This window comes from Tenrec ecaudatus, unplaced genomic scaffold (genome assembly GCF_050624435.1).
Source record: "Tenrec ecaudatus isolate mTenEca1 unplaced genomic scaffold, mTenEca1.hap1 Scaffold_52, whole genome shotgun sequence".
Classification (NCBI taxonomy): Eukaryota; Metazoa; Chordata; class Mammalia; order Afrosoricida; family Tenrecidae; genus Tenrec; species Tenrec ecaudatus.
This window is the reverse complement of record NW_027459433.1, coordinates 534869-606957: the sequence shown is the minus strand read 5'-3', so window position 1 is coordinate 606957 and position 72089 is coordinate 534869. Positions and strand designations below refer to the sequence as shown.

Genomic DNA, 72089 nt, shown 5'->3' with positions numbered 1-72089 from the left:
AATACTGCTGCTTTTAACACTGTCGCTGCTTTTAACACAGTAGCTGCTTTTAACACAGCAGCTGCTCTCTACGCATGTGTGACTTGTCCACATAAACACATTGTGGTGCCAACCCTGTCACATCCACCTTTATTTGTACAAGTTGAATGTGATGGGGTTGTCTGATTATGTCATTACGCTGCGTACTCGTATGTGGGCAGACCCTCCTGGAGATGGATAGAGGAGCAGTGACTTGGTTCCTAAGACCATTGGAAATACATGTTTTCCAATGGTCTTAAGTGACTCCTGTGAAAGGGTCCTTTGACCCCAAAAGAGGTCGTAACCCACAGGTTGAGAACTGCTGTATTAACAGGGTTGTTACAGGATGATTAAGGCTGCCCATTTGGAACATAGCATAGAACGGAATGTGATCAATGCTGTTATTGTGTGAGTTTGGTATAGTATATCACTTATGAAAGAAAGTGTTAGTCTGGGTTGACTAGAGGAACAGTCATACACTCATGTGTATAAGAACTTTATATAAAAGAGCAATTATATATTGAGAAAACATCTCAGCCCAGTTCAGATCAAGTTCCTAAGTCCGATATTAGCCTATATGTTCGGTACTAGTCGATAAATTCCTCTTTAGATTCACAGTATATGTAATGATGCCAAATGCAGGAATATCGCAGGCCAGTGGGTAGAAGGTCTTGTGGATCCAGTGGCAGTGTATGCATTTCAGTGTTGGCACGGGTCTCCTCCAGCTCTCTGACTGTCTCAGCGCAGAAAAGGAAGGCAGAGAGACTGGGTTTGATCTCCATTGAGCTACTTATTTCTGTCATGCCTCAAAATGAGGTCATCAAGCTGCAATTTTATTGACAGGCTGACAGGATATAATGTAATTGCCACGGCATGTATTCAGTAAATTTGCCATGAGTTTTATAAACAATTTACTTGCTAACTGCATTTAAAAAATTTAACTTGAGTTTAATTGACATAATTCATATACCACACAACCCAGTGGTTTAAATATATTAAAAAGAGCTGTGCAGTTATGATCTCCATCAATTTTAGAACATTTTCTTCAGTCTTAAACTCACCATTTGCCCCAGCCTGCCCTGTCCTAACCCAAAGAAACTTAATCCATTTATAGTCTTCACAGTAACTAAGTCCTATCCTAGATTTTATTTAAAGAAAATCATATGCGTATGGATTGTGATAAGAGTTGTATGAGCCCCTAATAAAATGTAAAACACAAAATAAAAAAAACACCTAACTATCCTAAGTCATCATGGCAAAATATTGAATGCTCAATAAACCACTGAAAACTCCAAAAAAAAGAAAGAAAATCATATGCAAAAAAAAAACAGCCCTCAATCCAAAAGAAAATATAAAAACTAGAACAAATTTAAAAGGGACCAAAAGAGAGAAAAACAATAACGTTAAAAATTATCTGTGTTAATCTACTTTCCAATGCACTCAGTGTATAACAAGACTATTTCCATTCTTTGTTCATGGTCTAAGGAGATTCACTGGAGGCTTAATCTGTGTGGGAACTGTGCAAATGGAGTTTGGGCTTCCACTGTCATCCGCAGTCTGCTCAGGTTTTAATCTCTAATACCATTGCCTCCTCTGATCTTGGATTGCTAAGTACATTTCCATGCTTTATTTTTATTCTGTTCATGTTCTGGAGAAAGAAACAAAGTACCTCAGCTTCTTGAGGGAACTACTAAATAATTACGTTACCAGTTAATTTTTCAGGTTCTTTTTCCATGGTCTTTGTGCCGGAATCTTACATTAAGTGGACTTGAGGGGTGTCTCTTTATTATGGTGAAATGAACAGAACATGTTCTTTCTCTAATAACAATAGCTATAGTATTTTTTTAAAAACATAGAGTGTTTAAGAGTAATAGTTCTTGTAGGATTTTATCTTAAAATTTAAGTAACCAATAGATGAGGATTTTATTTTAAACATAAATACATGAACTTGTCGTGCATAAACTTTTTTAGTTTAGTACAAGGTAGTCATGACAAGGCACACAAGTAAGACTTCAAGATGCTGATTTTCGAACCAGAAAATTATAATTAAGAATTATAATGTTAGTCTTGAGATTAGATTTCCATATTTTAGACTTCATTTTGACCTTGAGTTCAATGGAAATCCCTTATAGCTGGGGTCCAAATTCGGTGTTAATAGAGTCTCTACAAGGTCTAGTCTATGGAGAGAATCACTGCCTCTGCCTTTTCCTTCTCACAGCATAAACCGAAATTCAGTTTCTATATGTGAACATTTCACTTTGAACTCACCGATAAGGGATAGGTGATGCCATCTTTAACAAAGATTAGTGTATTATTTTTTTCCATGAAGGTAGACAAATAGTAGTTTACAAGTTAGAGACTCCAAGACACTTTAGAGAGAGATAATCTTATGTCATAATTTCTTTTTTAAAAATCATTTTATTGGGGCTCATACAACTATTATCACAATCCATACATACATACATTAATTGTGTAAAACACCCACTGCCATTGACTTTTAACAATCCTTAAGGATGAGCAAAGTAGAACTGGCTCTTTAGGTTTCTGAAGCTGTATTTCTTTATAGGAGCAGAAATCCCCTTTCTCCCTAGGTGTAACTGGTTGAGTCAAACTGTTGACCTTGGCTTTAGCCAACACATAACCCAATACTAACCAACATAGTAGTGGTGGGTGCCTTCTCGTCAGTTCCGCCTCATAGTGGCCCTGTCTAGATCAGCATGAAGTACTACTGGACTCTGCATCCTCACAATTGTTATGTTTGAACCCATTGTTGAGTTACCGTATCAATTCATCTCCTTGAGTTGTTTTTGTTTTTCCCACTGACTTTGCACTGTACCAAGTATTGTGTCGTTTTCTAAGGACTGGTCTCCTGAAAACATGCCCAAAACTTGTGAGACAAGTCTTGCCATACTCATCTCTAAGGATCAGTCTGGCTGTGATCTTCCGAGACAGATTTGTTTGTTCAGTTAGCAGTCCATGGTACTTTCGGTGTTCTTTGCCAACATGCTAATTCAAAGGCATCTATTCTTTGGTCTTTATTAATTGTTGTCCAACTTTCATATGCTTATGAGGCAATGGAAAATCCCATGGCTAAGGTCAATGGAAAATCCCATGGCATTGCTCAGTCCTCAAAGTGTGACATCCTTGCTCTTCATCACTTTAAAGTAGAATTTCAGAAATCCAAAATATGTTTAGTGAAAGAAATTTGTCACAAAATAATAAATACTGTGTGGATCTATTTAAAGTACAAATAATGAACAGCACTAAACTAGTGTTTTAGGGATGCATTCTTGGGTGATAATGTAAAATTTTCAGAATGGAACAAAATGATAAGTCTCCATTTTGGGGCTGAGGATGTGTTACTCCTTGACCAGGCTGTTTCTTAATAATGTCATTAACCTGTACATCTTTGTTTTGCCTACCTTTCTGTAATTATACATAAATAAGATTCTGAGGAGATTGCAACTAATGTCACAAAACAAAATATATATAAATTACTGTATAAAACATGAGTTTTCTCTGTAAACTTTCACCCTAACCATAATAGACTTTAAAAAATAACAAATGCCTTTTATTATTATTTCCTTCCCCCAGCCCTTTGGCAACTCTTAATCTACTTTTTTACATTTATAGAATTCCGATGACTGACTTTCCTACAAATGCAGTCGTAAAATAATGTGACCTCTTGCGCCACTTTACGTGTGATAAAGGTTTACCCTTGTCAGCTACAACTTAGAACTGAATTCCAAAGTAAGCCTCACTATCTTCTATTGTGTGCACTCCTCATTTTGCTTGTCCTTCCTTCTCTTTGGGGACATTTGCATTGTCTGCTCAAGCATGTTGTTCCATTCTTATAAAAAGAGTCCGTGCAGTATTTAATGCGACCATAACTGAATCATGTGTTTTTCGTAGTGTTGTTTCTGGTTGAATGGTTTTTTTAGATCTGTGCTTAGGTCTACTGGTTTGTAAGCTATGTGATAACAAGAATTTTGTCTGTTTTGGTTGAATGCTCCATCCTAAGTGCACAGACAGTTCCTGACTCGTAGAAGACAACCATTAATGTTCGCTATATAAATACAGGAATGCCACACTCATGATCTACATGGGCGTATGTGCTGTTTGAAGTCACGATTACACAATGTTGGCAAGCTTGTTTTCTTTGTCACTTGGTAAAAAGACCATTTTTCTGTTTTCAGATAGAATGGTTCAATTGTTATAAGAAGTCCCTTGCTACTTACATGAGGTCATTGGGAGGAAATGAAGGTTTGGACATAACACAGGATATGAAGCCTCCCAAAGCTTATATATTGAAGTAAGTTTTACCTCTTGAGAATGGATTTTATTGAATGTGTGGATTATGCTCCTATTATGTAAGAAGGGGATATGAATATAGTTTTGTTAGGTGCCACCAAGTCCTATTCATAGTAACTAGATGTACAACAGAATGAAACACTGCCTTGCCCCGCACCCTCTTCTCAAACATTGCTGTTTGAGCCCATTATTGCAGTCATGGTGTCAATGTGTACCACTGAGAGGCTTCCTCTTTTTGACCATCCAGGGACTTGCCATCCAGATGACATATACACGGAGTCGGCCTCTTTAAGGGGCACTCCCGCTGTAGCTCTTCCAGCATAGCTTTGTTTGCTCTTCTGGCTGTTGATGTTTTGTCAGTGCTTTTCTGCGATATCATAATTCATAGTTATCAATTCACCTCTGTCTTATTCATTGTTCACCTTTCATATACATATTAGGTGATTAAAAAATAGCATGGCTGGGGTCAGATAAACCGAGGACTAGTTTTCATAGTTTTACTGAGATAAAAGGACCCCTGGTGGTACAGTGGTTACACATTGGGTTGCGATCAGCATGGTCCGCAGTTCAAAACCCACAAAAACTCTGTCCCTTGACTCCACCCCTTGAGGGATAAGATGGGGTTCCTGCCAGGTCTAGAGGCCAGGTGTGTGGATTTCTCACCCAATGGGGGGGTTAAATTAAACCTCTCAAGTCTACTTTGAGATTGGTGCGGGAAGTGCTAGGCTTCTCTTTCCCCCTTGCCCCCTAATTGTGTTGTTTTGCTAACACATTTCCTGCTTGGGGGTGGCAAGGTGAGGAATGTTGAGCAAGGGCTGGTGGAACTGTAGAACAAAGCAAAAGTTAAGCTTGGCTAGTGACTGTCTGCACCAAGCTGACTCTGCAAAGCTGTTCTTCACCAGAGGACAGCAAGCCAAGAGGCTTGGTCAGCTGGGTTAGCTCAGGGACCAGAAAAAATTGGCTATGCCAGGCAGGAGGGACGCTTCCCCAGCGTGTGGACAGCCTATAACAAAGAGGGGAATCTGTTAGTAGTTGCTACTGCTCTCTCAGTTTAAGAAGCTTGGATGTACTTCATATTGAGATTCTCTTCCATGAAGTTTAGGATATCGCTCCTAGTGGACCTTCTCTATAATTGCTGAGAGTTGTCCGAGTTTGTTGTCTGACAGTCATTTTGCTGACTCTGCTGCTCTTTAACACTTTAAAGAAGTCTTTTGCAGCATTTATCTCATGGCTTGATTTCTTCACTAATTCCATGAATGTTGATTATGCATTGAAATAAATGAAATCCGTGTCAATTTATTTTTTTCTCTTTTTATCATTGTGTTTATTGGCCCGAGCATGAGGCTTTTTTTTTCCATTGAGCCATAATCCCTACAGAAAGCTTTAGTCTCAGTTCTTCATTAATGTGTTGAATCCTCTTAGCTTTCCATAAGCAAAGTTGTATCATATGCATATCACAAGGTCTCTGCTTTTACACTGGACATTTTAATACTTTCATATTGAAAGTTACTACCACTAAGGAAGTACTTACCAAGGAGCTTCAAATGTTTCTGGGACTTTTTTCAGTTTTTAAATTCCATATTTGCACACACTTGAAGTCCCTGTCATATAGTTGTCATTTTGTTACTTGTTAAGTGGGTTATCCTCTCTTTGCTCCTCATTTCTTCCAGTAGTACCACGTACTTTGGCGCTTAGTTAATTTTTGGATTTTGAACCATCTTTATTATCCTCTTTTGTATACTTTTGAATATTGAATAAAGTAGACCAAAGAAAAATGTTTGCATTCAACTTAGGTGTTGGCTAAATATGTTAGGTAGCCAGAATAGGGGCCATAAAGGGGGAGTGTTAGTCTGGGTAGACAAGAGAAACAAATTCATAGAAACTCATGTTTATAAGAAAGAGGTTTATATAGAAGAACAACTGAATATTGCGAAAACGTCCCAGCCCAGTCCAGGTCAAGTCCGTGAGCCCAATATTAGCCCATATGTCTGATACCAATCTGTAAAGGCCTCGTCAGACTCACGAAACATGCAATGACTCCTATTGCAGGACGATCTTGAACCAGCGAGTAGAAAGTTTTTGGATCCAGTAGCATTGTAAACATCTCAGCGCTGGCAGGGTTCTTCTCTATGTAGCTTCTCTGGCTCCAGAGGTCTGTTGCATCAGGGTAGGTCCGTGTGGCTTTCCCAGCTACCAGGACGTAGTGCCATGTGTCTTGCCAGTAGAGCATCTCCAAGGAAGTGAGCTGAGAGAGAGAAGCGTCTCCTGTTTAAGGAGGAAATACTGGAGTTCCCAGAATTCTCAGGCGAAGGCAATGCCCACACAGAGGCCTCACTGGCTATCCTGATTGACCAACTAGACTCCACCACTTCACTCTTAATCCTCTCAAGTCCCAAATTGACATCAGATTACATAAGCACCACAAGGGGGTTGTCTCCGCACTAACTGCATAAGGCTAAAGCAAAAGGATTGGAAGAAATCAGGCATCCGTTAAATTTTAGAACAATCAAACTGAGCATGCTCAGACAAGAGCTCCCTCCGCCCCGAGGGGAGGTCCACCAGGGCACACAGATTAGGCTCAGTTACATTACCTCACACAGGTGGGCCTAAACTCAAGCCAGTGGAACCAACCAATACCTTCAACCATGCTTCCCCCAGCCGTTGTGGAAAGGAGGGAATAAAGACCCTGCCTTGACTTCCTTCCATTCCAGCATTCTCCACAAGTGGGGGGTGGGAGCCCTTTTGGCCCCTGGGATTTCCTGGTTCCACGTGCTGGGTTACGTGTTCCTGTTCTTTCTATGTGTTTTTTCCCCATTCAGCAGTGAACCCATGTGCAGTTCTGCGGATCCTTGTATGCTTTCTTAAAACAATGTGTATTATTTGAGGCTGTAATACCTGAAACTTCCCTTTTCCCCATAAAATCACTTGGATTACAAACCTGCTTCTGCTGTGTGAATTCTTTCAGGTACCTGAATCCAGGAACCTAACACCTTTTTCTCTATATTGCTTCATCTTGCAATCTACTCTCCTTGTATTTCAATCTAAAGGAATGTCTCAACATTCCCTCAGGTTTTATTTGTTTTCTTGAATTTTATCCTCATTTATAAAGGAAAGTTTTGCTGGCTATAGGAATCTTGGATGGCTGTTCATTTCTTTCATTATTTTAAATATGTGACTCTATTACCTCCTGGTTTCCAGGGTTTCTATATATGTAAATTGGTACTTCATTTTATTTGATATTGTCAAGATTTTATCTTTTTTTTAAAGAGTTTGATGATAAGATATTTTGGTGTGGATCTCTCAGGCTTTCTTCTGATTTGGAAATTCTTAAGTGTCATTGATATGTACATTCTTGTCCTTTGTCAAGTTTTGGTAATGTTCTGCTGTTGTCTATTAAGTTTTATTTAGTTACCCTTTGCCCTCTTCTGGGACTTCCATAATATTTGCATTGATTTGCTTGATGGTGTTCCTTGGGATCATGTTTCTTTACTTTTGTTCCTCAGACTCAATAAGCTGTTCTGTTCTTCTGCCAACTCAAATATCCTGTTGAGTTATCCAGTAACGTTGTTTCTCTTATTTGTTAGTGCTAGTAATTGGATTGGCTTCTTTAAATGTAGGAAGACATATCAGAGGGCCGTATTTGACTTTCTCTGGCTTCACTGTTTCCATGAGGCAGAGTTCAGACATGCCTCCATCCTTCATCCTTCAATATCTATTCTGACACCACCCACTCCTCCCTCACACACTGCCTTTCTGTCGGGTTCAATTATCGGTCCCAGTTGGCCTCACAGAACTCACAGACAATATTCACAATTTAGTGGGCTTATTAAGGAAGGTAACTAGTTACCACAAGTCAGCATCAGGAAACAGTAAGTGTACCTCTCCTGTCATCCAGCAGTCATGTCAGTCTTTAGTCCTTAGCCTCTCAGTCACATAGTCCCTTTGCCTCTTTGGGCCAGAAAGGCAGCCCACTGCTCTGCCTCAAAGTATCATAGTCTCAGTATTGCTCCTCTGTTTTATGTCATGGACGCCTTGCCTCAGCTCTGGTCTTGGCCTAGTCCCTCTGTTCTGTCCCATGGTCTCTGTGATGCAGCCTTTGATGCCTCCATCTCAGTCTCTACCACTTCAGACAAAGATCTCAAGTATGTCCCACTAGGGCCTCTTACACCTTGATGGTCCAGCATTTCTCTGTGTTCCTGCTTCTGAGATGGCTTTTCCACATAACCATCCCTCCAAAATGGGATTTTAACCATAGCCATATAGGCTAGAATTGATAATACAATGCATAAGAGATGATGGCTAGATGGGCCTTATTCATTGACTACATCTCTTCATCTCTTTCTTAGGATCCCTGCTGACATTGTAGGATAGGCATTGATTGGACTGCTAACCATAAGGTTCCAGAACCAAACTCTCTGGTATTGAGTCAATGCTGATTCCTAGGGATCCCCTATGGGTTTCTGAGTAGAAAGCCCAGGCTTACTCCTACTGGTACTGGTAGTTTTGAACTGTCGACCATGCAGATTGCAACCCAGTGATTAACTGCTGTACCACCAGGGTTCTGAGGTTCTTAAGGTTCAAATTTACCAACTGTTGCTCAGGAGAAAGATGAGACTCTTAGTTTCTGTAAGGATTTACAGCCTTGGAAAACCAATATAGGGTCATTGTGAGTTAGAATCAACTAGAGGGCGGTGATAGAATCTCTTTATAGATATTTTAATTTATGTATATATATTGCTAACCCAGTTTTCTTTTGTTCTTTGGGCCTGTTTTTTTCCTAATTCTTTTATTAGGGGCTCATAGAACTCTTATCACAATCCATATATATACACGTACATCAATTGTATAAAGCACATCTGTACATTCTTTGCCCTAATCATTTTTTTACATTTTATTAGGGGCTCATAAATTCTTATCACAATCCACACATATACATACATCAATTGTGTAAAGCACATTCCTACATTCTTTGCCCTAATCATTTTGAAAGCATTTGCTCTCCACTTAAGCCCTTTGCATTAGGTCCTCTTTTTTTCCCCCCTCCCTCCCTTGCCCCCCTCCATCATGAGCCCTTGATAATTTATAGATTGTTATTTTGTCATATCTTTCCCTATCCGGAGTCTCCCTTACCCCCCGCCCCCCCACCCTTCTCTGCCGTCCGTCTCCCAGAGAGGAGGTCACATGTGGATCCTTGTAATCAGTTCCCCCTTTCCAACCCACTCACCCTCCACTCTCCCAGCATTGCCCCTCATACCATTGGTCCTGAAGTTATCATCCACCCTGGATTCCCTGTGCTTTCAGCTCCCATATGCACCAGTGTAGAATTAGGATCATGGTAGTTGGGGGGAGGAAGCATCCAGGATCCGGGGGAAAGCTGTGTTCTTTTTTTTTTTCTTTCTTTTTTTACATTTCATTAGTGGCTCATACAACTCTTATCACAATCAACACATATACATACATCAATTGTATAAAGCACATCCCTACATTCTTTGCCCTAATCACTCTCAAAGCATTTGCTCTTCACTTTACCTTTGCATCAGGTCCTCTTTTTTTTCTCCCCTCCCTCATGTGCCCTTGGTAATTTATACATTGTTATTTTGTCATATCTTTCCCTATCCGGGGTCTCCCTTACCCCCCCCCCTCACCCTTCTCTGCCGTCCATCTCCCAGGGAGGAGGTCACATGTGGATCCTTGTAATCAGTTCCCCCTTTCCAACCCACTCACCCTCCACTCTCCCAGCATTGCCCCTCATACCATTGGTCCTGAAGTTATCATCCACCCTGGATTCCCTGTGCCTCCAGCTCCCATATGCACCAGTGTACAACCTCTGCCCTATCCAGTCCTGCAAGGTAGAATTCGGATCATGGTAGTTGGGGGAGGAAGCATCCAGGATCTGGGAGAAAGCTGTGTTCTTCATCGGTACTGCATCGCACCCTGACTGACCCATCTCCTCTCCTAAACCCCTCTATGAGGGGATCTCCAGTGGCCGACAAATGGGCTTTGAGTCTCCACGCTGCACTTACCCCTTCATTCACTATGGTGTGTGTGTGTGTGTGTGTGTGTGTGTGTGTGTAAAATTAAAAACTTTTATACAATAGCCTATACTCCAGGATAAAGTGTAGCTATCTGCTTTGTACTCCTCCTGGATCATTGCAGTATCCCCACTTTGGGAAACACTGCTATAGAGGGACAGGAGTATGGAAATGCTTATAGTGCCCTCTCTGCAACAAACTTTGATTCACAGTTTTAAGGTAATAGTGATGTGTGAGCTGAACTATATTAAGCTTACATTTTATAGGTCAAAAATGATTGGATGTTGGCACTTTAATTTCAAGCATCTTAATGTAATCTAACATTCCATCTTCCATAAATTTTGTTTTATTTTTAAAATACTAAATGAAAATTAATTGATTGCTAAGTTACTGTGTAAGCAAAATGAAAGAGCATGAAACTGAATCTTTTAAATGTATTTTTAAGTATTCCTGAGAAACAAGAGATTGGAAGACTTGATTTCCTTTGAAAAACAGTTTGTTCACTCACTCAATGCATGAATATCTCCTTTTATTAAATTGGAACTCTATGATGCTCACTCTCCCGACACAACGGCTGGAGCCAAAGTGGGTGAACAAGTAAATGTGGTGAAGAAAGCTGATGGTGCCCGGCTATCAAAAGAGGTAGTGACTGGGGTCTTAAAGGCTTGAAGATAAACAAGCGGCCATCTAGCTCAGAAGCAACAAAGTCCACATGGAAGAACACACCAGCCTGTGTGATCGAGTGGTCCCGAAGGGATCAGTTACCAGGCATCAAAGAACAAAAAATCATATCATTGACTGCACACCTCCATGATAGGATCGCTGAAGACAAATGGGTGCATAAGCAAATGTGGTGAAGAAAGCTGATGGTGCCTGACTATCAAAAGAGATAGTGTCTGGGGTCTTAAAGACTTGAAGGTGAAAAAGCGGCCATCTAGCTCAGAAGCAAAAAAGCCCACATGGAAGAAGCACACCGGCCAGTGCGATCACGAGGTGCCAAGGGACCAGGTATAAGGCATCATGCAAAAAAAAAAAAAGATATGTGTGTATGTATGTGTACATGTGTGTATATGTATATATGTATATGTATATATGTATATATATACCATATTAAATGAAGGGGGAAGTGCAGAGTGGAGACCCAAGGCCCAAGTGTCGGCCAATGGAGATCCCCTCATAGAGGGGTTTAGGAGAGGAGATGGGTTAATTAGGGTGCGAGGTAGTACCGATGAAGAACACAACTTTCCTCCAGATCCTGGATGCTTCCTCCCCCCAACTACCATGATACGAATTCTACCTTGCAGGGCTGGATAGGGCAGAGGCTGTACACTGGTACATATGAGGGCTGGAGGTACAGGGAATCCAAGGTGGATGATACCTTCAGGACCAAGGGTGTGAGGGACGATGCTGGGAGAGTGGAGGGTGAGTGGGTTGGAAAGGGGGTACTGATTACAAGGATCCACATGTGACCTCTTCCCTGGGAGAGGGACAGCAGAGAAGGGGGGTAAGGGAGACTCCGGATAGGGCAAGATATGACAAAATAACGATGTATAAATTACCAAGTGCACACGAGGGAGGGGGGAAAGGGGAGGGAGGGGGAAAAAATAAAAAAGAGGACCTGATGCAAGGGGCTTAAGTGGAGAGCAAATGCCTTGAGAATGATTGGGGCAAGGGAATGTATGGATGTGCTTTATACAATTGATGTATGTATATGTATGGATTGTGATAAGAGTTGTATGAGTCCCTAATAAAATGTAAAAAAGGAAAAGAGAAAAATATGATTAGGGCAAAGACTGTACAGATGTGCTTTATACAATTGATGTACGTATATGTATGAACTGTGATAAGAATTGTATGAGCCCCAATAAATTGTTAAAAAGAAAAACAGTTTGTTTTTAGATGTATGTTCTTTTATCCTGATGGATTATGGGAAGGATCTGGTCAATCTAGTTGAGGTAAAATGCTCTTTTCTTTCTTGTTTGCCACTGTTATGTCCCTCATTTTTATTCCTTCTGATTAATATAGTGCATTGTTTGAGAGGAAAACGTCCAACTATGTAGTCTCCTTTTATCTAAATCCCTGGTTTCCTTATTGGTAATACCATCCATGTATACATTTGCAAAGCTTATGTTTCCCTTCCCGGTGACGTAGGAAATTGAGATCTTTAGGTTTAGGACCACAGTAAATATCTGGGAATAGTAAGGGTCCTAAGTACACAGAGGAGGAAACAGACACATAAAATACAGTACTTTTACTGTTCGGGCATTTATATAATCCCACTTCATGTTATGATCACTGCATATTTTAAAAGGTAATTTGGATAAAATATCTGATTTTCTTTTCAGGTACGGTGTCTAAGAGACTATGGAGAATTTGAAGTTGATGATGGTACCTCTGTGATACTAAGAAAAAACAGCCAGGTATTTATTGTCTTAAGAATGTATACTTTGAACTTCAATAAAAGTATTGAATGAAGAAAATGTTTGAATCAATAGTAAAATAATTACCTTGTGATGACAATTTATAGCACAGGCATTATGTTTAATATAGATCACCTTGTTTTGTACTTTTTGTAAATGTTAAGACTTACAGATATTGAATATACAATGGACTGCAAAAAGTGGGAAAATTCCATTCTGTGATTCCATTTATCTACCATGTGTTCTAAGCAATGTACTAGTAAAATTTTTATCTATTAATTACAAACAGATATAATTTTTATGAGTATATTACTTGGGCTTTGTTTGTTGTTTTTTCATTCTCTTTTGTTTTGTTTTTTCTATAGCACCTATATCTTTAGTGACTTCTTTAAGCATTAAAGAGGGCCACATCCTAAGAACGCATAGTTCTTAGATTGGGGCTAGATTTAAATGGGAGCACAAAATCCATTCACATATCTGTGGTTTATATATGTCTCTGGTTCACTTTAGAAACAACATTATCATTTTATGATAACGAAAACTTTTCAAACCATCTTCCTGGGACATAAGGTAACGATAGTGTTATTCATTTAGCTAATGATACAGAATTTAAAACACGGTTGAGAAAAGCATATAGAAGTATAGGCTGGTTTCAGACATCAATTCATGCTCGAATTGTTGACTTATATAGATTAAATTCAAGTTTCTGAACAATTTATTAAAAAATCTTTTCTGGGTGGACTCATACAGCTCTTATTACAATTCATCCATACATACATTGTGTCAAGCACATTTGTACATTTGTTGCCATATAATTTTCAAAACATTTTCTTTCTACTTGAGCCCTTGGTATCAGCTCCTCATTTTCACCCTCCTTCCCCCACCCTCCCTCACGAACCCTTGATTATTTATAAATTATTATTATTTTGGCATATCTCACACTGTCCAACGTCTCCCTTCACCCACTTTTCTGTTGTCTGTCCCCCATGGAGGAGTTTATATGTAGATCTTTATAATCCCTTGCCCCTTTCTACCCTACCTTCCCTCCACCCTCCCGGTATCGCCACTCTCACTACTAGTCCTCAGAGGGTCATCTGTCCTGGATTGCCTCTGTTTCTAGTTCCTGTCTGTACCAGTGTACATCCTCTGGTCTACCCGTATTTGTAAGGTAGAATTGGGATCATGATAGTGGGAGGGAGGAAGCATTAAAGAACTAGAGGAAAGCTGTATGTTTTATCTTTACTATACTATACCCTGACTGGTTTGTCTCCTCCCCAAGGCCCTTCTGTAAGGGTATGTCCAGTTGCCTATAGATGGGTTTTGTGTCCCCATTTCGCACTCCCACTCATCACAGTGAAAGGACTTTTTGTTTTTTGATGCCTGATACCTGATCCCATTGACACCTCGTGATCACACAGGCTGGGCTGGACACTATTTACACAAATAATTAGGGTTGATGTTGGAACAAAACTTTCAACAAAATTCATTCCAAAAGGTAGCAACATGCATACCTGACTAATACATGTCATAACAAAATAAGAAGAGCATTAAAGTAGTAAATATTTGGTATTCCTGGATCACCATTCATTAGGCACCCTGAAGGCCAGAGAGTCAAACCAAAGTCCAATAACTGCCAATTCCATAACTTGGGATAGCAGTCATCATCTTCTCACACTGATGAATTTCAGTCTTAAATCAAAGGGCTCCTGATGAGTTTGAATGAAAGCCCAGTTTACAAACTCCAGTGAATGTAGCTTCCACAAGGATTCTTTCTGGTGTGGCCTATGAAAGATATTGTGTGCCTCCAAAGAACAATATTAAGTCCACGAGTCTGTAGCACACACCCTGGATTACCAAGAGCTGGATAGAAAGTAGGTCCAAAAGGTCCAATTAAGTGGGCCTCTACTCAAGTACTCCCTCAACGCAAGAACACTTTGTTCTAGTCACCTGGCATTCTGTGATAACCTTCCCGCCAGAATTGCTGAAGACAAATGGGTGCATAAGCAAATGTAATGAAGAAAGGTGATGGTGTCCAGCAATGCAAAGATATAGCATCTGGGGTCTTACAGGCTTGAAGATGAACAAGTGACTCTCTCTAAGAAGCAACAAAGCCCACATGGAAGAAGCACACCAGCTTGTGTGATAAAGAGGTGTCGAAGGGATCAGGTATCTGGCATCAAAGACCCAGAACAAAAAGCCTTATTGATGTGATTGAGGGGGAGGGTGGACTGGAGACCCCAAACCCATTTGTAGACAGCTGTGAGAGTAGTGGTACCAAGAGGGGGCACTGATCACAATGTAACCCCTCCTTGGGCATGGGCAGTAGAAAAGAGGGTAAAGAGAGACCTCGGACAGTGTAAGACATGAAAAATTAATAACAATTTATGAATTATTAAGAGTTCGTGAAGAAGGGAAGAGGGAAAAATGAGGAGCCCATGCCAAGGGCTCAAGTAGAATGAAATTGTTTTGAAAATGATGATGGCAACAATGAACAAATGTGCTAGACACAATGGATGGATGCATAGATTGTGATAAGAGCTGTATGAGCCCCCAAGAAAATGATTTTGATCAGAATTGTGTTCTATCTATAGATTTATTGCTTTCAGTAATATTCACATTTTGATTTTTCTGTAGTTTCCTTTGTACAGGTCTTTTGTTTCTTTGGTTAAGTTTATTCCCAGGTATTCATCTTTTGTATGGATATTATAAATGATATTGTTTTCTCTTTTTTTATTTTTTTTCTTGATGTTTTTATTTTGGAGCTCTTCAATAGCATATTAAAATTGATTTCTGCTTATTAATCTTGTATGCCATTACTTTAACAGATTCGTTAGTACTTTCCAACAATCTTTCTGTGGAGTCCTTGGGGCTCTCACTATGTAAAATCATACTATCTGCAAATAGTGACAGCTTGACCTATTTTTTGCCCAATTATATTCCTTTTATTTTAAAATTTTTTTGCTGTCTGTCTGGCTAAGATGTTTATTGTAGTACAATGTTGAATAAGAATATTGATGAGGGACACTCTTATCTACTTCCTGTTTTCATTTTTTCTAAATGATCGTGATCAGGTTTTGAGGATTATGCTCATTTCATAGAATGCGTGTGGGAGTTTGCTGTCAGTTTCTATATTTTGGAATAGTCTGCACAGAATTAGTTATGGCTCTTCCCTGAATACTTGCTAGCATTCTCCTGTGAAGGCAACATACATACTTCTTTAGAATCTTTCTTGGTTGGAAGTCTCTTGGTGACCTCTAATTCTTCTTTTGCTCTACATGTATCTTTTTATTTCATTTGGATCTTTTGTGATGGCACCCTTTTCATCTCAAATTCTAGATATTTGCATCTTTCTTTTCCTTTAAGTTTTCTAGCAGTTTGTCGATTTTGTTAATCTTTTCATAACCAACTTTTTGTCTTGTTGATTTCCCCCCCCATTTTTCAGTTCATTTATTTCTGCTTCAATTTTTATTAGTTCTTTCCCTTTATTGTTGAAGGACTTATGTGGTTTCCCTCTTTCTACTTCTTGGAAGTGTTTTATTAGTATTGGTTTTGGATTTCTCTCATATTTCGTGTGTGTATTGATTGCTATAAATTGACTTCAGATAACTGCATTTGTTGTATCCGAGTTTTTGGTATGATGTGTTATAGGTTTGCTTGTTTTAAGGAGTTTCTTAATTTCTCGTTTTCGTTTACTCTAGTGTCCAGTCATTTTGAAATGGTATGTTGTTCAGTCTCCATGTGTTTGTCTTTTTGTTCCTTTTCTTTCTGTTGTAGATTTCCAGTTTTATAACATTGTGATCTGAGAAAATGAATTGTTGAATTCAAAATTCCTTTATTTTTTCCTCCTCAGGAAATAACCTTTATTTCTCCCTTGTATTTGAGGGATATTTTTGTTCAGTATAATATTCTTGGCTGGCTTCCTTCCGCCCCACCCCCCCTTCCACCCGTCACAATTGTATATATGTCATTCCATTGTCTTCTTGCCTGCAGGTCTTTTGCTGAGAAGTCTGAATTTATCCTTATCAACTTTCCTTTGTAGATGACTTTTCCTTTTTCTCTAGCTGCCCTCAGATTCTCTCCTTTTCTTTATGTCTTGATGTTTTCTCTTTGGTTGTCCATTCTTCTCAGCTTGTTGAATAGTATGTTGAAATTTTCTTCCATGGTTTCTTGTACTATTCTCTGTAGATTTTTTTTTTGGTGGTGTTCTTTTCCCAGCATTTCTTTTCTTTTTTCTTTTCTTAGATGGGTTCTTATGATAGTGTCCTACAGGATTTATTTGGATGCTTCCGGGTTTTTTTGTTGATTGCTTCTCTTGTCTACTGTCGTGAGGGTAATTGTCTTCAAGCTCATTTATTTTATTATCCTTTTCCATTTTATTCCTCTAGCCTTTTACTATGTTGCCTAATTCAGTTATCTCATTGCTTGTCTTCTAGAATCCTTTGGTTTAAGGATGTTAGTTTCTCAATTTCTTCTGTTTTTCTCATGAACATTCCCCAGATCTCTTGACCTAAGCATCATTCTTCTGAATTCTGTTACTGGTGGTTCACAATCACATCTTCAGACTATTCCATTGGTTTGAGTGCTACTTGGTTGTTCATGTTTGTTTTTCTTGAATTTGGAAGCTTTCTGTGCTTGACTGCTGTTTCTTCAGCATTGTGGTGTGTGAGCTGCTGGTCATACAGAGGTAGAGTTTGTCTAGTGACACAGGTGAGTTCTAATAGGAGCTGGAAAACATACAGTGGTGAAATGAAAAGAAGGGGAAAGGTGCCTAAGTGGGGATAGTGGCTGGGAAAAATAGAATAAAATAAAAGTAATGATAAGAATAAAGTAATGATAGTAATAAGTGACTGTGAATAAGCCAACAGACTTGCAAAAATAATGGGAAAATATTTTCAGAGGGGTAATCACAATAAGGAGCTCTGGTCATATAATGGTTATGTATTGAGTTGTAATCCGAAAGGTCAACATTTTAAAACCACCAGCTGCTCCGCCAAAAAAAGGAGACTTTCTATTCCCATAAACAGTTACAGTCTCAGAAACTCACCGGACAGTTTTACCCTGTCCTATAGGATCACTGTGAGTTGACACTTGCGGGCAGAGAGTTAATCTCAATTAATAGGTTTCATGGAAAGATATTTAACGAGAGAACAGCAAGAAAATAGAAAGATAATTGATAGAAGTACAAGGATCAAAAAAAAAGACTTGGGTATGGTTGTGGGTACCAGATTCTGCTATTGTGGCAATGTGAATGAATGTGAGCATATCTGTGCACTTAGGAGGTCCTGGAAAGCCCATGCTAGAGTGGGTATGCTGGGATACACAGACCTGTCTCTTCCTGGGAGGAATGTGGATTCTCAGGAGGGTGGAGTCACTCCAGAAGAGGAAGTAGGAGATCAAAAAAGAGAGAGAGAGAGAGTATTAAAATAGAACAAAAGTACAAAATCCAAAAATATATATAATAAAGCTACCTTGTGGGTGGGGATTCCTGCTCTTTTAGTAGTCTGTGTGTACATGTATGCGGTATCACGGCGCTGGCACACGGGATGGAATGCCTTGTAGAACAAAGCAGGAAAAGAGGAGGAAGATGGGGAAATGGTACAAAGCATACCTTGGGTACTGAGCATGTGTGTACCAAGCTGCCCAAGTGATCTGCTAGCTATCTGTGTCCCTAGAGGCCAGGGAGGTAGAGGGTTGGCTGGCTGACTGTCTTTTCTCAGGGGCCACGAAGAATCACGATGCTTGTAGAAGCAACTCATGTTGCTGCTCATCCGTAAAGGGGAGTCTGTCAGCAGGCCTTGCTGCTTTCCACTTTGAGAAACTTGGGTCAACTTGGCTTTTAAGTTGAATTTCTTGCTACCAGGAAGTGCAGAATCTCTCTCATAGTGGAAACTCTTTGGTAGTTGCTGAGCACATCTTCCCGGGCTTGTTATATGGTGGCCATCTTACCCCATTTTCTGTCTTTTTCTACTTGAGGTATTATAGTAGTATAGATGTATTTTTTTTCTCACAACAACAACCTTACATTATTTATTGTTAAACTTGATTAGGAAGCAAAAAAACAAGGAATAAACCAGATTATTTGCCGATTGAAGTTCAATTCATCAGATGGGGACAAAAATGTTAATTCATGATTTGAGCCTGGGAAAATGCGGCCATGCGTGCCATCCTTCAGGGGGCTCCTTACAGACCCAGCTTGGTTCTTCTCCAATGTCTTCTCTTGGAGTTGTACCTGATTTTATTACCGGTTTTCATTCGAATCCATTGGGAAATGGGCAGATTCTGCTTCTGTTTCTTGGCCAGGAATCTCTTGATCCTGAAAGTCTTATGAGATGACATGGTGAAGTCGGAGCACCACCACACTCGGGGTGGCAGAGAGACGGAGAGGTAGATGTATTTTTTAATATCATTTTACTAGGGGCTCTTACACCTCTTATAGCAATCCATATATCAATTGTATCAAGCACATTTGTACATATGTTGTCACCATTATTTTCAAAACATTTTCTAATTGAGGCCTTGGTATCAGCTCCTGTTTTATTTCCCTCCTTCCCTCCCTCACCTTCATGACTCCTTGTTAAATTATAAATTATTATTATTTTCATATTTTACACTGTCTGCAGTCTCCCTTTACTCTGTTGCTTGTCCCCTGCAGGTGGGGAGTGGCTTATATGTCGATCATTGTGACTGGTTTTCCTTTTCTCCCTTTCCTCTCCCATCTTCCCCTTCCCCTCATGGTATTGCTACTCCCATTACTGTTCCTGAGGGATTTATCTGTCCTGGATTCCGTGTACCAAGAGCTCTGATATGTACTAGGGTACATGTTCCTGTCAAGCCAGATTTGTAAGCTAGAACTGGGGTCAGGATAGTGGGGTGCCAAGGTCAATTAAAGAGCTAGAGTAGTGTGTATTTTGTTGGTGCTAAACTTCACCCTGACTGACTTGACCCTTCTGTGAAGAGATGTCCAATTGTTTACAAATGGGCCCTGGGTCTCCACTCCAAACCCCCCCCCCAATTCATATCTATATGATGGTTTGTTTTGGGTCATCTGATACCTGATCCTGTTGACACCTTGTGATCACACAGGCTGGGTGCTTCTTTCATGTGGGTTTTATTGCTTCCCTGCTAGATGGCCGCTTGTTTAACTTCAAGCCTTTAAGACCCCAAACACTGTATCTTTTCATAGCTAGGCACCATCAGCTTTCTTCACCACATTTGCTAATGCACCCATTTGACTTTAGCTATCATGTCAGGAAGGTGAGCATCACAGAATGCCAGGTTATTAGAAGGAAGTGTTCTTGCGTTGCGGGAGGACTTGAATAGAGAACCAATATTCATCTGCAACCTTGATATTAAACATAAATATATGAACATAGACCCATATCCCTATCATTATATAAGTATATTTTTATATATGTGTGTATATTTACACCTCTATAAATGTCTTTTGCCTCCAACAAACGATCCTTGAACTAACTACAAGTTTTCTTTCTTGATGTGTTTTGTTTTGTTCTTTGTCAGTGATTTGTTGTTGTTTTGTTGTCTGGTTGTATACTGTTGCTTTGTTTTCCTCTGTCTTATTTTCGTGCATGTTATTGTCTCCACAGGTCTGTCTAAATAAGACAGGCTGGATGAACTATCTGGAGGAAAAACAATGGACCGACAGTTCCGGGGGGGGCTTGGGATAGGGGAAGTGGGGGGGTAAGGAAGTGGTGTTAACAAACCCAGGGACAAGGGAACAACATGGGACCCAAAATGGTAGTGAGGAGGGAGTGGCAGGCCTGGTAGGGAATGATCAAGGGTAAGGTTACATAAAGAAGAGGTATAGCTGTAACCCAGGTGGGGATGGAGCTTGGTAGTAGGGCAGGAGGAAAGTCAAGGGAGATGGAGGAAAGAGCTAGGAGTCAAAGGGCATTTATAGAGGTCTAGACAAAGACATGTACATGCAAATATATATATGAGGATGGGGAAATAGATCTATGTTTCTGTATTTATAGGTTTAGTTTTAAGGTGGCAGAAGGACCTTGGACCTCTACTCAAGCACTCCCTCAATGCATGAATACTTTCTTTTATTAAGTTGGCACTCTACGATGCTCACCCTCCCTAAACAACTGCTGAAGCCAAAGTGCGTGAACAAGTAAATGTAGTGAAGAAAGCTGATGGTGCCCGGCTATCAAACGAGATAGTGTCTGAGGTCTTAAAGGCTTGAAGGTGAACAAGCGGCCATCTAGCTCAGAAGCAATAAAGCCCACATGGAAGAAGCACACCAGCCTGTGCAATCACGAGGTGCCAAAGGCATCATGCAATATATATATATATATATATATATATATATATATATATATATATATATATATATATATATACCATAGTGAATGAAGGGGGAACTGCAGAGTGGAGACCCAGAGCCCATTTGTCAACCACTGGAGATCCCCTCATAGAGGGGTTTAGGAGAGGAGATGTGTCAGTCAGGGTGCGATGTGGTACCGATGAAGAACACAGCTTTCCCCCAGATCCTGGATACTTCCTTCCCCCAACTACCATGATCCGAATTCTACCTTGCAGGACTCGATAGGGCAGAGGTTGTATGTACACTGGTACATATGGGAGCTGGAGACACAGGGAATCCAGGGTGGATGATACCTTCAGGACCAGGGGTCTGAGGGGTGATACTAGGAGAGTGAGGGTGAGTGGGTTGGAAAGGGGGAACCGATTACAAGGATCCACATGTGACCTCCTCCCTGGGAGATGGACGGCAGAGAAAGGGAGGAAGGGAGCCTCCGGATAGGGAAAGATATGACAAAATAACAATCTATAAATTATCAAAGGCTCATGAGGGAGGGGGCAACCGGGGAGGGAGGGGGAAAAAAAGAGGACCTGATGCAAAGGGCTTAAGTGGAGGGCAAATGCTTTGAAAATGATTAGGGCAAAGAATGTAGGGGTGTGCTTTATACAATTTATGTATGTATTTGTATGGATTGTGATGAGTTGTATGAGCCCCTAATAAAATGTAAAAAAAAATGTCTTTTGCCTCCTTTCCTCCTCTATTTCCCTTTACTTTCCTCCTGTCCCACTATCATGTTTGACCTTCATTTGGTTCTCAGTAATTCCTCTTTCAGCTACATTGCACTTGATCTAACCCCACCAGGCATTCTACACCTTCCTCTCCATCAATTTTAGATCTCTTGTTGTTCCCTGTCCGTGGGTCTGTTGGCTCCCCTCCCCCTTCCCTAGCTCTCCCTTTCTATTATCCCCTGGAACCGTCGGTCCCATTTTCTTCTCAGGATTGTAGGATTTGAATTTTTCTAATATGGTTATAAAGTTCTTTCCTGTTGTTTTGTTTATATAGTGGATAACATTGATTGTTTTTCTAATATGTAACCATCATTGCACCCTTGTTATGAATTCATGTTGGTCATGATGATTTACTTTACTGAGATATTTATTGTTGGCTTTATTAGGTAGGGTTTTGTTGAGATATTTTTACATTTATGTTCATAAGGGATATTGCTGTATTATTTTCTTTCCTGGCTATGTTTCTGTCTGATTTGGGTATAATGATTTTACAAGTTTCATAAAATGAATTTGGGGACTTTCCATTTTTATTATGTCCTACAATGGTTTGAATAAAATTGGTGTCAACTCTTCTTTGAATGTATTGGGAGTTTTTAATTGCATGACTTGTTTCTCTTTTCAATATCTATGTTTACTTTTCCTGCTTCAGTGTGTTCGTGTATGATAGATGGTGGTGTTGTTGCTGTTATTGGAAGGTGCTGTGGAGTTATTCCAACTCAGTGTTCCTATGGACAATAGAGCAAAACCCTGCCCCATACTGTGCAGTCCTCACTATTATTCTTATCTTTGAGCCCAGTGATGCAGCTACTGTGTCAATCCATCTTGTTGAAGGTTTTCCTCGGTTCTAAAACCCGGTACTTTTATCATGCGTGGGACACGTCTCCAAGGTCTGTCTCCCTGGACAAAATGTCCAAAGTACATTAAACCAAGTCTCGTCATTTTCTGCTACAGAGCCTTCTGGATGCACTTTTTCTAAGACAATTTTTGTTTTCAGTTCCTCTTTTTAAGTAACTTATTTTTCCTCAATTGCTGTCAGGATTCCTGTCATTTGTAACTTTCATCATGATATGTCATGATTATTTTATTTCAGTCAGCCCTGCTTTTGGTTTGTTTAGCTTCATGAGTACATTTGTTACCATGTCATGATATATTAAGGAAGTTTCCTTCTCTCTGCTCTTTTGATTGTTTTGTTTGTTTCTTCCTGTTTTTTTGTCCAATCACACATAATGTACTTGATGTTGTCCCACAGAATTCTGTGATTTTCTCTAGATTTTCTTGTCTATTTTAAAAATTATTCCTTTACCAAATTAGGTTGAGAGATTTTCTTTAATCTCACTGATGAACTCTCTCTGATTCAATTCTAGTCCATTTGCTCTTTTTTAAAATTAAAAGATCATACTACTGGGGACTCAGTTAGTTTATTGTGCCAACCTGGCCGATAAACACATGTGGGGTTAATTGAAGGGCAGAGGGATAAATGGCTCAGTGAGCCTCACCTTTCTAGTTCTCGGGTCTCTTGCTTTGTGGTCACACCAGGGTGCAACTGCTTTCGCAGTTCCCTGCTTCAGCTTGCAAGACAGACTTCCTGCAAGACATCCCCAGGGAGAAGCCACATGAACGTACCCCGATGCAGCCCTGGGTGCTGGAGCACCCACGTGGAGACCCCTGCCAGCGCTGAGATGCTTACATATTCATTGACTCAGCTTTCCTCTGCAGTCGACATCATTGTGTCTGTTTTGTGAGATGGAGCAGGACTTTGTGGACTGTTATTGGACTAATGGGTTAATGTTGGACTTGTGGGCTTGGGCAGCACTGGGTTGGGATATTTTCTTGATGCGCACTTAACCTTTACATACAACTCTCTCTTATACACAAGTTGCTGTAGATTTACTTCTCCAAAGTACCTAGACTAATAAAATGGGCTCTTAGAGCTCTTATAACAATCAATACATCAATTGTATCAAGCATATTTGTACATATGTTGCCAAGATTATTTTCTAAACATTTACTTTCTATTTGAGCCCTTACTATTAGACGCCAGGGACTCTCAAGGGGCAGGATTGTACTAGGAGGCCAAGAGGTGCAGTCCTTATGCCCTTGTGATGATACTGGCCTTGCTGTGCCCCAGGGTCAGTTAGCCCCTAGGGCAAGGCAGGGCATGAAGTGAGACCAGTGTTAAGAGCTCCACTGGTGTAGGCAGTCTCCAAAGGAGAGAGGGCCACCGTTGATCCCAAACCCTAGCGAGGTGATCTCCTGGCTGTCTTTTCAGGCAAGTGGGGGAGATATGTCAGTTACGTGGGCGCTGACAGAAAATGAACCAGCCATGTGATGGACATGGGGCTTAGAGGAGCCAGCAGAGAGCAGGCTGCCACGGTCAGGCCTTATCAGGGGTTTAGAGGCCAGGGTCAAAATATCAGTCCCTCTTTTTCCCCTCCCTCCCCACCCCACCTTGACCCCTTGATAAATTATAAATTATTATTATTTTCATATCTTAACCAACCACTCTCTCCCGTCACCCTTGGTTTCTGTTGATCGTCCCCCTGGGGTGGGGGTGTGGTTATGTGTCAATCATTGGAGTCACCTTTCTCCTGCCCTCCTGGTATCACTACTTCCATTGTTATTCCTTGATTCAGTGTGTGTCTCGAGCTCTTATCTGTATCTGTGTACATGTTCTGGTCTAGCCCGCAGTGAAAGGCAGGACTGGAGTCATGGTAGTGGGGGGTGAGGAACCTCAAGGAACCAGAGGAATATTGTATATTTCATTGGTGTTATACTGCATCCTAGTTGACTCATCCCTTGTGACCCTTTTGCAAGGAGATGTTCCATTATCTACAGATGGATTTGGGGGGGGGGGGGTGTGGGGTGTGTGTGTGTGTGTTTTGGGTCTTCTGATGCCTGTTACCTGATCCCATCTCATGATCACACAGGCTGGTGTGCTTCTTCCATGTGGGTTTGTTTATCAGCTAGACAGCTGCTTGTTTAACCTCAAGCCTTTTAGATCCCAGATGCTATATCTTTTGCTAGAAGAGGTACCATCAGCTTTCTTTTTTTTTTTTTAATATTAGCATGGTGTGTTTTATTTTTGCAGTACTTTCACATATCCTGCTCCAATTAGTGATACTTATTTTCCCCAGAGATAAAGAAAACAAGGGAATGGGTTATTAAGCTAAACTGAAATAAGGTATGAATAGCAAACTAGTAAATGTACAAGTAATTTTCTCACATAACACTTGATCACTAGAGTATGAATAGCAGCTTCTCCAACTCTGACACCAAGCGATTACATTTAATGCGATGGAAAGTTAATGTCCAAGCCTGGGTGAGCAGCATCTGACACTTGTCAGAGCCAGTCTTAGTTTTCTGTTGTTGTTGTGGTCGGGTGCTGTCGAACCAGCTCCACCTCACAGTGACCCTCTAGACAAGAGAGCACACCCCATCCAGTCCTGAACCATCCCCAGTATCGCTCTATTTTTGCATCATTGTTGCAGGCAATCCATCAGCTTTCTTTACCACATTTGCTTGTGCACCCATTTTGTCTTCACCGATCATGCCAGGAGGGTGAGCATCACAACATGCCAGGTTCTTAGAACAAAGTATTCTTGTATTGAAGGCAGGCCCTGAGCAGAGACCTAACGTCCATCTACTACACCAATGTCTTGCCATATATGATGTACATAGACCAATACCTCTATTTTTATGAATTAATGTATTTACATAGGTACACACTTATGCTTATACCTCTATCTATAGCTTTGCTTCCTAGATCTTTCCTGTTTCTTTTTACCTTTCTTCTACCTCACCATCACACTCACCCTTCTTCCACCTTAGTAGTTCTTCTCAGCTAAATTGCTGTTACCCCAACACCACCAGGATCTCTATGTCCTCCTCATTGTTGATTTTAATTCCTTAGTTATTCCCGTCTTTGGCATTGTTTGCTTACCACTCCCTTCCCCTGCCTCCTTCTACTCGCAAAGTCCTTTGCTCTTCTAATGCGTTATCTGTTTCTCTCATCTTAGTATTAATCTTCTGAATTTCTCTTTGCTGTGGTGTACGGTTTCTAGTTTCAATTGATGTGTTATTTTAGTGCTTTCCTGAATTACTCTAGTGTGTGTGTGTGTGTTCAGTTTTTCTTTAGCTTCGCAATCTTTCCTTTCTCCCGGTTCATTGATAGTATAAAAGTATAATTTTTAATAGTTTATCAGGTAATTTCAATGCCTTTTCTTCCTGAAAAAAGGTCTTCTAGCTCTATATTGGTCATGTGCTTCAGCTGTTCTGTCTTGTTTCTTCATATAAACTTAAATTGTCTTTGCCACTGAGATGTTGTAGTATTAGTGTTTTTGTGTTTAATTGATCTTAGTATCTTGAGACTGCAGACACTCCACCTATCTACTGGTTGTTGTAAAGGATAATTTGAGAATGTGTGTAGTACTGTTTGTTGTTATTATAGCACAGTTAGCAATGGTTTGTTTGGTGGTCTCACTTACGTAAAGATGATCAGGTGGTACAGGAGTATGTAGTGTCTGTCACTGTATAGGTATGACTACAGTCATAGAGGTGGCTAGGCCTGCGATTGCTGTCCACTGTCAGGTAGAACAGGAAGGGACAAAAAAAATTGCCAACGAAGAAATAATTTTTGAAAAAGAAACCAGCAAGAGACAGCGGACAAACAAGAGCAAGTGAAAGGAATTTAATAACTAGAAGTGTGTGTGTGTGTGTGTGTGTGTGTGTGTGTGTGTGTCAAAAACCAAGGTAGAGAAAAATAAAAGAGAAGCTAATCAAAACATAAAAAAGGAAAGGAAGGGAACTGGAAAAGTAAATTAAAATGGAAAGAATAGAAGTAGAAGCAGAAATAAAGAAGAAAGCAGAGTGCAGACGTGATTAAAATAAATAAAAGGAAGTGAAGGAAAAGGAAAAACAAAGAGAAAACTTGGGGTGAGGACCTTTTTGTATAGGTCACAGCCTCTAGGGGGTTGAATATTGATTCCAGATGGAGCTTGGCAGGCCTATCTGTTTTCTGTGGTCCACGCACCTGATCCAGTAGGGCGTTTTTACAGCTTAGGTGATAGCTGAGGGGATTCTTTCTGGTAGAGAAGCAGCTGGGTCAGAATGGCTAATCATGGGGGAACTTTCCACGTGTCCAAGAGCAGCGAGGGATCCAGCAGTGTATTTTTTGCTAGTGCTTTGAGGAGAATCTCAAGCATTTCTGGGCATGGGGGTGATAATCCATCTCTAGGCATGGGGATGTTAAACCATGAGGGCATAGCTTTGTCTTCAAGCAGAAATGGACTTACAAGGATATCTCTGTCTGGTGTATGGGTGAAGGTAGGGGCTGGCAATTGTGATATCAGGAGGGTGTGGGAAACAAGTGAGGATCCTTTCTTAGTGCCAGCTACCAATGTGCCAGGCTTCTGTCTGGATGGAATGCGTCAGGCTAGCTGACAATTCACCTGTCTGTTCTTGCACCACTTTTGTTTCCCTTCATCTTCTAGTTAGTTTTTAGTCCACTTTTCTATAATTTCTTCTGAAGCTCAAGGTTCCAAGATTACCTAGTTTTACTAGATCTCTTGTATCTTTGTTGTAAGTTGTCTGTATAGTTATTCATTATACCTGATGTCCTTAATTCATAAGGTGAGCATCACGGCATGCCAGTTCAATAGAACAAAGTGTTCTTGCAATTGAGGGAGAAAAGAAGTGGAGGTCCAATGTCCATCTGCTACCTTAATTCTAAACCTATCAATATTAACAAGGGTTTAGGAGGGAGGGGGTAGGGAGGGAGATAGAAAAACGAGGAGCTGATACCAAGGGCTCAATTAGAAAGGAAATGTGTTGAGAATGATGAGGTCAACAAATGCACAAATGTCCTAAACACAATGGAATGATGTATTGATTGTGATAAGGGTTGTACAAGCCCCCAATAAAATGATTTAAAAAAAAAGGGGGGCGACTGATTACAAGGATTTACATATAACCCCCTCCATGGAGTTGCACAACAGAAAAGTGGATGAAGGGAGATGTGGGCACTGTAAGACATGACAAAATAATTGATAAATGATCAAGGTTCCATGAAGCAGGGGAAAAAGTGAGGAGCTGATATAAAGGGAGTAAGGAGAAAGCAAATGTTTTGAGAATGATATCAAAAATGTACAAATGAGCGTGACACAATGTATGTACATATGGATAGTTATATGAGCCCTCAATAGAATGATTTTTATTTTTAAAAAAGGGAAAAGAGGAAGTTTCGGGGGGTGTGGGTGGTACATCTATTCCAAGCTATGCTGCTCCCTAAACTATGTGCTCAGATTAGTATTGGAAAATTCGTCTCACCTCATGGATAAAGTCAAATGGAACCCCAAGGACTCTTTCCGGAGGGCCGCGTTCCACTGGAAGAAGGCACCGGTCACCGCCTCCCCACTTCCGGTCATATTTCTCTACCGCGTATGGAATTGTCCCTTTGCAACCACCGTAGCCATGCAACCTGCGTCCTTGCCTTCCCATTGGTTGGGGATTTTTACCGCCAAAGCGCAGGCGATTTCCTAGACCTGCGCTAATAAGCGCGGCGCGAACTAGGCTGCAGGGAGCCCGCAGACTCTTCGGTCAAGTGGGCGGCCGACAAGGAGGTCCCGGTACCAGGTCTACCCGCCATGTTCTGTGAAAAGGCGACGGAGGTGGTCCGCGAACTGCACCACACGCCAGAAGGGCAGCTGCCCGCCTTTAATATGACGGGCTGGACGGCAGAGGGCGGGATGGAGGTCCGGGGAGCTTGGCTGAAAGGGGCTGGAGGGTGAGCGGGATCTCCCCTGGGCTGCTCTTTTCGCGGTTTGCTTCAGATTCCCCTGAGGGTGTGAGCCAAGTTCCGGAAGGGAAAGTAACAGCATAACAAAAGGTTACTGTGGGAGAAAGAAGGAAGTTACTGTACAACTCAGCAATTGCGCTTCCTCAAAGTCTACTTCCTTCCGTTTTGCTTGATTTTTAGCTTTGTTGCTTTTCCTTTGCTTAGCCAATACGAACTAAAGTAAATTTGAATCCACCTCCATTCTGCCGAAGAAAGCTGGAAGCTTTCTGTTCTTTTAAAGATTGACAGCCTCAGAAACCCACAGAACCAGTCGTTTTTATTGGATCTAGCGTTTTATGCGCGTTAGTGTGCGCGCACGCACTCAGTGAGCAAAATGTGATGATGAAGTAGGCCTCTGGTGCCAGACTGAGATTCATACTCTGTTCGATCACTGTGGACTCAGGCTTTCTGTGCGTCCAGTGTTCTCACCAACAAAAATGGGCATGATGATGGTACAGAGCTCTTGGTGTAGTGAGGAACTGTACCTGACACACCCAGGGCTGAGTCCCTGTATGCTGTTTCTACAAGAAATAATAATAGTGCTAACAGTCGTATTGTTACTATTATGATTATTTGTCCACTACAATACCATGGAAGTAGGAATGATGTTCAGCACTTAGCTTGCAATTGTCTCTCCTCATCATTGTGTGAGATCTGAGCTGTCTCCCCCCACCTCAAACATGTGAGTGGAGAATTGAAGTTAGGAGATTTGTCAGTGGTGATATAGCCAGTAAAGAGCAGAGCTAGAGCTTGAACCCTGGAAGTCTGGCTCAAGAGCCTGTACGTTTAAGCATCGTAGTAAACAATCATAGGGCAGCAACTAGATAGATGTCAGTGAGAGGACCAAGAAACACAAGTGAATAGAATGCAATGTGGTAAGTGAAACTGGTGTTGCGTAGATGGGAGCATAAAGAGAAATGCTACTGGGGGGTTGGGAGTGGGTGTTCGAGCCTTGTATGAAGTATTAGCCCTCACACAGGCAGGTGATAAACAATGGCTTAAGACTCATGATCACAACTGGAAAGATTATGTATGGAGATGTCAATGGTGGGTTCTAGGATTAGAAAAACTTCGGCATTATTCCACAGGCATTTGGAATCAGGTAGAGGTTTTCAGGTAGGGGTGTGGTGGGATGTTTTTATATTTTGGAGTACTTATTGGCAGTAAAATGAGGCCTGGAGTTATGCATTGGGCTGCTAGCCTAATGGTCAGCAATTCAAACACACCAGCCATTCTAAGGGAGAAAGATAGCCGCTTCTGTAAAGATTTACAGCTGTGTAAACCATAGGGAGCAATTTTCTCCGTCCTATAGGGTCATTTAATCAAAATGTACTTAATGGAAGTGGTTTTGGTTATTGGCAATATGGAAAATGCATCAGAAGAGAAGAACTAATGGAGGCAGAGAGATGAGCTAGTGGTGAGAAATGTGGATGATTGAAACTCAATTCTACAGATATTGATAAATGAGTTTTTTAAGTGATTGAAGACTAGCAGGACTTGTAACTTTTAGAATTGTGGAGATGAAATGGGTAATAAATGACATCAAGAGTAAACAAGGCTATTCATCATCATCAAATATTTTCAACATATAATTGGCTACAGGGTTGGTTGAACCCAAGACTGTATTTTGGCTGAAAGAATATGTGATGTCACTTCTTTTCAAATGGTCAACTATCTTATTAATATTTATGAATTTTAGAATTAAAACATTTTATTTGTCTAAGTGAAAAATTTCTATCTTAAGGTAGATGGTAGGAAAAATTCCTTTGGCCTTTCTTTTCTTGCAGTACAAACCAAAACTGTGTCTTTGGGGGAAAAAATTGGGAGAAATATTTTAAAACTTGTATTTGTTGTTTTTGCAGTGAAAATGTGTACTTTCATGCTCGATTAAGCCTTTATTTTTGATATAGGTACATAAATAGCCAGAATTTATGCAATGGCTATGGATTTTAAATAAATTATATATATAAATTGAGGATAAATGTAGTACAGATAGACTTAGGGGATTAATTGAATGCATTGGGGAATCCATGGATATATATCAAAAGCAGTTTATATATTCCAGGAGGATGGATTCAGACAAATTCTGGAGGAGATGAAGGCTTTATATGAACAAAACCAATCCGATGTGTAAGTTTTCATAAGATTTTTTTTAAGTTATCAGAGTTAAGAATTAATTAGAAATAATATTAGCTAGTTGATTTTGCATCATATTTGGGGTTTTTTTAATCTCTGTGCACCTGATTATATTCTAACTATATAATTTAGCCCAGCTCTAAAGGACTTAATATTGCTTATTGTTATATCTGCATTTTGGGTGCTTTAATGCATATTTGTTGGTTGATTGATATGACGGAATTAGGATAGACCCAAATTGAGATACAAGTGAATAAAAGCACTAACAAAGTGGAATACATACATTTTACTTTTTAAAAAAATTAATAGATGTTTTAATGCATTGAGTAAAGAGAATAGACAATATATAGTAGGCAGTATAGACAATAGACAACATGATAGCTACATGTTGGGCTGCTGACTGCAAGATCAGCTGTTTGGAACCATCAGCTACTCTGAGGAGGAAAGATGAAGCTTTCTACTCCTATAAAGTGACAGTCTTAAAAATCCAGAGGGGCAGTTCTACCCTGTCCTATGGGCAGAACTGCTTTGGGTGGAAATCAACTCACTGGCAGAGTTTGGTTTGAGTATCGGCGCAGTAGAGATTATTCATAGTTGGAGTGGAGTTTATACAGAACTAGTGCTGCAGAAAGCTCAAAAGGTTTCTAGATTTACAGATAGTAAAAGTTCAGCCTGGGATTTGGCACAGTGAAGAATTTGAGCTGTAAGACAAAGTAATAGTGCCCTGTGATTTGGTCAAAAAACAAACCAAGCTCACTGCCATTGAGTCAATGCCGACTCATAGTGACTCTATGGGACAGGATAGACTGCCTGTGTGGGTTTCTGAGCCTTTTTTAAAACAGTTTTATTGGTACTTAATCCACATATATCACACAATTCAATAGTTCAGTCATATCAAGAAGACTTACATAATCATTAACACAATCAATTCTTTAGAGATAAAATTACAAATAATGAGTAAGAAAGAAAAGACCACCTTGTCTTAGAACAAGCAAGAAATGCTCTCACCTAAACAGCAGTTGTCAACCTGTTGGTTACGACCCGTTGGCGGTCAAACAACCCTTTCACAGGAGTCACCTAAGACCTGAAAACACATTTCCAATGGTCTTAGGAACCAAGACACTGTTCCTCTAGCTGTCTCTAGGCAGGGCTGCCCATATGCAGATATGCCCACATACGAGTAACTGGCGTGAAAACTGTTACCCATGCTACACTATGCTTTACAACAAAATTAATTTCATTTGTAGTTAGAAATTAGTCTTTCACAATAGAAAATGTTTTTGTGATTAATCACTCTGCTTTAATTGTGTTCAAATTGTAACAATGAAAATACTTCCTGCTTATCAGGTTTTACATGACGATTCATAACAGTAGCAAAATTACAGTTATGAAGTAGCAACAAAAATAATTTTATGGTTGGGGGGGTCACCACAATATGAGGGACTGTAGTAAATGTATATTAGGAAGGTTGAAAACCACTGACCAAGAACAAGTTCAGGTTAGAAGGGAGGTCATCTGACCATGTATCCAGTTCATTCCAGCATAATCACACTTACAATGATCTCTATCTGATAGAAAAGCTGTTCGAGACACTTTCCTGTGACTAGAGGGGATCTGCTGGTGGCTTAATCTGACTAGATACTCTGCAGATGGGTTTGGGGCCCCCCTATCTTCTATAGCATTCTATAAATTGGGTCTTCGAAATTTGGGCTCTGATACTTTTCCCTTTGTCATTTTTGAATTTTGTTTTGCGTGCCTTTGGGTCACGCAAGCTGGTGTGCTTCTTCTTTGTGGACATAGTTCACTCCTCGTTTAGATGACTACTTGTTTGAATTTAAGACTCCACACACTATTCCGATTGATAGTGAGCACCATTTGTTTTCTTCACCACACTTAGCTATAGCACCCTTATCTTCAGTGATCATTACATGAGGTGGGCAAGGCCATGTTATCCAAACTAACTGTCTTTGGATTGGGACTAAAGTTAAATTGGGGCCAGAATCCATCTGCTTGTCCCTGGGATATGCATAGCTCGGGTTTACTTTGACAGCCATACTATGACAAATTAATACCCTGTAAGACCAACTACCCCACCAACAGCAGCAAAACAACTAGCAGACAACTAAAGAGAAACACAAACAAAACAAGCAAATGAAAGGCAGGGAAAAAACCCATAGAAACAGAAAAGTAACACATTGTCAATCATTGCCCCTGGAGTATAAGATGATTGCACTGGCAACACCATCAAGTTTTCCGATGACACATCATTCTGCTGTAGGTTTGAGGAGTCTGCAAGTACAGTTCTAACTTGAGCCGAAACCCATGAGTTGTTGCTCCACACAGTTAGATCTCATATTCAGTTGAATTCTGTTTACCCTAAGCAGGGGGGATCGATGCCAGGGGAAACATCCTGGATCAATTCTTCCAAGTTTAAATCCCTGCCCAACAGATCAAAGCCAGTCATATCACTGAGAGGGGAGCATCAAGGTACTAAATATATGGTGATTCTGAGTCCCTTTTGATGGACTCCAACCAAATGGGGTTCCCCCCAAGGTCCAATGACCATCACTTCCACAGGTCCAGGGCAGCCACTCTGCTTCCTCTTCTATCTAAGCACCCCAGTCCTCAGTCCAAGGGTACAGGCACCTTTGAGGCCAGGCTCAGTTCATTCTGCTGGGCCTCTGTGTTAAGCGCTTGTGTAGCCCGAGTGATGCCATGCTGACCACAAGGTTTACCGTACCACAAGGTCAGCATCCAGTGACATCTTGGTGTTTAGTCCATGGCATGTTTTATTGAGCTTTGGCTAGAGACATATTTGTAGTGTTTACCCAGGAACATAAAATCTGTCCCTATAGGTTCCCTACAATCATTGTTTAGCACACCTTCCCAATGTGAGGATATTTCTCCCCAATCACCTACCATGCTCGCCAACAGAACTATCAGTGATGTTCCTCTCCCCTGGCCTAAACTTGATTTCCTGGCAAGGTTCTTTCATTTCTGTGGGGATTTGCCCCAGCCTTGTCTTGGTGTAGACCCTCAGGTGGATGGTCTTATCCCATATCCCACCTCTTTGTGGAGTGACCCACTTTGCAGGATATTTTTGGTTTAAGGATTATTTTAGGACTTGGGTTTTTCCAGTTTACGTGGCTCTAGAAAGTCTAGAGTTCTTGGTAATTTGAAATTCAATTTTGAATTTTTCCCTTTTGATCAGCATTCGTTTATAGATTCTTTAATCAAAAAGTTCACACTATCAATAGAATTGCCATGTGCCCCTGGGGGTGATTGATAATGTTCTCTAATATAAAATTACAATGATGTCTCTTAAGATTAACCAGAGATGTACGTAAACCATAGATAACATGAATGGGATTTAGACTTGCATTTAATTCTAGCCCAATATGAGAATTAGTTCTTGTGACTTGGCCCTTTTTGATGCTCACTGAAGATATGGATGCTATAGCAAAGTGTAGTAAAGAAATTTAGATGGTATGATTTTTAGAAAGAATGGCGCATGGGGGTCTTATTTTTCAACAAGCAGCCTTCTGAGTGAAATATCACCTAAGTCCACATGGAAGAAGCACATCAGCCTTTGTGACCAGAGGAGTGTGAATAATTAAAACTCAAATATGAAGGAGGGAATAGTATTAGAGCTTAAATTGTGAACACCTGATTTGCAGAAGGATATGGATGACAGTGGAAATCCAAAATCATTTGCAAGTTCCACACAAGTGGTTTAAGATTCCGGTGAATCCTCTCTGACTCAGTTGAAGGATGTCAGTAGTCTTGCTATCAGACAGAGAGTGTTATAGAGATGATTACAATAAAGCATGATATCATTTGACCTCTGTTTTGACCCATTTTACTTCAGTAAAAACAAAGTGCAGGGGAAATATGTATGGATAAAGCTCTGTGAGTCCTCTCTGAGCATAGACAAGTGTTGTGGTTAGCCTTGCTGTTATGCAGAGTGCATTGGAAAGTGGATTATTGCAGATGCAATTCCTTTAAAATTTAGCACCATAGCCATTGATCTCCTTTTTGACCCATTTTAAATTGATTTTAGTTTTTTATATTTTCTATCTTTTCAGTTGGGATACTTTTGTTTTACTTTGTTATTTTTAGTAGGTTTTTTGCTGTTTTTAAATGTTTTAGTGTATATGAAATCTAGGGTAGGTATATCTATTGAGACAATATCTTGATTAATGGTTCCTGAGTTGTGGCCGGGGCGGTTTGAAGGAAGTGAGTACAATAATAACAGTGAGTACAAGAAGGAAGAAAATGTTCTAAATTCGATTGTGGTAATGATTGTACAACTCTTCTTAATATGATTGAACCATTTAATTATATAATTTGCGATGGACTTTTTAACAGTTTATTGGTATATAATTCACATATCGTTGTAGAATCATCACCGTAATCAGGTTTAGATATTTTCTTCATTCTTGGACTCATTGTTATTAGCTCCCCATTTCCTCCCCACCTCCCCTGCCCTGCCCCAAGGAACCATGAATCCAGTTACTGCCTCTGATTCACCTATCTTGGATTTTATATACAGAAAAACAGTGAAAACAATAAAAACAACACTAACAAGACTATGAAAGTAAAACAAAAACCTCAGTCAAAAGAAAGCTACAAGTATCTTAAGAACTAGAACACATTTAGATGGCTCATAAGGGAGAGCAAATGGTGGGGTGCTGAGTTTGAACCTAACCGCATCCGCAGGAATCCACTGCGCTCTGCATGCTAGCGAGGCCCTCCACCCCTCGTCCATGGTCACAGTGAGGCTCCAAGGGTTTGCTTCATGAGTGTTTTCCCTTCACTTTTTTTTTAAATTGAAACAGCTTTAAAATGGGTCCAAAGGAAAATCAAATAAGATATACTGCATTTTGATCTATGTCTGACATATTGATTTACAGTGTCTGATAATAGAGCTCTTCACATCCCTCAGCTATAACGAGAGGGAATTCACAAGAGGCTTGATCTCTTTGTGGACCCTCTAAATGGATTTTGGGCTTCCACTGACAACCATAGCCTTCTACAAACCAATTGTTCACAATTTAAGCTTTGATATCATTCCAGCCTTTAGATTTGGATTATGTTCACACAGGCTGATGGGCTCCTTCCATGTGACACCCCACTTAGATGGCTGCTTGTTTGAAAACAAACCTTTAAAATCCCCAATACTATTTTTTCTAATAGCTGGGCACCATCTAGGTTCTTCACCACATTTTGCTGTAGACTCATATCTTCAGTGATTTCTTCATGAGGGCAACCACCAAGCAGGACCATGTCATAAGAACTAGCTGTTCTTAGATTGGGACTAGAATTAAGTACAAGCCTAAAATCCACTCATGGTTTATAAATGACTCTGGTTCACCTAAGAGACATCATTGTCATTTTATGTTACAGAACAATATCAATTATCATCCCCTTGCTGACTCATGACAACTTCATAGGGCAGGGTAGAACTGTCCTGTGAGTCTCCCAGCCTGCACATCATCACAGGAGTAAAAAGCCTCATCCTTCCCCCACAGACTTGGCTGGTGACTTTAAACTGCTGATGTTTCACTTAGGAGTCTAATGTGTAGCCGGTACACTTTGATGGTGTCATTAGTTTAGCCAATGTTACAGAATTTAGAACATTGTCGAGAAAGGGAAATTATACAAGTATGGGCCAGCTGTGAACTGCAATACATGAATTGTTGACTTGTGTAAATTAAACCTTTAAGTGACTGAGCACTATTTACAGAAACAACAGGAGTTGGTGATAGGGCAAACGTTCCAATAATATTTACAACAGCAGAGCCACACCTGCCATAAAAAGCAAAGAAGCATTAAAACAGACTGGTAGTTCTGGGCCACTGTTCTTGGTGGCAAGAGATTGAAACCAAGTCCCGTGCTGTGGTTGACTTCTTTCACTAGTTTAATGACATCGAGTCCCATCCATATTGTAGATTGTGCCAATTCTTCATTTATACGATTGGCTGAGTAACAACATCAGCAGCAGCAGTAGTGTGTACACGTATATATCACATTTTCCTATTCATGGGCATTAGGTGGTTCTTATCTTCACCCATTGCAAATAGTATAGCAAGGAATGTTGGTGTACAAGTCTGTTTGCATGTCTTTTCAAATCTGGGTGTAGTAGATCAGATTTTTGTTGAGCTGCGACACTACTACCTACATTAGCGATACCATTTTACATTCCTACCAGCAATGGATACAGGAAATTTTTTTTTTTTTGGTAGTGAGTTTGGTTAGGTTTATTTATTTTATTAAATCATTTTATTGGGGGCTTGTATAACTAACTCTTTGCACAATCCATAAATCCATCTATTATGTCAAGCACATTTGTTGCCATCATCATTCTCAAAACATTTTCTTTCTTCTTGAGTCTTTGGTATCCGCTCATTTTTTACCCTTCTTCTCCCTCCCTCCCTACCTCACAAAACTTTGATAATTTATAAAAATTTTTTTCATGTCTTACACTGTCCAATATCTCCCTTCACCCACTTTTCTGTTTTCCACCCCCAGGGAGGGGGTTATATGTGGATCATTGGTTCCTCTTTTCTCCCCCACCTTCCCCTTACCCTCCTGGTATTGCTGCACTCATTGATCCTGAAGGGTTTATCTGCCCTGGATTCCCTGTGTTTCCGGCTCTTATCTGTATCAATGTACAGCCTCTGGTCTACCCGGATTTGTAAGGTAGAATTGAGATCATGATAATTGGGGGAGGAAGCATTAAAGAACTAGAGGAAAGTTGCGTGTTTCATCAGTGTTATACTGCACACTGACTGGCTCGTCTCCTCCCTGTGACCCTGCTGTAAAGGGATGTCTACTTGCCTACAGATGGACTTTGAGTCTCCACTCCGCACTCCCCCTCATTCACAATGATGATTTTTTTTGTTCTTTGATGACTGGTACCTGTTCCTATAGATACCTCGTGATCACACAGGTTAGTGTGCTTCATCCATGTGGGTCTCTATCTTCAAGCCTTTAAGATCCCAGAGGCCATATCTTTTGATAGCTGGTACCATCAGCTTTCTTTTTCACATTTGCTTATGCACCTGTTTTGTCTTCAGCAATCATGTAGGGAAGGTGAGCATCATGGAATGCCAATTTAATAGAACAAAGTGTTCTTGCATTGAGGGAGTATTTGAGTAGAGTCCCAATGTCCTTTAATACTAAACCTATAAATACATGCACATTAGATCTACTTCTCCATCATCATATATAAATATTGGCATGTACACACCTGTATTTAGACCTTTAAATACTCTTTGACTCCTAATTCTTTCCTCTATTTCCTTTTGCTTTCTTCTTGTCCCACTATCATGCTCAGTCTTCATTTGGATTTCAGTAATTCCTCTAGGTTATACTGCTCTTGATCAAGCCCTACCAGGCCTCCTGCACCCTCCTGGCCATTGATTTTGAATCACTTATTGTTCCCTTGTCCCTAGGTTTGTTAACACCCACTTCCTTTCCCCCCACCCCCGCCTCCCCTGCTCCCATATCTCCCCAGAACCAGCAGTCCGTTGTTTTCTCCTTCAGATTGTTTATCCCGCCTATTTTTTCTAGATAGAATTGCAGAGATAATAATATGCACAAAAAACAAGACAGAGCAAAACGAAGCAACAAAAGAAAACCAAAAAAAGACAAAAAAAAAAAAAAAAAGAAAAGCCTGTAAATAGTTCAAGGTCTGTTTGTTGACCTTTAGGAGTGTTTTCCAGTTGAGTCTGATGGGGTGGCACACTCTGGCCCCAAAGTCTATTTTTTGTACTCCCTCAAGACTTCTTTGCTCTGCTTCCTTTGCTGTTCTGTTGCATGGCTCTTAGTGTTTTGCCTCAGTGTGATGGGGTCAGATTGGGCACAGTTCCCACACTGTGTTTCCAGTGTTGTCCCCTGGTAGCACTATGGGTCAGTGAGGTACATCGTGTCTCATAGTGGACTGGCCATATGGTCCTCTCTGTGCTTTGACTTCTCTGAGTGGAAATATCGTCCTCAGGGCTTGGTGGGCCAGGATGTGTTCCACTTTGAACTACTTTCTTGTATTCATAACACTTGTAAATTCTTGTTTTAAAAATTTGTCCCCCATCTTCCTGATGTCCTTCTGAGAAAACAATCACTGTAAGCAATGTCTGGTTAAATTATATATCAAAAGAAATCTTTTTATTTACCCACCTATAAATGTGATTTTTGTTTAGGACATTTGATGTATGTTTTTAAGTACTTGGTATTAGGTGTATTTGTGCTTAGTTTGTACAATGTAGACCATAATCTGGTACCCATAGAGTGACAGCAGATAGAAAAACCTAACAGCACAGGGTGTGCATTTTTCCTGTTTTCAGGGCCTAGTGCATTATGTGGAACAAAGCATGGTGGACCCTTTTTATATTCATCTAATTGCTTTAAAATGCTAAAGTAGATACTTACTCCTTTTGTTCTTCTGGTTTTAAAATGTGATCCATATCAAGTGTCTAAGAAGATGTGCATTTTATAGGGTGAAACTACTTCCTCTGTATATGAAAAAACCCTAAAGTATAGTAAAAAATATAGATGGGGAAATAGCAAATATTTGTTGAATGAATAAACTGCTGACTCCATGTCCAGCTACAGTAGTGTGGTGAGGATTCGGAAGTGCTCCTAGAAGCGGAGTGCTCATACAATAGAAACATCATGTAAGACCACCTTCTTCGGGCCATGATGTCAGGTTTTCTCTTACCTCAGTGAACAAATAGGACACTTGTCTTTTGAAATAATAGAAAGCAATCAGTGTGCAAAACTGTACAATACCAAATGGTTAAAGGAGATTAAATTAGTATAGTATCATTGCATTGACAAGTTAGTTAACTTGGCTTTTTCTTACTTTAATCTTGTAATGTGTAAATAAAAGTTCTGAAGTAGAAGCAGCACAATTTGCTTAGGTAAACTGTTACGTACAAATAGGTAAAAATGTGTACGTGTATCAGTCCTTTGAAAAATATCATGGAAAAATTAATTTTTTTGGTTCTGTAGTGCCAGGAACTGGATTTAATGGTTTCTTGTGGGGATTGTAGGGGTGGTTGGTGGGAAACAGGAAGCTAATAACAATGAGTACAAGAAATAAGAAAATGTTCTAAAATTGATTGTAGTGGTAATTGTACAGTTTTTTGTACAATTCTTAATAACTATTGAATTGTTTGATGTGAATTGTTACATGTCAATAAAACTTAAAAATTTTTGTTGTTCTGCAGTGTATTTATCCATTTTCTCTTTAATTCTCTTCCTAGTAATGAAGCAAAATCAGACGGAAGAAGCAATTTGATACCAACCATCAAATTTCGGCACTGTTCTTTGTTAAGAAATCGACGCTGCACTATTGCGTACTTGTAAGCTGCTGTGATTTTACTTGTAGTAGCAGGAAACAAAGAAGAGTTTTCCATGGGGTTTCTCAATTAAGTTTCTGGTTGATAGCAACAGATCTCAGATTTATTTATCTCTGTGGTTATGCATGGAGCCCTGGTAGCATGGTTACTTGTTGGGCGGTGATCTACATGGTCCACACAGTTCAAAACCACTAGTAGTTCCGAGGGGAAAAGGCCGTGTTTCTATTCCTGTAAATAATTACAATCTTGGAAACCCACAGGGGTTTGCTATGAGTCAGCATTGGCTTGATGGAAGTGAGAGTGTTTTCAGTGTTTATGCGCTGGACTGTTAACCAGAAACAGCATTTCAAAACCACCAGCTGTTCTGCGGGGAAAAGATGAGGCTTTCTACTCTTAAAAAAGAGTTACAATCTCGGAAACTCACTGGTGCGCTTCTATCCTGTCCTTACAGTGTCAGTATGAGTCAAACAACTCCATGTGGCAGTGAGTTATTTCTTTTAAGTTTGATTTAATGTAAGCATTTTAATTTCGTTTTTCCAGTTTAAAATTTGTATTGTAAAAGATTGCACTATTCTTGAAAGCAGAGAGAATAATATAGTGAAGCTCCTGGAGTTGTCTTATAAATTTAACAATACATTTTCCATAATTTATGACATATGTATGTTAGGCTACTTAAAACTAAGTACTAAACATCAGATAACATTTTACCACTATATACTTTAGGATACATCTCTAAGAAATAAGGGCCTTTCTGATCTTTTTCCACATTACTGCTGTGTCACCATCACAGTTACGACAATGAACAGTGCTAGGGGCATCAGCCCAGTTCCTATTCCCGATTTCTGGTAGTCCCAAAGATGTCTTCTTAGAGTAGATCTATTTGCATCAGAATCTTAAAAAAAAAATCCACAAATGACAGTTTAGTTGATAAGATCCTTGAGTCCTTACTGATAGAACAGTGTCTGATTTCCTGCTTGTTTGTATGCTAATACTCTCTCAATGTCCTAGGTATGACCGGTTACTGCGGATTCGTGCACTTAGGTGGGAATATGGCAGTGTGTTGCCTAATGCTTTACGATTTCACATGTCTGCTGAAGAAGTAAGTTAGCACTTTTTCAAGTTAATGATTTTGGGAAAATACTGAGATCCTGGCTTTTTTTTTCTACAATGATGTTTACTAGTATTTCTCTGTTTTATGTAAATTTTCTATATTTTGTTTGTGAGAATGTGTAGAGGTAAATATAAACTACTAACTCAGCAGTTTGTATATATAATTTATTGACACATACTTTTTGAATTAAGCAACCATTCTTACCATACTTTTCTGAGTTATTCCTCACTAGCATAAGCTTACTACTCCAAGATTCCTAGCTAATCTTTTGAGTTGCTATCATTTGATCCATGATTTGATCACCTTTTCAGCAATAAGTTTTCAGCGTTTTTTAAGCAGTTAGTACTTACTGCGATAGGCATGGGAAGTATAAAACCAAACTCATTACTCTCAAGTCGATTGTGACTAAAACTGCCTCAGAGGTTTATAAGGCTATACATTATTTTTGTTTTGAACTGTCTTATTTGGCACATAATCCATATACACTATCAATCTTTATGGAAACCAACTGCCATATTTTTCTCTTACAGAGTAGCTAAGTGGATTCAAATTGCCAACCTTTCCATTAATAGTGACAAATGTAGCAACTGCCACTGGGGTACCCTCCTGGAAGGGAGTAGTAGTAAGTAATTCTAGTGCTACAGGGAAAACTGACAAACAATAAAAAAAGGAGTTTCTTTTATTTATTAGTGATTCATCAGTGGAGTTGAAAAGCCGACATTATTCTTAGGAGATATGTAGTTTTCTAGTCAGCATGAATAAATATTCAGAATAAGATGAGTATTTGTCACTGAAGGTAGGGTGCTAGACCAGTATTTCAAGATAGAACATTAGAGTCAGAACACTTGGTTTCAACTCCTGACACTGCTTTCTAATCTTGGGCAAGTAACCTCATTGCTCTGTGTTCACTCCTTTATTTACAAAATGGGGTCATAGTGTGTCCTACTACAGCCTTGGTTCTCAACCTTCCTAATGCCACGACCCTTGAATAGAGTTCCTCATGTTGTGGTGATCCCCAATCTTAAAATCATTTTTGTTGCTACTTCATAACTGTAATTTTGCTACTGTTGTGAATTATAATGTAAACATCTGATATGTAGGATATATTTTTAGTTTACAAATTGAACATATTTAAAGCATAGTGATTAATCACAAAAATAGGTAATTATATCTTGTGAAATACTGATTTCTAATTATAAATAAATGAAATTTTGTCTTGAAGCATGGTGTAGCATGAGTAACAGTCTTAATATAACAATAGTGAACTACATTGCTACATTTTGCGACAGTGTGCGTAAAAAGCCAGAAGGTTGAGATAGTTTTAGATCAGAAATTCTCCAGACAGTCTTTGCAAGAGCACAAGATCATCTTCCACAACAAATCTACTTCTTTATTTAGACTTGATAACAAACAAGCTGGAAAACCCTGTTTCACAAAGATAAGTTGTTGGAAATGGAAGAAAAAGGTGCAACACAGTCTCAGACAGAACAGGACCTGACTGCAAACACTTGATCCAGAATTTTGTAACTGGCATTATAGAGAAATCAGTTCTCGCTGCATCGCTGTTAGTTCAATAAACGTCTCTTGTGCTATCTCAGGAACATCTTCAACTTTGACTGCAAATGGGCTTCTGGCAAGTGCAAATGAGGTGTCGGGTAGATTTGGAAAGTACGATGAAATTTCATCTGCAAGCATATGCAAGTGTTCTTTCACAGAAATTGTAATCCTTTTGTCTGGTTCAGTGTCATGTTCTTCAAAGAAAACAGATAGGGTAGGCATGTAAATTTTATTTTCTTTTTATTATTTTTTTGGTAAATTTTATTTTCATCCAATTTTTTCCCCCAAAGCTGATGTTTCCTTTGGAATGATCAGATATTTTCAGATAAATCAAGGCATGTTGCATTTTGTCCTTGCAGTAATAAATTGTAACTCATTCAAGATGGCAAAGATGGCAATCAAACTATTTTCTGTATCTCACTTTTATCGCTGCAAAATGCTTTGAACTGCGGTCATGTTTTCTGATAAAAAACGTTTTGAGTTCATCACCATGCTCAAAAACACCTTTTAAAACTTTTCCTCTGGACAACCGTCTCACTTCAGTTGCGAAAGCAGTAGACTGTTTAAAGTGCTCGCCTTTACAAAATTGACAGAATTTATGATGCTTCTCATTACTTCTTATAACTCTTTTGGCCGTGCATTTGTTGCTAATATTTTCTGAGGAGTTATACAGTGAGTTCCGGTGACTTTCGGTGACTCAGTACCAAACGTTGAAATTCAGATTGACATCCTAGCATAGTGGAGCATCATCTGCAAACACCACAAACCTTTTCCCAAGAGATCTTATGCTCTTTCAGAATGAACCAACTATCAAATACATCACGTGTAGTAGTTGCCATTTTAAGAGGTTTGCAAAAAAAGAAACTCATATTTAAAGTCGCCATCATTAATATGCCTCAGGTAAACAGTAACTGTGAACAGTTTGCAACGTCTGTAGATTCATCACGCTGGATGCTAAATATTGGAAGTGGAGCAGATTTACTTTCCTGGATTATCTGATCAAGAATATCAGCAGCCTTGTCTGCTATTCTTCTGCAGGCAGTGTCATTTGATAAGAAAATTGCGCTCAATTTTGTAACAAATTCATCTCTGATCATAACTCGAACAATTTACTGGCCCCTGGCAACAGTGAATCCTCAGCAATGGTGTAGGGTTTCATAGCGCTGGTGATTCTGAGTGCCACCAAATATGAAACTTCAATGACTGCTACGTTTTGTTTGTGGTACTTGCCACCAGTGTCAAGTCTGGCTTTCTTGAGTTTATCATCAGCTTTGCTTTTAAAATAGTTGGTATCCTTGCCAGCAAAGCTCGGATATTTGCTATCAAAATGGCATATTAGTTTGTTCAGCTTCATAGATTCAACTAATAGAACTTCACAACAAGTAAGACATTGTAGTTTCTCAGTTCCTGCTGTCATTGAAGTAAAACCATACCATAAAAAATCCTCACTATCTTTTCTTAACGTTCTTCTACATGATCCATTGTCATGGGATGGTTGGCTAATGAAAATAATATATAACCATAGCTTTAATAATACAAAAGATGGCTCTCCCTCCTCCACCACTGCCACCTCCTCCTGCTGTTCCTGCAGCTGCCTGTGTGCTCGTTTGGTGCGGACCTGGTACCTCTTTTGAGAAGACTTCAGCATTCACCCTGGCCAACAAAAAACTCAAGGGAGGAGTCAAGACTGAGAACAATGATCAGATTAACTTGAAGGTGGTAGGGCAGGATGGTTCTGTGGTGCAGTTTAAGATTCAGAGGCACACCCACTTAGTAAGCTAATGGAAGCCTATTGTGAACAGGGTTTGTCAATGAGTCAGATCTGATTTGATTCGACAGACAGCCAATCAATGAAACAGACACACCTGCACAGTTGGAAATGGAGGATGAAGATACAATTGATGTGTTCCAGCAGCAGACAGGAGGCATCTTCTAAGGGAGCCTGCTCCTTTCCTCCAGAACTCTCTTCCAGCCGACCAAGAATCCATTCTTGATTAGAAAACCACAGTTTGATTCCACCACCTCCTGACAACTACAGTATAGTTTTCTCTTTATTTCATTTCCCCTTCCTCATTCCTTTATTGTACACAAAGTAACTGGTGCATGTACACAAGCATATTAAATTTTTCCCTTTGTTTATTTATTCGTTTACTAAATCACCAATGGTATGTTTTGATCAACATCAGGTGGAGATGGGATGGGGAAAACACTGGTTCTGTGAAAGCTCCCCTTCTCCATCAGTGGCTTGCTCATTCAGCTTCTCTCTTTGTATTTCAGTAGGTTATTTTGCTCTCACTGTTTAACAAAAACAAAAAAAAATGACATGAAAAAAATCCTTGCATGCCTTGTTCGATTGAAGAATTTTTATGTTTTTCATTTATCATTGTAAAACCAAGGACAGTTTTATAACATTTTTGTATGTAGCTATTACATGTAGGGCAATCTGTCTTTAAGTAGGCATAAATTACTCTCAATGAAGCCTAGATAGTTTTCCCTTCAAGTCAAGCGTCTTGTTTAAATTTCTTATTTAAAAAAAAAATAGTACTAAAGATGATACATGGCACAATTTAGTCAATACAGTTTATTAAAATTTCCTATGATTTAACATTCTCTATGTTGTGTTTTTACATACCTGTTACTATCACAAGGAGCAGTATTCACATCAACCACAGCTGAATATAAAAAGACCAATCAGCATCCAGATAAAGTTCCCATGGTACAGATATCGATTTTTTGCAGTAGTTTATGATTTTACCCAGAAATAATAATTCATGAAGTGTCATTTACCACCAATACTGCTGCTTTTAACACTGTCGCTGCTTTTAACACAGTAGCTGCTTTTAACACAGCAGCTGCTCTCTACGCATGTGTGACTTGTCCACATAAACACATTGTGGTGCCAACCCTGTCACATCCACCTTTATTTGTACAAGTTGAATGTGATGGGGTTGTCTGATTATGTCATTACGCTGCGTACTCGTATGTGGGCAGACCCTCCTGGAGATGGATAGAGGAGCAGTGACTTGGTTCCTAAGACCATTGGAAATACATGTTTTCCAATGGTCTTAAGTGACTCCTGTGAAAGGGTCCTTTGACCCCAAAAGAGGTCGTAACCCACAGGTTGAGAACTGCTGTATTAACAGGGTTGTTACAGGATGATTAAGGCTGCCCATTTGGAACATAGCATAGAACGGAATGTGATCAATGCTGTTATTGTGTGAGTTTGGTATAGTATATCACTTATGAAAGAAAGTGTTAGTCTGGGTTGACTAGAGGAACAGTCATACACTCATGTGTATAAGAACTTTATATAAAAGAGCAATTATATATTGAGAAAACATCTCAGCCCAGTTCAGATCAAGTTCCTAAGTCCGATATTAGCCTATATGTTCGGTACTAGTCGATAAATTCCTCTTTAGATTCACAGTATATGTAATGATGCCAAATGCAGGAATATCGCAGGCCAGTGGGTAGAAGGTCTTGTGGATCCAGTGGCAGTGTATGCATTTCAGTGTTGGCACGGGTCTCCTCCAGCTCTCTGACTGTCTCAGCGCAGAAAAGGAAGGCAGAGAGACTGGGTTTGATCTCCATTGAGCTACTTATTTCTGTCATGCCTCAAAATGAGGTCATCAAGCTGCAATTTTATTGACAGGCTGACAGGATATAATGTAATTGCCACGGCATGTATTCAGTAAATTTGCCATGAGTTTTATAAACAATTTACTTGCTAACTGCATTTAAAAAATTTAACTTGAGTTTAATTGACATAATTCATATACCACACAACCCAGTGGTTTAAATATATTAAAAAGAGCTGTGCAGTTATGATCTCCATCAATTTTAGAACATTTTCTTCAGTCTTAAACTCACCATTTGCCCCAGCCTGCCCTGTCCTAACCCAAAGAAACTTAATCCATTTATAGTCTTCACAGTAACTAAGTCCTATCCTAGATTTTATTTAAAGAAAATCATATGCGTATGGATTGTGATAAGAGTTGTATGAGCCCCTAATAAAATGTAAAACACAAAATAAAAAAAACACCTAACTATCCTAAGTCATCATGGCAAAATATTGAATGCTCAATAAACCACTGAAAACTCCAAAAAAAAGAAAGAAAATCATATGCAAAAAAAAACAGCCCTCAATCCAAAAGAAAATATAAAAACTAGGACAAATTTAAAAGGGACCAAAAGAGAGAAAAACAATAACGTTAAAAATTATCTGTGTTAATCTACTTTCCAATGCACTCAGTGTATAACAAGACTATTTCCATTCTTTGTTCATGGTCTAAGGAGATTCACTGGAGGCTTAATCTGTGTGGGAACTGTGCAAATGGAGTTTGGGCTTCCACTGTCATCCGCAGTCTGCTCAGGTTTTAATCTCTAATACCATTGCCTCCTCTGATCTTGGATTGCTAAGTACATTTCCATGCTTTATTTTTATTCTGTTCATGTTCTGGAGAAAGAAACAAAGTACCTCAGCTTCTTGAGGGAACTACTAAATAATTACGTTACCAGTTAATTTTTCAGGTTCTTTTTCCATGGTCTTTGTGCCGGAATCTTACATTAAGTGGACTTGAGGGGTGTCTCTTTATTATGGTGAAATGAACAGAACATGTTCTTTCTCTAATAACAATAGCTATAGTATTTTTTTAAAAACATAGAGTGTTTAAGAGTAATAGTTCTTGTAGGATTTTATCTTAAAATTTAAGTAACCAATAGATGAGGATTTTATTTTAAACATAAATACATGAACTTGTCGTGCATAAACTTTTTTAGTTTAGTACAAGGTAGTCATGACAAGGCACACAGGTAAGACTTCAAGATGCTGATTTTCGAACCAGAAAATTATAATTAAGAATTATAATGTTAGTCTTGAGATTAGATTTCCATATTTTAGACTTCATTTTGACCTTGAGTTCAATGGAAATCCCTTATAGCTGGGGTCCAAATTCGGTGTTAATAGAGTCTCTACAAGGTCTAGTCTATGGAGAGAATCACTGCCTCTGCCTTTTCCTTCTCACAGCATAAACCGAAATTCAGTTTCTATATGTGAACATTTCACTTTGAACTCACCGATAAGGGATAGGTGATGCCATCTTTAACAAAGATTAGTGTATTATTTTTTTCCATGAAGGTAGACAAATAGTAGTTTACAAGTTAGAGACTCCAAGACACTTTAGAGAGAGATAATCTTATGTCATAATTTCTTTTTTAAAAATCATTTTATTGGGGCTCATACAACTATTATCACAATCCATACATACATACATTAATTGTGTAAAACACCCACTGCCATTGACTTTTAACAATCCTTAAGGATGAGCAAAGTCGAACTGGCTCTTTAGGTTTCTGAAGCTGTATTTCTTTATAGGAGCAGAAATCCCCTTTCTCCCTAGGTGTAACTGGTTGAGTCAAACTGTTGACCTTGGCTTTAGCCAACACATAACCCAATACTAACCAACATAGTAGTGGTGGGTGCCTTCTCGTCAGTTCCGCCTCATAGTGGCCCTGTCTAGATCAGCATGAAGTACTACTGGACTCTGCATCCTCACAATTGTTATGTTTGAACCCATTGTTGAGTTACCGTATCAATTCATCTCCTTGAGTTGTTTTTGTTTTTCCCACTGACTTTGCACTGTACCAAGTATTGTGTCGTTTTCTAAGGACTGGTCTCCTGAAAACATGCCCAAAACTTGTGAGACAAGTCTTGCCATACTCATCTCTAAGGATCAGTCTGGCTGTGATCTTCCGAGACAGATTTGTTTGTTCAGTTAGCAGTCCATGGTACTTTCGGTGTTCTTTGCCAACATGCTAATTCAAAGGCATCTATTCTTTGGTCTTTATTAATTGTTGTCCAACTTTCATATGCTTATGAGGCAATGGAAAATCCCATGGCTAAGGTCAATGGAAAATCCCATGGCATTGCTCAGTCCTCAAAGTGTGACATCCTTGCTCTTCATCACTTTAAAGTAGAATTTCAGAAATCCAAAATATGTTTAGTGAAAGAAATTTGTCACAAAATAATAAATACTGTGTGGATCTATTTAAAGTACAAATAATGAACAGCACTAAACTAGTGTTTTAGGGATGCATTCTTGGGTGATAATGTAAAATTTTCAGAATGGAACAAAATGATAAGTCTCCATTTTGGGGCTGAGGATGTGTTACTCCTTGACCAGGCTGTTTCTTAATAATGTCATTAACCTGTACATCTTTGTTTTGCCTACCTTTCTGTAATTATACATAAATAAGATTCTGAGGAGATTGCAACTAATGTCACAAAACAAAATATATATAAATTACTGTATAAAACATGAGTTTTCTCTGTAAACTTTCACCCTAACCATAATAGACTTTAAAAAATAACAAATGCCTTTTATTATTATTTCCTTCCCCCAGCCCTTTGGCAACTCTTAATCTACTTTTTTACATTTATAGAATTCCGATGACTGACTTTCCTACAAATGCAGTCGTAAAATAATGTGACCTCTTGCGCCACTTTACGTGTGATAAAGGTTTACCCTTGTCAGCTACAACTTAGAACTGAATTCCAAAGTAAGCCTCACTATCTTCTATTGTGTGCACTCCTCATTTTGCTTGTCCTTCCTTCTCTTTGGGGACATTTGCATTGTCTGCTCAAGCATGTTGTTCCATTCTTATAAAAAGAGTCCGTGCAGTATTTAATGCGACCATAACTGAATCATGTGTTTTTCGTAGTGTTGTTTCTGGTTGAATGGTTTTTTTAGATCTGTGCTTAGGTCTACTGGTTTGTAAGCTATGTGATAACAAGAATTTTGTCTGTTTTGGTTGAATGCTCCATCCTAAGTGCACAGACAGTTCCTGACTCGTAGAAGACAACCATTAATGTTCGCTATATAAATACAGGAATGCCACACTCATGATCTACATGGGCGTATGTGCTGTTTGAAGTCACGATTACACAATGTTGGCAAGCTTGTTTTCTTTGTCACTTGGTAAAAAGACCATTTTTCTGTTTTCAGATAGAATGGTTCAATTGTTATAAGAAGTCCCTTGCTACTTACATGAGGTCATTGGGAGGAAATGAAGGTTTGGACATAACACAGGATATGAAGCCTCCCAAAGCTTATATATTGAAGTAAGTTTTACCTCTTGAGAATGGATTTTATTGAATGTGTGGATTATGCTCCTATTATGTAAGAAGGGGATATGAATATAGTTTTGTTAGGTGCCACCAAGTCCTATTCATAGTAACTAGATGTACAACAGAATGAAACACTGCCTTGCCCCGCACCCTCTTCTCAAACATTGCTGTTTGAGCCCATTATTGCAGTCCTGGTGTCAATGTGTACCACTGAGAGGCTTCCTCTTTTTGACCATCCAGGGACTTGCCATCCAGATGACATATACACGGAGTCGGCCTCTTTAAGGGGCACTCCCGCTGTAGCTCTTCCAGCATAGCTTTGTTTGCTCTTCTGGCTGTTGATGTTTTGTCAGTGCTTTTCTGCGATATCATAATTCATAGTTATCAATTCACCTCTGTCTTATTCATTGTTCACCTTTCATATACATATTAGGTGATTAAAAAATAGCATGGCTGGGGTCAGATAAACCGAGGACTAGTTTTCATAGTTTTACTGAGATAAAAGGACCCCTGGTGGTACAGTGGTTACACATTGGGTTGCGATCAGCATGGTCCGCAGTTCAAAACCCACAAAAACTCTGTCCCTTGACTCCACCCCTTGAGGGATAAGATGGGGTTCCTGCCAGGTCTAGAGGCCAGGTGTGTGGATTTCTCACCCAATGGGGGGGTTAAATTAAACCTCTCAAGTCTACTTTGAGATTGGTGCGGGAAGTGCTAGGCTTCTCTTTCCCCCTTGCCCCCTAATTGTGTTGTTTTGCTAACACATTTCCTGCTTGGGGGTGGCAAGGTGAGGAATGTTGAGCAAGGGCTGGTGGAACTGTAGAACAAAGCAAAAGTTAAGCTTGGCTAGTGACTGTCTGCACCAAGCTGACTCTGCAAAGCTGTTCTTCACCAGAGGACAGCAAGCCAAGAGGCTTGGTCAGCTGGGTTAGCTCAGGGACCAGAAAAAATTGGCTATGCCAGGCAGGAGGGACGCTTCCCCAGCGTGTGGACAGCCTATAACAAAGAGGGGAATCTGTTAGTAGTTGCTACTGCTCTCTCAGTTTAAGAAGCTTGGATGTACTTCATATTGAGATTCTCTTCCATGAAGTTTAGGATATCGCTCCTAGTGGACCTTCTCTATAATTGCTGAGAGTTGTCCGAGTTTGTTGTCTGACAGTCATTTTGCTGACTCTGCTGCTCTTTAACACTTTAAAGAAGTCTTTTGCAGCATTTATCTCATGGCTTGATTTCTTCACTAATTCCATGAATGTTGATTATGCATTGAAATAAATGAAATCCGTGTCAATTTATTTTTTTCTCTTTTTATCATTGTGTTTATTGGCCCGAGCATGAGGCTTTTTTTTTCCATCGAGCCATAATCCCTACAGAAAGCTTTAGTCTCAGTTCTTCATTAATGTGTTGAATCCTCTTAGCTTTCCATAAGCAAAGTTGTATCATATGCATATCACAAGGTCTCTGCTTTTACACTGGACATTTTAATACTTTCATATTGAAAGTTACTACCACTAAGGAAGTACTTACCAAGGAGCTTCAAATGTTTCTGGGACTTTTTTCAGTTTTTAAATTCCATATTTGCACACACTTGAAGTCCCTGTCATATAGTTGTCATTTTGTTACTTGTTAAGTGGGTTATCCTCTCTTTGCTCCTCATTTCTTCCAGTAGTACCACGTACTTTGGCGCTTAGTTAATTTTTGGATTTTGAACCATCTTTATTATCCTCTTTTGTATACTTTTGAATATTGAATAAAGTAGACCAAAGAAAAATGTTTGCATTCAACTTAGGTGTTGGCTAAATATGTTAGGTAGCCAGAATAGGGGCCATAAAGGGGGAGTGTTAGTCTGGGTAGACAAGAGAAACAAATTCATAGAAACTCATGTTTATAAGAAAGAGGTTTATATAGAAGAACAACTGAATATTGCGAAAACGTCCCAGCCCAGTCCAGGTCAAGTCCGTGAGCCCAATATTAGCCCATATGTCTGATACCAATCTGTAAAGGCCTCGTCAGACTCACGAAACATGCAATGACTCCTATTGCAGGACGATCTTGAACCAGCGAGTAGAAAGTTTTTGGATCCAGTAGCATTGTAAACATCTCAGCGCTGGCAGGGTTCTTCTCTATGTAGCTTCTCTGGCTCCAGAGGTCTGTTGCATCAGGGTAGGTCCGTGTGGCTTTCCCAGCTACCAGGACGTAGTGCCATGTGTCTTGCCAGTAGAGCATCTCCAAGGAAGTGAGCTGAGAGAGAGAAGCGTCTCCTGTTTAAGGAGGAAATACTGGAGTTCCCAGAATTCTCAGGCGAAGGCAATGCCCACACAGAGGCCTCACTGGCTATCCTGATTGACCAACTAGACTCCACCACTTCACTCTTAATCCTCTCAAGTCCCAAATTGACATCAGATTACATAAGCACCACAAGGGGGTTGTCTCCGCACTAACTGCATAAGGCTAAAGCAAAAGGATTGGAAGAAATCAGGCATCCGTTAAATTTTAGAACAATCAAACTGAGCATGCTCAGACAAGAGCTCCCTCCGCCCCGAGGGGAGGTCCACCAGGGCACACAGATTAGGCTCAGTTACATTACCTCACACAGGTGGGCCTAAACTCAAGCCAGTGGAACCAACCAATACCTTCAACCATGCTTCCCCCAGCCGTTGTGGAAAGGAGGGAATAAAGACCCTGCCTTGACTTCCTTCCATTCCAGCATTCTCCACAAGTGGGGGGTGGGAGCCCTTTTGGCCCCTGGGATTTCCTGGTTCCACGTGCTGGGTTACGTGTTCCTGTTCTTTCTATGTGTTTTTTCCCCATTCAGCAGTGAACCCATGTGCAGTTCTGCGGATCCTTGTATGCTTTCTTAAAACAATGTGTATTATTTGAGGCTGTAATACCTGAAACTTCCCTTTTCCCCATAAAATCACTTGGATTACAAACCTGCTTCTGCTGTGTGAATTCTTTCAGGTACCTGAATCCAGGAACCTAACACCTTTTTCTCTATATTGCTTCATCTTGCAATCTACTCTCCTTGTATTTCAATCTAAAGGAATGTCTCAACATTCCCTCAGGTTTTATTTGTTTTCTTGAATTTTATCCTCATTTATAAAGGAAAGTTTTGCTGGCTATAGGAATCTTGGATGGCTGTTCATTTCTTTCATTATTTTAAATATGTGACTCTATTACCTCCTGGTTTCCAGGGTTTCTATATATGTAAATTGGTACTTCATTTTATTTGATATTGTCAAGATTTTATCTTTTTTTTAAAGAGTTTGATGATAAGATATTTTGGTGTGGATCTCTCAGGCTTTCTTCTGATTTGGAAATTCTTAAGTGACATTGATATGTACATTCTTGTCCTTTGTCAAGTTTTGGTAATGTTCTGCTGTTGTCTATTAAGTTTTATTTAGTTACCCTTTGCCCTCTTCTGGGACTTCCATAATATTTGCATTGATTTGCTTGATGGTGTTCCTTGGGATCATGTTTCTTTACTTTTGTTCCTCAGACTCAATAAGCTGTTCTGTTCTTCTGCCAACTCAAATATCCTGTTGAGTTATCCAGTAACGTTGTTTCTCTTATTTGTTAGTGCTAGTAATTGGATTGGCTTCTTTAAATGTAGGAAGACATATCAGAGGGCCGTATTTGACTTTCTCTGGCTTCACTGTTTCCATGAGGCAGAGTTCAGACATGCCTCCATCCTTCATCCTTCAATATCTATTCTGACACCACCCACTCCTCCCTCACACACTGCCTTTCTGTCGGGTTCAATTATCGGTCCCAGTTGGCCTCACAGAACTCACAGACAATATTCACAATTTAGTGGGCTTATTAAGGAAGGTAACTAGTTACCACAAGTCAGCATCAGGAAACAGTAAGTGTACCTCTCCTGTCATCCAGCAGTCATGTCAGTCTTTAGTCCTTAGCCTCTCAGTCACATAGTCCCTTTGCCTCTTTGGGCCAGAAAGGCAGCCCACTGCTCTGCGTCAAAGTATCATAGTCTCAGTATTGCTCCTCTGTTTTATGTCATGGACGCCTTGCCTCAGCCTCTGGTCTTGGCCTAGTCCCTCTGTTCTGTCCCATGGTCTCTGTGCTGCAGCCTTTGATGCCTCCATCTCAGTCTCTACCACTTCAGACAAAGATCTCAAGTATGTCCCACTAGGGCCTCTTACACCTTGATGGTCCAGCATTTCTCTGTGTTCCTGCTTCTGAGATGGCTTTTCCACATAACCATCCCTCCAAAATGGGATTTTAACCATAGCCATATAGGCTAGAATTGATAATACAATGCATAAGAGATGATGGCTAGATGGGCCTTATTCATTGACTACATCTCTTCATCTCTTTCTTAGGATCCCTGCTGACATTGTAGGATAGGCATTGATTGGACTGCTAACCATAAGGTTCCAGAACCAAACTCTCTGGTATTGAGTCAATGCTGATTCCTAGGGATCCCCTATGGGTTTCTGAGTAGAAAGCCCAGGCTTTCTCCTACTGGTACTGGTAGTTTTGAACTGTCGACCATGCAGATTGCAACCCAGTGATTAACTGCTGTACCACCAGGGTTCTGAGGATCTTAAGGTTCAAATTTACCAACTGTTGCTCAGGAGAAAGATGAGACTCTTAGTTTCTGTAAGGATTTACAGCCTTGGAAAACCAATATAGGGTCATTGTGAGTTAGAATCAACTAGAGGGCGGTGATAGAATCTCTTTATAGATATTTTAATTTATGTATATATATTGCTAACCCAGTTTTCTTTTGTTCTTTGGGCCTGTTTTTTTCCTAATTGTTTTATTAGGGGCTCATAGAACTCTTATCACAATCCATATATATACACGTACATCAATTGTATAAAGCACATCTGTACATTCTTTGCCCTAATCATTTTTTTACATTTTATTAGGGGCTCATAAATTCTTATCACAATCCACACATATACATACATCAATTGTGTAAAGCACATTCCTACATTCTTTGCCCTAATCATTTTGAAAGCATTTGCTCTCCACTTAAGCCCTTTGCATTAGGTCCTCTTTTTTTCCCCCCTCCCTCCCTTGCCCCCCTCCATCATGAGCCCTTGATAATTTATAGATTGTTATTTTGTCATATCTTTCCCTATCCGGAGTCTCCCTTACCCCCCGCCCCCCCACCCTTCTCTGCCGTCCGTCTCCCAGAGAGGAGGTCACATGTGGATCCTTGTAATCAGTTCCCCCTTTCCAACCCACTCACCCTCCACTCTCCCAGCATTGCCCCTCATACCATTGGTCCTGAAGTTATCATCCACCCTGGATTCCCTGTGCTTCCAGCTCCCATATGCACCAGTGTAGAATTAGGATCATGGTAGTTGGGGGGAGGAAGCATCCAGGATCCGGGGGAAAGCTGTGTTCTTTTTTTTTTTCTTTCTTTTTTTACATTTCATTAGTGGCTCATACAACTCTTATCACAATCAACACATATACATACATCAATTGTATAAAGCACATCCCTACATTCTTTGCCCTAATCACTCTCAAAGCATTTGCTCTTCACTTTACCTTTGCATCAGGTCCTCTTTTTTTTCTCCCCTCCCTCATGTGCCCTTGGTAATTTATACATTGTTATTTTGTCATATCTTTCCCTATCCGGGGTCTCCCTTACCCCCCCCCTCACCCTTCTCTGCCGTCCATCTCCCAGGGAGGAGGTCACATGTGGATCCTTGTAATCAGTTCCCCCTTTCCAACCCACTCACCCTCCACTCTCCCAGCATTGCCCCTCATACCATTGGTTCTGAAGTTATCATCCACCCTGGATTCCCTGTGCCTCCAGCTCCCATATGCACCAGTGTACAACCTCTGCCCTATCCAGTCCTGCAAGGTAGAATTCGGATCATGGTAGTTGGGGGAGGAAGCATCCAGGATCTGGGAGAAAGCTGTGTTCTTCATCGGTACTGCATCGCACCCTGACTGACCCATCTCCTCTCCTAAACCCCTCTATGAGGGGATCTCCAGTGGCCGACAAATGGGCTTTGAGTCTCCACGCTGCACTTACCCCTTCATTCACTATGGTGTGTGTGTGTGTGTGTGTGTGTGTGTGTGTGTGTGTGTGTGTGTGTGTGTGTAAAATTAAAAACTTTTATACAATAGCCTATACTCCAGGATAAAGTGTAGCTATCTGCTTTGTACTCCTCCTGGATCATTGCAGTATCCCCACTTTGGGAAACACTGCTATAGAGGGACAGGAGTATGGAAATGCTTATAGTGCCCTCTCTGCAACAAACTTTGATTCACAGTTTTAAGGTAATAGTGATGTGTGAGCTGAACTATATTAAGCTTACATTTTATAGGTCAAAAATGATTGGATGTTGGCACTTTAATTTCAAGCATCTTAATGTAATCTAACATTCCATCTTCCATAAATTTTGTTTTATTTTTAAAATACTAAATGAAAATTAATTGATTGCTAAGTTACTGTGTAAGCAAAATGAAAGAGCATGAAACTGAATCTTTTAAATGTATTTTTAAGTATTCCTGAGAAACAAGAGATTGGAAGACTTGATTTCCTTTGAAAAACAGTTTGTTCACTCACTCAATGCATGAATATCTCCTTTTATTAAATTGGAACTCTATGATGCTCACTCTCCCGACACAACGGCTGGAGCCAAAGTGGGTGAACAAGTAAATGTGGTGAAGAAAGCTGATGGTGCCCGGCTATCAAAAGAGGTAGTGACTGGGGTCTTAAAGGCTTGAAGATAAACAAGCGGCCATCTAGCTCAGAAGCAACAAAGTCCACATGGAAGAACACACCAGCCTGTGTGATCGAGTGGTCCCGAAGGGATCAGTTACCAGGCATCAAAGAACAAAAAATCATATCATTGACTGCACACCTCCATGATAGGATCGCTGAAGACAAATGGGTGCATAAGCAAATGTGGTGAAGAAAGCTGATGGTGCCTGACTATCAAAAGAGATAGTGTCTGGGGTCTTAAAGACTTGAAGGTGAAAAAGCGGCCATCTAGCTCAGAAGCAAAAAAGCCCACATGGAAGAAGCACACCGGCCAGTGCGATCACGAGGTGCCAAGGGACCAGGTATAAGGCATCATGCAAAAAAAAAAAAAAGATATGTGTGTATGTATGTGTACATGTGTGTATATGTATATATGTATATGTATATATGTATATATATACCATATTAAATGAAGGGGGAAGTGCAGAGTGGAGACCCAAGGCCCAAGTGTCGGCCAATGGAGATCCCCTCATAGAGGGGTTTAGGAGAGGAGATGGGTTAATTAGGGTGCGAGGTAGTACCGATGAAGAACACAACTTTCCTCCAGATCCTGGATGCTTCCTCCCCCCAACTACCATGATACGAATTCTACCTTGCAGGGCTGGATAGGGCAGAGGCTGTACACTGGTACATATGAGGGCTGGAGGTACAGGGAATCCAAGGTGGATGATACCTTCAGGACCAAGGGTGTGAGGGACGATGCTGGGAGAGTGGAGGGTGAGTGGGTTGGAAAGGGGGTACTGATTACAAGGATCCACATGTGACCTCTTCCCTGGGAGAGGGACAGCAGAGAAGGGGGGTAAGGGAGACTCCGGATAGGGCAAGATATGACAAAATAACGATGTATAAATTACCAAGTGCACACGAGGGAGGGGGGAAAGGGGAGGGAGGGGGAAAAAATAAAAAAGAGGACCTGATGCAAGGGGCTTAAGTGGAGAGCAAATGCCTTGAGAATGATTGGGGCAAGGGAATGTATGGATGTGCTTTATACAATTGATGTATGTATATGTATGGATTGTGATAAGAGTTGTATGAGTCCCTAATAAAATGTAAAAAAGGAAAAGAGAAAAATATGATTAGGGCAAAGACTGTACAGATGTGCTTTATACAATTGATGTATGTATATGTATGAACTGTGATAAGAATTGTATGAGCCCCAATAAATTGTTAAAAAGAAAAACAGTTTGTTTTTAGATGTATGTTCTTTTATCCTGATGGATTATGGGAAGGATCTGGTCAATCTAGTTGAGGTAAAATGCTCTTTTCTTTCTTGTTTGCCACTGTTATGTCCCTCATTTTTATTCCTTCTGATTAATATAGTGCATTGTTTGAGAGGAAAACGTCCAACTATGTAGTCTCCTTTTATCTAAATCCCTGGTTTCCTTATTGGTAATACCATCCATGTATACATTTGCAAAGCTTATGTTTCCCTTCCCGGTGACGTAGGAAATTGAGATCTTTAGGTTTAGGACCACAGTAAATATCTGGGAATAGTAAGGGTCCTAAGTACACAGAGGAGGAAACAGACACATAAAATACAGTACTTTTACTGTTCGGGCATTTATATAATCCCACTTCATGTTATGATCACTGCATATTTTAAAAGGTAATTTGGATAAAATATCTGATTTTCTTTTCAGGTACGGTGTCTAAGAGACTATGGAGAATTTGAAGTTGATGATGGTACCTCTGTGATACTAAGAAAAAACAGCCAGGTATTTATTGTCTTAAGAATGTATACTTTGAACTTCAATAAAAGTATTGAATGAAGAAAATGTTTGAATCAATAGTAAAATAATTACCTTGTGATGACAATTTATAGCACAGGCATTATGTTTAATATAGATCACCTTGTTTTGTACTTTTTGTAAATGTTAAGACTTACAGATATTGAATATACAATGGACTGCAAAAAGTGGGAAAATTCCATTCTGTGATTCCATTTATCTACCATGTGTTCTAAGCAATGTACTAGTAAAATTTTTATCTATTAATTACAAACAGATATAATTTTTATGAGTATATTACTTGGGCTTTGTTTGTTGTTTTTTCATTCTCTTTTGTTTTGTTTCTTCTATAGCACCTATATCTTTAGTGACTTCTTTAAGCATTAAAGAGGGCCACATCCTAAGAACGCATAGTTCTTAGATTGGGGCTAGATTTAAATGGGAGCACAAAATCCATTCACATATCTGTGGTTTACATATGTCTCTGGTTCACTTTAGAAACAACATTATCATTTTATGATAACGAAAACTTTTCAAACCATCTTCCTGGGACATAAGGTAACGATAGTGTGATTCATTTAGCTAATGATACAGAATTTAAAACACGGTTGAGAAAAGCATATAGAAGTATAGGCTGGTTTCAGACATCAATTCATGCTCGAATTGTTGACTTATATAGATTAAATTCAAGTTTCTGAACAATTTATTAAAAAATCTTTTCTGGGGGGACTCATACAGCTCTTATTACAATTCATCCATACATACATTGTGTCAAGCACATTTGTACATTTGTTGCCATATAATTTTCAAAACATTTTCTTTCTACTTGAGCCCTTGGTATCAGCTCCTCATTTTCACCCTCCTTCCCCCACCCTCCCTCACGAACCCTTGATTATTTATAAATTATTATTATTTTGGCATATCTCACACTGTCCAACGTCTCCCTTCACCCACTTTTCTGTTGTCTGTCCCCCATGGAGGAGTTTATATGTAGATCTTTATAATCCCTTGCCCCTTTCTACCCTACCTTCCCTCCACCCTCCCGGTATCGCCACTCTCACTACTAGTCCTCAGAGGGTCATCTGTCCTGGATTGCCTCTGTTTCTAGTTCCTGTCTGTACCAGTGTACATCCTCTGGTCTACCCGTATTTGTAAGGTAGAATTGGGATCATGATAGTGGGAGGGAGGAAGCATTAAAGAACTAGAGGAAAGCTGTATGTTTTATCTTTACTATACTATACCCTGACTGGTTTGTCTCCTCCCCAAGGCCCTTCTGTAAGGGTATGTCCAGTTGCCTATAGATGGGTTTTGTGTCCCCATTTCGCACTCCCACTCATCACAGTGAAAGGACTTTTTGTTTTTTGATGCCTGATACCTGATCCCATTGACACCTCGTGATCACACAGGCTGGGCTGGACACTATTTACACAAATAATTAGGGTTGATGTTGGAACAAAACTTTCAACAAAATTCATTCCAAAAGGTAGCAACATGCATACCTGACTAATACATGTCATAACAAAATAAGAAGAGCATTAAAGTAGTAAATATTTGGTATTCCTGGATCACCATTCATTAGGCACCCTGAAGGCCAGAGAGTCAAACCAAAGTCCAATAACTGCCAATTCCATAACTTGGGATAGCAGTCATCATCTTCTCACACTGATGAATTTCAGTCTTAAATCAAAGGGCTCCTGATGAGTTTGAATGAAAGCCCAGTTTACAAACTCCAGTGAATGTAGCTTCCACATGGATTCTTTCTGGTGTGGCCTATGAAAGATATTGTGTGCCTCCAAAGAACAATATTAAGTCCACGAGTCTGTAGCACACACCCTGGATTACCAAGAGCTGGATAGAAAGTAGGTCCAAAAGGTCCAATTAAGTGGGCCTCTACTCAAGTACTCCCTCAACGCAAGAACACTTTGTTCTAGTCACCTGGCATTCTGTGATAACCTTCCCGCCAGAATTGCTGAAGACAAATGGGTGCATAAGCAAATGTAATGAAGAAAGGTGATGGTGTCCAGCAATGCAAAGATATAGCATCTGGGGTCTTACAGGCTTGAAGATGAACAAGTGACTCTCTCTAAGAAGCAACAAAGCCCACATGGAAGAAGCACACCAGCTTGTGTGATAAAGAGGTGTCGAAGGGATCAGGTATCTGGCATCAAAGACCCAGAACAAAAAGCCTTATTGATGTGATTGAGGGGGAGGGTGGACTGGAGACCCCAAACCCATTTGTAGACAGCTGTGAGAGTAGTGGTACCAAGAGGGGGCACTGATCACAATGTAACCCCTCCTTGGGCATGGGCAGTAGAAAAGAGGGTAAAGAGAGACCTCGGACAGTGTAAGACATGAAAAATTAATAACAATTTATGAATTATTAAGAGTTCGTGAAGAAGGGAAGAGGGAAAAATGAGGAGCCCATGCCAAGGGCTCAAGTAGAATGAAATTGTTTTGAAAATGATGATGGCAACAATGAACAAATGTGCTAGACACAATGGATGGATGCATAGATTGTGATAAGAGCTGTATGAGCCCCCAAGAAAATGATTTTGATCAGAATTGTGTTCTATCTATAGATTTATTGCTTTCAGTAATATTCACATTTTGATTTTTCTGTAGTTTCCTTTGTACAGGTCTTTTGTTTCTTTGGTTAAGTTTATTCCCAGGTATTCATCTTTTGTATGGATATTATAAATGATATTGTTTTCTCTTTTTTTATTTTTTTTCTTGATGTTTTTATTTTGGAGCTCTTCAATAGCATATTAAAATTGATTTCTGCTTATTAATCTTGTATGCCATTACTTTAACAGATTCGTTAGTACTTTCCAACAATCTTTCTGTGGAGTCCTTGGGGCTCTCACTATGTAAAATCATACTATCTGCAAATAGTGACAGCTTGACCTATTTTTTGCCCAATTATATTCCTTTTATTTTAAAATTTTTTTGCTGTCTGTCTGGCTAAGATGTTTATTGTAGTACAATGTTGAATAAGAATATTGATGAGGGACACTCTTATCTACTTCCTGTTTTCATTTTTTCTAAATGATCGTGATCAGGTTTTGAGGATTATGCTCATTTCATAGAATGCGTGTGGGAGTTTGCTGTCAGTTTCTATATTTTGGAATAGTCTGCACAGAATTAGTTATGGCTCTTCCCTGAATACTTGCTAGCATTCTCCTGTGAAGGCAACATACATACTTCTTTAGAATCTTTCTTGGTTGGAAGTCTCTTGGTGACCTCTAATTCTTCTTTTGCTCTACATGTATCTTTTTATTTCATTTGGATCTTTTGTGATGGCACCCTTTTCATCTCAAATTCTAGATATTTGCATCTTTCTTTTCCTTTAAGTTTTCTAGCAGTTTGTCGATTTTGTTAATCTTTTCATAACCAACTTTTTGTCTTGTTGATTTCCCCCCCATTTTTCAGTTCATTTATTTCTGCTTCAATTTTTATTAGTTCTTTCCCTTTATTGTTGAAGGACTTATGTGGTTTCCCTCTTTCTACTTCTTGGAAGTGTTTTATTAGTATTGGTTTTGGATTTCTCTCATATTTCGTGTGTGTATTGATTGCTATAAATTGACTTCAGATAACTGCATTTGTTGTATCCGAGTTTTTGGTATGATGTGTTATAGGTTTGCTTGTTTTAAGGAGTTTCTTAATTTCTCGTTTTCGTTTACTCTAGTGTCCAGTCATTTTGAAATGGTATGTTGTTCAGTCTCCATGTGTTTGTCTTTTTGTTCCTTTTCTTTCTGTTGTAGATTTCCAGTTTTATAACATTGTGATCTGAGAAAATGAATTGTTGAATTCAAAATTCCTTTATTTTTTCCTCCTCAGGAAATAACCTTTATTTCTCCCTTGTATTTGAGGGATATTTTTGTTCAGTATAATATTCTTGGCTGGCTTCCTTCCGCCCCACCCCCCCTTCCACCCGTCACAATTGTATATATGTCATTCCATTGTCTTCTTGCCTGCAGGTCTTTTGCTGAGAAGTCTGAATTTATCCTTATCAACTTTCCTTTGTAGATGACTTTTCCTTTTTCTCTAGCTGCCCTCAGATTCTCTCCTTTTCTTTATGTCTTGATGTTTTCTCTTTGGTTGTCCATTCTTCTCAGCTTGTTGAATAGTATGTTGAAATTTTCTTCCATGGTTTCTTGTACTATTCTCTGTAGATTTTTTTTTTGGTGGTGTTCTTTTCCCAGCATTTCTTTTCTTTTTTCTTTTCTTAGATGGGTTCTTATGATAGTGTCCTACAGGATTTATTTGGATGCTTCCGGGTTTTTTTGTTGATTGCTTCTCTTGTCTACTGTCGTGAGGGTAATTGTCTTCAAGCTCATTTATTTTATTATCCTTTTCCATTTTATTCCTCTAGCCTTTTACTATGTTGCCTAATTCAGTTATCTCATTGCTTGTCTTCTAGAATCCTTTGGTTTAAGGATGTTAGTTTCTCAATTTCTTCTGTTTTTCTCATGAACATTCCCCAGATCTCTTGACCTAAGCATCATTCTTCTGAATTCTGTTACTGGTGGTTCACAATCACATCTTCAGACTATTCCATTGGTTTGAGTGCTACTTGGTTGTTCATGTTTGTTTTTCTTGAATTTGGAAGCTTTCTGTGCTTGACTGCTGTTTCTTCAGCATTGTGGTGTGTGAGCTGCTGGTCATACAGAGGTAGAGTTTGTCTAGTGACACAGGTGAGTTCTAATAGGAGCTGGAAAACATACAGTGGTGAAATGAAAAGAAGGGGAAAGGTGCCTAAGTGGGGATAGTGGCTGGGAAAAATAGAATAAAATAAAAGTAATGATAAGAATAAAGTAATGATAGTAATAAGTGACTGTGAATAAGCCAACAGACTTGCAAAAATAATGGGAAAATATTTTCAGAGGGGTAATCACAATAAGGAGCTCTGGTCATATAATGGTTATGTATTGAGTTGTAATCCGAAAGGTCAACATTTTAAAACCACCAGCTGCTCCGCCAAAAAAAGGAGACTTTCTATTCCCATAAACAGTTACAGTCTCAGAAACTCACCGGACAGTTTTACCCTGTCCTATAGGATCACTGTGAGTTGACACTTGCGGGCAGAGAGATAATCTCAATTAATAGGTTTCATGGAAAGATATTTAACGAGAGAACAGCAAGAAAATAGAAAGATAATTGATAGAAGTACAAGGATCAAAAAAAAAGACTTGGGTATGGTTGTGGGTACCAGATTCTGCTATTGTGGCAATGTGAATGAATGTGAGCATATCTGTGCACTTAGGAGGTCCTGGAAAGCCCATGCTAGAGTGGGTATGCTGGGATACACAGACCTGTCTCTTCCTGGGAGGAATGTGGATTCTCAGGAGGGTGGAGTCACTCCAGAAGAGGAAGTAGGAGATCAAAAAAGAGAGAGAGAGAGAGTATTAAAATAGAACAAAAGTACAAAATCCAAAAATATATATAATAAAGCTACCTTGTGGGTGGGGATTCCTGCTCTTTTAGTAGTCTGTGTGTACATGTATGCGGTATCACGGCGCTGGCACACGGGATGGAATGCCTTGTAGAACAAAGCAGGAAAAGAGGAGGAAGATGGGGAAATGGTACAAAGCATACCTTGGGTACTGAGCATGTGTGTACCAAGCTGCCCAAGTGATCTGCTAGCTATCTGTGTCCCTAGAGGCCAGGGAGGTAGAGGGTTGGCTGGCTGACTGTCTTTTCTCAGGGGCCACGAAGAATCACGATGCTTGTAGAAGCAACTCATGTTGCTGCTCATCCGTAAAGGGGAGTCTGTCAGCAGGCCTTGCTGCTTTCCACTTTGAGAAACTTGGGTCAACTTGGCTTTTAAGTTGAATTTCTTGCTACCAGGAAGTGCAGAATCTCTCTCATAGTGGAAACTCTTTGGTAGTTGCTGAGCACATCTTCCCGGGCTTGTTATATGGTGGCCATCTTACCCCATTTTCTGTCTTTTTCTACTTGAGGTATTATAGTAGTATAGATGTATTTTTTTTCTCACAACAACAACCTTACATTATTTATTGTTAAACTTGATTAGGAAGCAAAAAAACAAGGAATAAACCAGATTATTTGCCGATTGAAGTTCAATTCATCAGATGGGGACAAAAATGTTAATTCATGATTTGAGCCTGGGAAAATGCGGCCATGCGTGCCATCCTTCAGGGGGCTCCTTACAGACCCAGCTTGGTTCTTCTCCAATGTCTTCTCTTGGAGTTGTACCTGATTTTATTACCGGTTTTCATTCGAATCCATTGGGAAATGGGCAGATTCTGCTTCTGTTTCTTGGCCAGGAATCTCTTGATCCTGAAAGTCTTATGAGATGACATGGTGAAGTCGGAGCACCACCACACTCGGGGTGGCAGAGAGACGGAGAGGTAGATGTATTTTTTAATATCATTTTACTAGGGGCTCTTACACCTCTTATAGCAATCCATATATCAATTGTATCAAGCACATTTGTACATATGTTGTCACCATTATTTTCAAAACATTTTCTAATTGAGGCCTTGGTATCAGCTCCTGTTTTATTTCCCTCCCTCCCTCCCTCACCCTCATGACTCCTTGTTAAATTATAAATTATTATTATTTTCATATTTTACACTGTCTGCAGTCTCCCTTTACTCTGTTGCTTGTCCCCTGCAGGTGGGGAGTGGCTTATATGTCGATCATTGTGACTGGTTTTCCTTTTCTCCCTTTCCTCTCCCATCTTCCCCTTCCCCTCATGGTATTGCTACTCCCATTACTGTTCCTGAGGGATTTATCTGTCCTGGATTCCGTGTACCAAGAGCTCTGATATGTACTAGGGTACATGTTCCTGTCAAGCCAGATTTGTAAGCTAGAACTGGGGTCAGGATAGTGGGGTGCCAAGGTCAATTAAAGAGCTAGAGTAGTGTGTATTTTGTTGGTGCTAAACTTCACCCTGACTGACTTGACCCTTCTGTGAAGAGATGTCCAATTGTTTACAAATGGGCCCTGGGTCTCCACTCCAAACCCCCCCCCCCAATTCATATCTATATGATGGTTTGTTTTGGGTCATCTGATACCTGATCCTGTTGACACCTTGTGATCACACAGGCTGGGTGCTTCTTTCATGTGGGTTTTATTGCTTCCCTGCTAGATGGCCGCTTGTTTAACTTCAAGCCTTTAAGACCCCAAACACTGTATCTTTTCATAGCTAGGCACCATCAGCTTTCTTCACCGCATTTGCTAATGCACCCATTTGACTTTAGCTATCATGTCAGGAAGGTGAGCATCACAGAATGCCAGGTTATTAGAAGGAAGTGTTCTTGCGTTGCGGGAGGACTTGAATAGAGAACCAATATTCATCTGCAACCTTGATATTAAACATAAATATATGAACATAGACCCATATCCCTATCATTATATAAGTATATTTTTATATATGTGTGTATATTTACACCTCTATAAATGTCTTTTGCCTCCAACAAACGATCCTTGAACTAACTACAAGTTTTCTTTCTTGATGTGTTTTGTTTTGTTCTTTGTCAGTGATTTGTTGTTTTGTTGTCTGGTTGTATACTGTTGCTTTGTTTTCCTCTGTCTTATTTTCGTGCATGTTATTGTCTCCACAGGTCTGTCTAAATAAGACAGGCTGGATGAACTATCTGGAGGAAAAACAATGGACCGACAGTTCCGGGGGGGGCTTGGGATAGGGGAAGTGGGGGGGTAAGGAAGTGGTGTTAACAAACCCAGGGACAAGGGAACAACATGGGACCCAAAATGGTAGTGAGGAGGGAGTGGCAGGCCTGGTAGGGAATGATCAAGGGTAAGGTTACATAAAGAAGAGGTATAGCTGTAACCCAGGTGGGGATGGAGCTTGGTAGTAGGGCAGGAGGAAAGTCAAGGGAGATGGAGGAAAGAGCTAGGAGTCAAAGGGCATTTATAGAGGTCTAGACAAAGACATGTACATGCAAATATATATATGAGGATGGGGAAATAGATCTATGTTTCTGTATTTATAGGTTTAGTTTTAAGGTGGCAGAAGGACCTTGGACCTCTACTCAAGCACTCCCTCAATGCATGAATACTTTCTTTTATTAAGTTGGCACTCTACGATGCTCACCCTCCCTAAACAACTGCTGAAGCCAAAGTGCGTGAACAAGTAAATGTAGTGAAGAAAGCTGATGGTGCCCGGCTATCAAACGAGATAGTGTCTGAGGTCTTAAAGGCTTGAAGGTGAACAAGCGGCCATCTAGCTCAGAAGCAATAAAGCCCACATGGAAGAAGCACACCAGCCTGTGCAATCACGAGGTGCCAAAGGCATCATGCAATATATATATATATATATATATATATATATATATATATATATATATATATATATATATATATATATATATATATATATATATATATATATATATATATATATATATATATATATATATATATATATATACCATAGTGAATGAAGGGGGAACTGCAGAGTGGAGACCCAGAGCCCATTTGTCAACCACTGGAGATCCCCTCATAGAGGGGTTTAGGAGAGGAGATGTGTCAGTCAGGGTGCGATGTGGTACCGATGAAGAACACAGCTTTCCCCCAGATCCTGGATACTTCCTTCTCCCAACTACCATGATCCGAATTCTACCTTGCAGGACTCGATAGGGCAGAGGTTGTATGTACACTGGTACATATGGGAGCTGGAGACACAGGGAATCCAGGGTGGATGATACCTTCAGGACCAGGGGTCTGAGGGGTGATACTAGGAGAGTGAGGGTGAGTGGGTTGGAAAGGGGGAACCGATTACAAGGATCCACATGTGACCTCCTCCCTGGGAGATGGACGGCAGAGAAAGGGAGGAAGGGAGCCTCCGGATAGGGCAAGATATGACAAAATAACAATCTATAAATTATCAAAGGCTCATGAGGGAGGGGGCAACCGGGGAGGGAGGGGGAAAAAAAGAGGACCTGATGCAAAGGGCTTAAGTGGAGGGCAAATGCTTTGAAAATGATTAGGGCAAAGAATGTAGGGGTGTGCTTTATACAATTTATGTATGTATTTGTATGGATTGTGATGAGTTGTATGAGCCCCTAATAAAATGTAAAAAAAAATGTCTTTTGCCTCCTTTCCTCCTCTATTTCCCTTTACTTTCCTCCTGTCCCACTATCATGTTTGACCTTCATTTGGTTCTCAGTAATTCCTCTTTCAGCTACATTGCACTTGATCTAACCCCACCAGGCATTCTACACCTTCCTCTCCATCAATTTTAGATCTCTTGTTGTTCCCTGTCCGTGGGTCTGTTGGCTCCCCTCCCCCTTCCCTAGCTCTCCCTTTCTATTATCCCCTGGAACCGTCGGTCCCATTTTCTTCTCAGGATTGTAGGATTTGAATTTTTCTAATATGGTTATAAAGTTCTTTCCTGTTGTTTTGTTTATATAGTGGATAACATTGATTGTTTTTCTAATATGTAACCATCATTGCACCCTTGTTATGAATTCATGTTGGTCATGATGATTTACTTTACTGAGATATTTATTGTTGGCTTTATTAGGTAGGGTTTTGTTGAGATATTTTTACATTTATGTTCATAAGGGATATTGCTGTATTATTTTCTTTCCTGGCTATGTTTCTGTCTGATTTGGGTATAATGATTTTACAAGTTTCATAAAATGAATTTGGGGACTTTCCATTTTTATTATGTCCTACAATGGTTTGAATAAAATTGGTGTCAACTCTTCTTTGAATGTATTGGGAGTTTTTAATTGCATGACTTGTTTCTCTTTTCAATATCTATGTTTACTTTTCCTGCTTCAGTGTGTTCGTGTATGATAGATGGTGGTGTTGTTGCTGTTATTGGAAGGTGCTGTGGAGTTATTCCAACTCAGTGTTCCTATGGACAATAGAGCAAAACCCTGCCCCATACTGTGCAGTCCTCACTATTATTCTTATCTTTGAGCCCAGTGATGCAGCTACTGTGTCAATCCATCTTGTTGAAGGTTTTCCTCGGTTCTAAAACCCGGTACTTTTATCATGCGTGGGACACGTCTCCAAGGTCTGTCTCCCTGGACAAAATGTCCAAAGTACATTAAACCAAGTCTCGTCATTTTCTGCTACAGAGCCTTCTGGATGCACTTTTTCTAAGACAATTTTTGTTTTCAGTTCCTCTTTTTAAGTAACTTATTTTTCCTCAATTGCTGTCAGGATTCCTGTCATTTGTAACTTTCATCATGATATGTCATGATTATTTTATTTCAGTCAGCCCTGCTTTTGGTTTGTTTAGCTTCATGAGTACATTTGTTACCATGTCATGATATATTAAGGAAGTTTCCTTCTCTCTGCTCTTTTGATTGTTTTGTTTGTTTCTTCCTGTTTTTTTGTCCAATCACACATAATGTACTTGATGTTGTCCCACAGAATTCTGTGATTTTCTCTAGATTTTCTTGTCTATTTTAAAAATTATTCCTTTACCAAATTAGGTTGAGAGATTTTCTTTAATCTCACTGATGAACTCTCTCTGATTCAATTCTAGTCCATTTGCTCTTTTTTAAAATTAAAAGATCATACTACTGGGGACTCAGTTAGTTTATTGTGCCAACCTGGCCGATAAACACATGTGGGGTTAATTGAAGGGCAGAGGGATAAATGGCTCAGTGAGCCTCACCTTTCTAGTTCTCGGGTCTCTTGCTTTGTGGTCACACCAGGGTGCAACTGCTTTCGCAGTTCCCTGCTTCAGCTTGCAAGACAGACTTCCTGCAAGACATCCCCAGGGAGAAGCCACATGAACGTACCCTGATGCAGCCCTGGGTGCTGGAGCACCCACGTGGAGACCCCTGCCAGCGCTGAGATGCTTACATATTCATTGACTCAGCTTTCCTCTGCAGTCGACATCATTGTGTCTGTTTTGTGAGATGGAGCAGGACTTTGTGGACTGTTATTGGACTAATGGGTTAATGTTGGACTTGTGGGCTTGGGCAGCACTGGGTTGGGATATTTTCTTGATGCGCACTTAACCTTTACATACAACTCTCTCTTATACACAAGTTGCTGTAGATTTACTTCTCCAAAGTACCTAGACTAATAAAGGGGCTCTTAGAGCTCTTATAACAATCAATACATCAATTGTATCAAGCATATTTGTACATATGTTGCCAAGATTATTTTCTAAACATTTACTTTCTATTTGAGCCCTTACTATTAGACCCCAGGGACTCTCAAGGGGCAGGATTGTACTAGGAGGCCAAGAGGTGCAGTCCTTATGCCCTTGTGATGATACTGGCCTTGCTGTGCCCCAGGGTCAGTTAGCCCCTAGGGCAAGGCAGGGCATGAAGTGAGACCAGTGTTAAGAGCTCCGCTGGTGTAGGCAGTCCCCAAAGGAGAGAGGGCCACCATTGATCCCAAACCCTAGCAAGGTGATCTCCTGGCTGTCTTTTCAGGCAAGTGGGGGAGATATGTCAGTTACGTGGGCGCTGACAGAAAATGAACCAGCCATGTGATGGACATGGGGCTTAGAGGAGCCAGCAGAGAGCAGGCTGCCACGGTCAGGCCTTATCAGGGGTTTAGAGGCCAGGGTCAAAATATCAGTCCCTCTTTTTCCCCTCCCTCCCCACCCCACCTTGACCCCTTGATAAATTATAAATTATTATTATTTTCATATCTTAACCAACCACTCTCTCCCGTCACCCTTGGTTTCTGTTGATCGTCCCCCTGGGGTGGGGGTGTGGTTATGTGTCAATCATTGGAGTCACCTTTCTCCTGCCCTCCTGGTATCACTACTTCCATTGTTATTCCTTGATTCAGTGTGTGTCTCGAGCTCTTATCTGTATCTGTGTACATGTTCTGGTCTAGCCCGCAGTGAAAGGCAGGACTGGAGTCATGGTAGTGGGGGGTGAGGAACCTCAAGGAACCAGAGGAATATTGTATATTTCATTGGTGTTATACTGCATCCTAGTTGACTCATCCCTTGTGACCCTTTTGCAAGGAGATGTTCCATTATCTACAGATGGATTTGGGGGGGGGGGTGTGGGGTGTGTGTGTGTGTGTTTTGGGTCTTCTGATGCCTGTTACCTGATCCCATCTCATGATCACACAGGCTGGTGTGCTTCTTCCATGTGGGTTTGTTTATCAGCTAGACAGCTGCTTGTTTAACCTCAAGCCTTTTAGATCCCAGATGCTATATCTTTTGCTAGAAGAGGTACCATCAGCTTTCTTTTTTTTTTTTTAATATTAGCATGGTGTGTTTTATTTTTGCAGTACTTTCACATATCCTGCTCCAATTAGTGATACTTATTTTCCCCAGAGATAAAGAAAACAAGGGAATGGGTTATTAAGCTAAACTGAAATAAGGTATGAATAGCAAACTAGTAAATGTACAAGTAATTTTCTCACATAACACTTGATCACTAGAGTATGAATAGCAGCTTCTCCAACTCTGACACCAAGCGATTACATTTAATGCGATGGAAAGTTAATGTCCAAGCCTGGGTGAGCAGCATCTGACACTTGTCAGAGCCAGTCTTAGTTTTCTGTTGTTGTTGTGGTCGGGTGCTGTCGAACCAGCTCCACCTCACAGTGACCCTCTAGACAAGAGAGCACACCCCATCCAGTCCTGAACCATCCCCAGTATCGCTCTATTTTTGCATCATTGTTGCAGGCAATCCATCAGCTTTCTTTACCACATTTGCTTGTGCACCCATTTTGTCTTCACCGATCATGCCAGGAGGGTGAGCATCACAACATGCCAGGTTCTTAGAACAAAGTATTCTTGTATTGAAGGCAGGCCCTGAGCAGAGACCTAACGTCCATCTACTACACCAATGTCTTGCCATATATGATGTACATAGACCAATACCTCTATTTTTATGAATTAATGTATTTACATAGGTACACACTTATGCTTATACCTCTATCTATAGCTTTGCTTCCTAGATCTTTCCTGTTTCTTTTTACCTTTCTTCTACCTCACCATCACACTCACCCTTCTTCCACCTTAGTAGTTCTTCTCAGCTAAATTGCTGTTACCCCAACACCACCAGGATCTCTATGTCCTCCTCATTGTTGATTTTAATTCCTTAGTTATTCCCGTCTTTGGCATTGTTTGCTTACCACTCCCTTCCCCTGCCTCCTTCTACTCGCAAAGTCCTTTGCTCTTCTAATGCGTTATCTGTTTCTCTCATCTTAGTATTAATCTTCTGAATTTCTCTTTGCTGTGGTGTACGGTTTCTAGTTTCAATTGATGTGTTATTTTAGTGCTTTCCTGAATTACTCTAGTGTGTGTGTGTGTGTTCAGTTTTTCTTTAGCTTCGCAATCTTTCCTTTCTCCCGGTTCATTGATAGTATAAAAGTATAATTTTTAATAGTTTATCAGGTAATTTCAATGCCTTTTCTTCCTGAAAAAAGGTCTTCTAGCTCTATATTGGTCATGTGCTTCAGCTGTTCTGTCTTGTTTCTTCATATAAACTTAAATTGTCTTTGCCACTGAGATGTTGTAGTATTAGTGTTTTTGTGTTTAATTGATCTTAGTATCTTGAGACTGCAGACACTCCACCTATCTACTGGTTGTTGTAAAGGATAATTTGAGAATGTGTGTAGTACTGTTTGTTGTTATTATAGCACAGTTAGCAATGGTTTGTTTGGTGGTCTCACTTACGTAAAGATGATCAGGTGGTACAGGAGTA

The 72089-nt window shown here is 39.9% G+C and overlaps 1 pseudogene; it reads left to right on the top strand.

Annotated features, from left to right (window-relative positions):
* Positions 1-28494: 28494 nt before the first annotated feature.
* Positions 28495-58583, top strand: LOC142436639 (DNA replication complex GINS protein PSF1-like; annotated as a pseudogene).
* The last annotated feature ends 13506 nt before the right edge of the window (positions 58584-72089 follow it).